General features: G+C 43.2%; 1 protein-coding gene across 1 annotated transcript; it reads left to right on the plus strand.

Annotated features, from left to right (window-relative positions):
* The first annotated feature begins 26,550 nt into the window (after positions 1 to 26,550).
* wnt4 (wingless-type MMTV integration site family, member 4) lies at positions 26,551 to 54,511 on the plus strand. Its single transcript, XM_041206580.1, has 5 exons — positions 26,551 to 27,121; positions 29,986 to 30,221; positions 44,842 to 44,973; positions 48,218 to 48,360; positions 52,221 to 54,511. The coding sequence occupies exons 1-5, from the start codon at positions 27,045 to 27,047 to the stop codon at positions 52,686 to 52,688; spliced, it is 1,056 nt and encodes a 351-aa protein (XP_041062514.1). The 5' UTR covers positions 26,551 to 27,044; the 3' UTR covers positions 52,689 to 54,511.
* Positions 54,512 to 72,089: the final 17,578 nt, after the last annotated feature.

Consider the following 72,089-nt stretch of genomic DNA (forward strand, 5'->3'; position numbering starts at 1 on the left):
AATTTATTAGTCTATGTTGCCATGGCCCAGAATTGTAGACCACTGAAGGACTGAATGTGGCTTTGTACACTGTACCATACGTCAGGGTTTTTTTTAAGCTAAGAAACATGCTCCTTTGTCAAGTGTATAACCCACAATTTATCACTGCACCCTGCAGTTTCCCTCTGCTTTTGCTACTCTTTCAATTGAAGCAGATAAAAACCCAAAGGCTGTTTTAAAATGCGTGGAACATCTTTCACTTCGGTCAATATGCATTCCGTGCAAACACTGTCACAACATAGAACTGCACGGTGTACCTAGAGAAACAATCCAGTTACTCAGAGTTATTAAGGTATCTATATACTAACACTGAAATAGTAATTGTCCAGATAAAATGTATAGTTAATGCATGTTAACCATCACCACTGAAAAAATCAACACTGATAATGGATAATGGGCATGATGCATGACAGAGCCTTTCAAATCAAGATGTCCCATGTACAACTTCTGCTGTGATAAATTAGCTGGTCTCAGCCAAGGCATAGGTAAGTTGGCCTCATTTACCCTGGGCTCGGATTGGAGGTGGGGAGGGGGGAAATCAGTCAAGATGATTACTGCTGTTGCAGTGGCTCCTGCTGAAGTGTGCATATGGGAATGCTGGGTGTGAGCAGGAGTTAGCTCCACTGTGACATCTCCCTGAATACAACAGAAAGAATTACTTGTATTTATGCAGCACCTTACACAACCTAAAGGTGTCTCAAAACACTTCACAGCCAACATTCAATGTCTAGGCCCATAAGGAAAAATAGCCAGTTGGATGAGGTGCTGAGGGGGCAGAGAGCATGGAACTGTACTCAAGCATGAGCTCCCGCCTTCAGGAAAGGAGGGTCAAAAACTGAGATATTAAAATCATCTAAAGAAGCAGGTTATCCCTCACACCTTGTGTTTATCAAGATAATAGCAGTTGCAGGGACTTTATTGAGACTAAATTGATTTTTTTGATGTCTTTTTACATTAAGCATTCCCAGGTCATCACATGTTCGATGAGGATAAAGTTCAACCCACTTTGTTTAAGATTATCCTAAGCCGCAGAAAAGCACTCAGTGTGCCTTTTCTAACTCCTGCATCACCCATTTTGATACCTTTGTGAGTGAGATTGCCAATAAATCCTGAATTATGGGTAGCTTTTTGCTGCAGTTTTATGCCTGCTGCAAAATGAATTGAAAATAGTTTCTCGAAAGAATTTCCAATCATCCTTGAGCAGACCCACATTCGATTTGGGCTAGATCCCAATCAGACCCGGGGGTGAAAGGGCAATCCTCTGAAATTTCAGCAATATACAATTTAGTTTTAAACTGACATAGGAGCTCGAAGGGTAAATGTTAACCTTGGGCAACAGTATAAAATAGATTATATCAATTCAGCTGCCCATTTCACTACTCTTCTGATTTTCGCTTCTAAATGAAATTTAGAAGAGTTGTAAAACTGGTGGCTAAATCAATATTGCTCATTTTAAACTATTGCTCAGCCAAAATTACCCCCAAGGATTTGAGCCCACATTTCCTTTATTATCTCCTCATTTTCTCCATTTTTTTTAAATATACAGGCTTTTAAAATCCAATTTTGACTTATCCCTGCATTATTCAATTGCTCAGAATTTGATTATGTATGTCTAATAACTGTTGACTGTTCACTCTGCATGATTAATTAAGCCTGGGTGTGGTCACTTAGGGTAAAAGGCTAGACCAAGGCAAGCTGCCTTCAGCATGAGAGAGCAGACATTTTAAAGCATTGGATAAAACTCCTGTTATACACATAGAAACTAATGTGTCATCTCTGCACATCTCCAAGGCATAAAACATAAAAATCCCAACTTCCCTTCTCAATCATGGTGGTATTCTGCACTCTGGATGTTGGCTTTTCACCTGTATTTCACAATCAATAAAGAGATGTATATTATTTATATTCTAAGACACTTGGCACGTGTGAGTTACAAAGATCGCATGAGGGAGGACATTCAGCACATCTTACTTATCCTTCCATCAGAAGTTTATATCATCCCAGCACATCATCTAATAACCTCATGTATAATCGCAGGGATTTTGCCAGCAGTAACATACCCAAAGAAACTTTCCTAGTTTTGATTGCTCTTTGCATGAAAATGTGCTTCCAGGCATCAATTGACTGACAGGCTAATTGGCTAATGGTTGCTGTTGCTCTGAACAACAACAATAATTGGTTAAGTAGTAGGATGCACCAGATTGTTTTCTTAATTATCTCATGGACTTTTGTTTCAGTCTTGTCATCGTGGAATTCTGCTTCCTCAATCTTCACTATTCTTTCTTCAGACCTGGCTGGAGGCTGCTGGAGGTTGGTGACAGTTGTTTCTAAGCAGGTTTCCCTCACTCCGCACCCCCCGACCCCGAATCCCCTGCCTCTTTCCCCTGTAAGTGCAGGCATGTGGGCCCATCCCCGGGCTCAATTTCTCTATTTCAAACCCTCAATGCACTGGAACCAACTCTTGGGCCATTTTGTGATTTAAACCTGGCTCTATCTATCTCTTCTTATCCCGGCTCTGCGCGTCTTGTCGGTTTTAATGGCAACTGGTGGCAGTTGGGCATTGCCGGATAAGACAGTGGCCGGTGCCACAGCTCAAAGCTGCCAGTTTTGGACATAAAAATTTCTTCAGTCTGCCTTCAAGGTCCTTGCACTTAGGTGGAGCAAAAGGTGGTAAATTGAGATCTGGAAGTCTGATCACCATTGCAAGTTTAACATGGAAGGTTCTACTGAAAAATTTTTCTGACATAAATGTGTCATCTTTGTTGAATACAGGCTGTGTCATTAAGTCCTTCTACCAGGTGTCTAATGACAATTTAATTTGGCACAGAATCTACTATAGGTATTCTGCATGCAAGGGAAAGGCCTGGGAGACCAAGACTGTAGACATAGCTATTGAGAAGCTGAATAGAATTTCAATGCAGGACAGTCCAGCAGGATTTTGTCCTTAAGGGAAGGAAATCTGCTGTCCTTACCTGGTTTGGCCTACATGTGACTCCAGACCCACAGCAATGTGGTTGACTTTAACTGTCCTCTGAAATGGTCTAGCAAGCAACTCAGTTATGTCAAGCCGCTACAGAGTACAAAAGGAATATAACCGGACGAACCATCCGGCATTGATCTAGGCACCGGAAACGCCAATGGCAAACTCAGCCATGTCATCCCTGCAAAGTCCTCCCTACTAACATCTGGGGGATTGTGACAAAATTGGGAGACCTGTCGCACAGACTAGTCAAGCCACAGCCTGACATGATCACTGAATTATACCTAACAGGCAATTATCTGGACACCATCATCACCATACCTGGGTATGTCCTGTCCCACCAACAGGACAGACCCACCAGGGGTGGCAGCATGGTGGTATAGAGTTGGGAAGGAGTTGCCCTGGGAGTCCTCAACATTGACTCCAGACCCCATGAAGTTTCATGGCATCAGGTCAAAGATGGGCAAGGAAATCGCCTGCTGAGACTTATCACTTTCCGCACCCCCCCCCCACCCCCCCCCCACCCCCCACCACCCCCAACCTGCCCCCACACCCTCAGCTGATGAATCAGCATTCCTCCATGTTCAATATTATTTGGAAGAAGCACTGAGGGCGGCAAGGACACAGAATGGTCTCAGGATGGGGAACCTCAATCTCAATCACCAAGAGTGGGCGGGTTCTTGCAAAAATATGAATTAGGAGCAGGAGGAGGCCACTCGGCCCTCGAGCCTGCTCCATCATTCAATAAGATCATGGCTGATCTGAATGTAACCTCAACCCCACATTTCTGCCTACCCCGATAACCTTTCACCCCGTTGTTAATCATGAATCTTTCTAGCTCTGCCTTAAAAATATTCAAAAACTCTACTTTCACCACCTTTTCAGGAAGAGAGTTCCAAAGACTCACAACCTTCTGAGAGAAAAATATTCTCCTCATCTCTGTCTTAAATGAGTGACCTCTTATTTTTAAACAGTGACCCCTAGTTCTAGGTTCTCCCACAACGTTTGAGGAACGGGTCTATACTCGATGGAGTTTAGAAGGATGAGGGGGGATCTAATTGAAACTTACAGAACACTGAAAGGCCTGGATAGAGTGGACGTGGGGAAGATGTTTCCATTAGTAAGAGAGACTAGGACCCGAGGGCACAGCCTCAGCGTAAAGGGAAGACCTTTTAGAACAGAGATGAGGAAAAACTTCTTTAGCCAGAGAGTGGTGAATCTATGGAATTCATTGCCACAGAAGGCTGTGGAGACCAGGTCATTGAGTGTATTTAAGACCGAGATAGATAGGTTCTTGATTGGCAAGGGGATCAAAGGTTACGGGGAGAAGGCAGGAGAATGGGGTTGAGAAACATGATTGAATGGCGGAGCAGACTCAATGGGCCGACTGGCCTAATTTCTGCTCCTATGCCTTATGGTCTACAATAGGAAACATCCTCACCACATCCACCCTGTCAAGACCCCTCAGGATCTTAAAGATTTCAATCAAGTTGCCTCTTAGTCTTCCAGATTCCAGTGGTTACAAGCCTAACCTGTCCAATCTTTCCTCATAAGAATGTCTGGGTAGCACCAAAGCTGAACGTGCTGGCTGGGTTCTAAATGACATAGCTGCTAGACTGGGTCTGTGACAGGTGGTGCGGGAACCAACAAGAGGGAAACATGTACTTAACCTCATCCTTACCGATCTACCTTTCGTAAATCCATCTGTCCATGACAGTATTGGTAGGAGTGATCACTGCACAGTCCTTGTGGAGACAAAGTCCTCTCTTCACATTGAGGATACCCTCCATTGTGTTGATGGCACTACCACCATGCTAGATGGGATAGATTTTGAACAGATCTTGCAGCTCAAACTGGGCGTCCCTGAGGCGCTATGGGCCATCAGCAGCAGCAGAACTGTATTCAACCACAATCTATATAACCTCATGGCCCATCGTATCCCCCACTCTACCATTATCATCAAGCCAGGGGATCAACCCTGGTTCGATGAAGAGTGCAGAAGCACATGCCAGGAGCAGCACCAGGCATACGTAGAAATGAGATGTCAACCCGGTGAAGCTTAAACACAGGAATACTTGCATGCCAAACAGCATGTGATAAACAGAGCTAAGCGATCCCACAAGCAATGAATCAGATCAGATCTAAGCTCTGCAGCCCTGCCACATCCAGTCATGGGCGGTGGTGGACAATTAAACAATTAACAGGGGGAAGAGGCTCCATAAATATCCCCATCCTCAATGATGGAGAAGCTCAGCACATCAGTGCAAAAGACAAGGTTGAAGCATTTGCAACTATCTTCAGCCAGAAGTGCCAGGTGGATGATCCATCTCAGCCTCTTCCTGAGCAGGCTTCAGCTAATTTGATTCATCCCACGTGATATCAAGAAATGGCTGAAGGTACTGGGTACTGCAAAGGCTATTGGCCATGACAACATTCTGGCAATAGCACTGAAGACTTGTGCTCCAGAACCCTCTGCTCCCCTAACCAAAATGTTCCAGTATAGCTCCAATACTAGCATCTACCTGGTGAAGTGGAAAATTTCCCTGATGTGTCCTGTACCTAAAAAACAGGACAAATCCAACCCAGCCATATACCATCCCATTAGTCTACTCTCAATCAACAGCAAATTGATGGAAGGTGTCATTGACAGTGCTATCAAACGGCACTTACACAGCAATAACATGCTCACTGATACTCTGTTTGTATTCTGCCAGGGCCACTCAGCTCCTGACCTCATTGCAGCCTTGGTCCAAACATGGACAAGAGCTGAGGTGACAGTGACTGCCCTTGTCATCAAGGCCATATTTGACTGAGTGTGGTATCAAGGAGCCCTTTAAAAACTGAAATCAATGGGAATCACTAGTTGGAGTCATACCTAGCACAAAGGAAGGTGGTTGTGGTTGTTGGAGGTCAATTATCTCAGTTCCAGGATTAGCCAGGAGCTCTCTAAGGTGGGAATTCCTCCCAAGACAGGGGCAGAAGTCTGGCCTTAAAACATTAATGCTGCTTCCAGCATTAAATTGCTGAGGGGCAGCCATTGGAATTGTGGGCGGGCACGCAGCACACCCCACCCCACCCCCACCCCACCCCCCGACTCTTTAGCCGGGCGGGGAGGGCTGGTACGGGGACCACACCACCCCCCCCCCCCCCCCCCCCCCCCAGTAAAATGTAGTACTGCCATATCACCAAAAAGAACTTGTATTTATATAACTCCTTCCATGGGTTCAGCATGACCTCATTAAATATTCTTTTACAGCCAATGAAGCATTTTTAAAGTGTAGTCATGATTGTAATGTAGGAAATGCTACAGCCAATTTGTGCACTGCTAAGTCCAACAACATCAGCAAGTTAATGACCAAACAGCCTGTTTCTGGTGATGTTGTGAGTGGCAGCATTGTGAAAACAGTGACAAACAAGTAAAGAACCATGATGGAAACTCACTTACCTTTGTTTCTCTCTTCACAGATGCTGCTGGATCTGCAGAGTATTTCCAACATTTTCAGTTCTTATTAAGGACTATGCTTTTATACTGAGGTTAGGGACGGCAGCACTAGAAAGTTTACAGTTTTTAATTGCACACACGTCTTTAACCTCTGAGCATTTGCCCGCACACAAGGCAATCATTTCAAAATTAAATTATGGAGGGGCCTGATTACATGTGGTGCTTTTCTTACAAATTTGGAAATTAGATTTAAAGGAGCGATTCCATAATTTAGAGTTGATAACTTTGCACAGAGTGCATGTAGGAATGTCGCAGGCATCAACTTGACATTTTCTGTCACGTAATTTTAAAAGATAAAAAAAAATCACAATTCCCCCAGAGGCAGGTCATGGAAACACTGTTCTTACCCAAAGAAATCAGAAAAATGTTTACTTTCTCTTCCTCTCTAACAGTTTCCAAGAGATTCAAGTGTAATGGAGTTGAATCATGCTGTGCAATATTAGTAACACATGTTAGTATATTTGTATGGAATTGCCTTATCCCACTATTTTACTAAAGATTTAAGACAATTAGGCTAATGCCTTTTTGTAAACAGCAGAGAAACATGTTAACGCACTTGCAACTACAATATGATTTCAAGCCCCATAAGTCTAAACAGTGTCTAAAAATACTAGCAAACAAATCCAAACAGTTACTTTGGCCTCATTTTTTTCCTTGTTCTGATTTTTGTATTGAAACTATTTAATCAATCTTGCTAAAATCTCTATAAACTTAAAGAACCCAAAAAATAATATGTTTATTCAGTTAGACAGGTTTTTGCCTATCATGGGGCTGATTCTGTACCCCCAGGCTGGACCTAAAAAAGCTGCAACAGAGAGATGGGCAGTGAAAATGAATGGTGAGCAAGGAAGAACATTGTTAAGAGGTCACAGAAAACTTGGCTGAAGAGGTAACTTTGTAAAAGTTGGGAGGTAAGTGGTGGAGATGTCCAAGGCAAAAATTCCAGAGAGCAGGAATAATGCAACTGAAGGTTCTACCGCTTAAAAACAGGGTTTAAGAAGAGAGGGTAAGTAATTAGATGGTCAGAGCTAAAGGAGCACAGTATCTCAAAGAGTTTTTAAGGCTGAAGGAATTTGCAAAAAGTACAGTGGAAAAAGGTTGAGGAGAGATGTAATGACAAAAATAAGGATATTAAATGTGATATGTTGGAGACTGAGATGCCATTTGTCTAAAAATCTTTGCAATAAGCTCCTCTCTATCCAACATTCCAAAAATGTTCTTGCTCCTGTGTGCTGCATGCCATTTTTGTTGAATACTGAGCTTCTCCTGGAAGCTGTTTTCTGCTCCTTAGTGCTACAGATAAAGTGTTGATGGATTCTTGTCATTACTTGTATGGACCATTTAACAGTTTACAATTTTTGTACAAGTTACGCACTGTTGTGGGCTTGTATTGTTCACATTTGGTGGTTCAGTTTATAAAATCAGAACAGAAGAAGTCTCTTGTCAATCTGTTCATTTTATCTGTTTGTGAAGGTTGAATTTGCATCAGGGAGAGAAGTCCGACGCATTAATAAACTATGTACAATCCTTCTGACAACTTAGATACATTAAGGTTCCTTTCATGTCTTTGAAATAGCTCACTGCATTTGTTTCAAAATTGTTTAGAAGAAAAACCTTGAACAACAACTTGCATTTATATAACACCTTTAAAGTCATAAAACACCAAATGGGCTTCACAGGCTATTATTAAAGAAAAGAGGCATTTATGTAGCATCTTATAATTGTCTTTCAGAATGCCCCAAAGCATCAAAACATATGTACATTTTACTTCCCGGTGAGTTTTCCCAGGGTGGTGTTAGGGATGCTAAAGTTGGCTTCAATAGCATCCGCTATAGAGAAGGCATATGACAGAGCATATTCAAGGGACAGAAGCATGTTCCAGCAGATATATGATGTGCTCAAACAACACGTTTTGAGATTTGGTCCACATCGCCGATGCTCCACAAACTGTGTATCTGCAGAGTATAGCACAGGAGAAGAAGTTCACAGACTCATTAGCCAGTAATGCATTGTTCGATAATGGGTGCCCTTCAGTATTACAACAGGAGTCCAGTAGAGCCACTGCAGAAGTCCCAGACCTCTAGCATTAGTCTCAGATTTTAATTTCTAAGTTCAACTGACCTCTCAATATATATTCTATAAAGCTATTGCCTTCCAGTTATAATTCTACTATATGAAAATTCATTGTTGGCAGGTCAAAGGAAGATGGACAGTTAAACAGCTTGAAGTTCTGATTCACAGTGAAGATCATGTGATGGGGAACTAGAGAAAGTTACCATTGAGATCAAATATGCAAGTGCACTATCCTGGCCGGCAAACTGGCAGGAACTGGAGACGAAAGTCACCGCTCGCCTGCGGCGCTGGACAGGACTGCTCCGAGTGCTATCTTACCGAGGTCGAGTTCTGGTCATAAACCAGCTGATCGCCGCCATGTTGTGGTATCGGCTGGTCACTTTGACCCCTCCCCCGGACTTTGTCACAAGAATCCAGAGATTGTTAGTCGACTTCTTCTGGGACAAAAGATTGCACTGGGTCGCTGCTGAGGTTCTGAGTCTCCCGCTTAGGGAGGGTGGTCAGGCGCTAGTGTGCCTACGCACACAGGTGGCGACTTTCCGCCTTCAGACCCTGCAGCGATACCTCTACGTCGAGCCTCCTCCTAGATGGTGTGCCCTGATGACGTATTTCTTCCGTCAGGTGCACGGCCTGAATTATGACGTGCAGCTCCTGTTTATAGAACAGCTGGGCCTCGGTGGCTCCTTGCAGGCGTTGCCCGTCTTTTACCAGGACCTGTTCAAAGTCTGGAAAGTGGTCGCCTCGCGACGCAGCTCTCCCCCATCAGGAGTAGCGGCTATCGTCAGAGAGCCACTGCTCAGGAATCCGCCCCTCCGTCCTTTTCAGTGGTTGGCGGAGAGGAGGGCTGTGGCCGCAGGGGTGACCAGGATCGGGGACGTGCTGGGTGGCGGAGGACTGGGCTGGATGCTCCCGCAGGAGTTGGCGCGACGCGCGTCTGTGAGTGTCCAGGTCGCAGCCGATGCCATCCAAGACCTGAGAACGGTCGTGCTCGGACCCGACGTTATTTTGGGTCTTGAGGTGGCCCAGGTGCGCGGTGGTCTTCCGTCTGAGCGTTCCCCTGTTCGGACGGAATTCCACATTGGCCCCAAGCCCCGAACCCTCCCTCGGGTGCTGGTGCCCCGCAATATGAGCCGCCTCGGGGACATGCCCTCTGTGCCTTTTGGCACGGCAAAGAGGGGCTTTTTGTACGGACTGCTGCTGCACACCTTCCATTTTCTCGCCCTTGTCCGTCGACCGGACACGCCCTGGCGTGCCTTGTTGCCGTCCGGCGGCGGAGGCCCCCGATGGGAGGCCCTCTACGGAGGTGTCCTCTCCCTTTCTATCGGGGACCTGGGTTGGAGGGTGTTGCATGCAGCAGTCCCTTATAATAAGAGGATGCATAGGTTCACGGACTCTCAGGACACGTGCCCTTTTTGCGGTCTTGTGGAGTCCGTGGACCATGTATACATAGGGTGTTGTAGGCTGCACTCCCTTTTTAGTTATTTGAAAAACCTTTTATTGATGTTTTGTTTGCACTTCAGCCCCACGCTCCTGATCTATGGGCACCCGGTGCGGAAGGGGGTCGGGAAGGAGGAGGACCTCCTCGTGAACCTGCTCCTGGGCCTGGCCAAGTTGGCCATTAACAGGTCCAGGCAGCGGGCGATCGACGGGGGAGTCCCGCCCGATTGTTTGTCCCTCTTCCGTGGCTACGTTCGCTGCCGGATGTCCCTGGAGAAGGAGCACGCGGTGTCTGCTGGCACTCTCGAGGCCTTCCATGCTCAGTGGGCACCGCGGGGACTGGGGTGTTTTGTTGACCCCTTTAATCACATTTTGATTTAAAGTTTGTAAGTTTCCTTTAAACTTTGTTCTTGGTTTTACAGCTGACCTGAATTAGGGGCTGTGCCTGATTTATCCCAATTTTGTTGATTTGGTTTTCATTTAAAAGATTATCAAGTGCACGACCTTCAATGTGCTGAAAAGAAATGGATCAATTGGTTAGCATGGTCTGAAGTAGAGATGTGAACTATGTGGGAATAAATCTTACATCAAATTCCTGAGTGTTTACCTCTGACTCATGGACAGAGGAGTGACGAGATATTCAGACCTTTAAAGTACCAGCAAACTGCCAAACATTAACTTCCAGCAGCTCTAAAGTGTGAACTATGATCTACAGTGATTTCAAGACCTCAAAATTGGCATTTTCATCTCCCTTAATCTTCTCTTCTAACAATTTACAGACTTTTAACACTGAAGCATGGCATAACTGAATCACTACTTCAGTTATTTGTCTACCCTCCTATTCTAAACAAACTTAGATTCTGCACAATAGATCTTCATCAATATTTCACCATTTAAAAAGCATCAATGCATCTGAATTAAATTGTGGCTATATTTTAAAATTCATAATAAATAATTCCTTACCTGCAGAAACTGAGATGGACATCTGCTGCCTCCACGCATGTTAAGAGAAGTGTTTGAAGAAAGTGTGGAAAACAAAGTACAACATGGAGGTCTGTCCTGAAAAAAGGTCATCATCCAGAAATGTTAAAGCTGTTTCTCTCTCCCCAGATGCTGCCTGACCTGCTGAGTACTTCCAGCATTTTTTGTTTTTATTATAATATGGAGGCAAATCAGTCACAATATTCAATTTTCTCAGGTGCTTCTTCATATAGATAATTACCCCCAGATACAGGAAAAGTGAAGATGAAAGTTGAGATGTCTATTATGCTAAGAAGGATATAATTGTTCACTGTGGACTGGTTCAAATGAGAACAAAGTCTGATGCCATTTCAGATGGTTGGTAAGCAACTGAGGAAGGCACCGTGCTTAATAAGGAGGCCTGAACATTGCTCTGTGCCAGGTTTGCCATTGAAAATGTGTCAGGGCAGCACTGCTAATGGTGGATGTGACCCTCTTTGAATCATCACATTCTCCTGAGTGAGTTAGAAGGCAGGGTTTGAAATGCTTCAGAGCGGGTAATTTTATTCTATCCCACTTCACTGAATCAGATCAGCTGCCTGTTTTACACACAGACTGATCTTTCCTTCAATGGAAAATAAAATCAGGCAGAGTGTAAATCGCATACCTGACCAAAGCCTGTCAGGCAGTTTAGATTAACATAACCCAAGCACGAAGTATGAAGGAGAGAAACGGCAAGCATATTTTGGAGCATTCAATAATTCTACTGATGTAATGCACAGGTTGATTCATAGGAAGTGAAGACAATGAATAGTTGAGCTGCAGGAAGATCCAAACTGGGGGCATTGATGGTTGTTCAGGAGAGGTAAATGCCCACAAATGAATGATTTTAGAAATGTTTGCAGAAGGTAGAGGACAATGGCAGAAGAGATTTTGCAGAAGACACAATTGATGGTGTCTGTTACCAGCTATTCCTAGATGTCTTGCAGATGGCAAGGAGATTTTTCTCCAGCAGGGTCTAGTCTGCCTGGCCACCCTGTCGGCTTTGTTCACCTTCCTCTACCACATCCAGGACATCAGGAGTCCTTTGTGAATGGCAAAACTATGCAGCATGTAACAAACAACAGTGTGAAACACCCTGGCAGGACTGTACTGGAGCACTCCCTCCTGATCCTTTAAGGCACCTGAAGCATGCCTTTAGAAGATTTATGATCTTGTTTAATGACAATCCTTAAAGCACTGTGAGCTTCACTGCTGAGCAGGAGTCTACAGGATCCAAACAAGGGCATGCACCATTGCCACAAAGAGGACCTCCTATCCCCAGTCAGCTATCCTACCTGTCATCTATGAAAAGTGCTGTCCTCACATAATGATTTATGGTAGTAACCTTTTAATGAGTGTTAAGTTGCAGAGTGAGATGATTCTGATTGCACACCAGCTTCACGATGATTAATTGAAATCCTTTCCAGCTGACAAAACTGTTTGTGTTCTCAGAAAGGGCAAGTATGATGATATGGACACATTTGATTGCACCTTGCAGCTATAGAGATTGAACCACCCCATAAATGTTAACAACACAATCACACTGACATTCTAGGCCCAAAGGAAAAGATATATACTGGCCAGCTCACTTAGTTACTTAATTGCTTGCAGTGGACTGCCAGTGGGCTAATGTTACAAATGCCCCTGATTCAAGCTGAAAGCAGCCACTGGTGCTAAGTTTGAGTGCCATGGTGACTTTTATGGACACTGGCACTGCTGTGCCTCTGATAGAGATAGGCTCCATGTTTGGGCCAAACAAGTGACACAACTTTGGTAAAAGCAAAATACTGTGAATGCTGGAAATCTGAAACAAAAACAGAAAATGCTGGAAAAACTCAGCAGTTCTGACAGCGTCTGTGGAGAGAGAAACAGACTTAACGTTACTTATGAAATTTATACTGTTTAGTGGGGGGTGGAGCAGGTGAAGCTGGATAGAAAGCCAGTGATAGGTGGGGGCAAAGCAGGAACTGACAAAGATGTCATGAACTAAAGAACAAAGGGAGTGTTAATGGTAGTGGTGAGTGCTAAAAAAGATGCTAATAATGGCATAAAGGTAAGAAAGCAGAATGTGATTATAGCAGAACAAGGTTAGCATTGTGTGAAAGAACAACGTAGAACAAGTGAACAGTATAAATTTCATCAGATTTCCACTTCTCTTCAGCTCTGAAGAAGGGTCATATGGGCTCAAAACGTTAACTTTGTTTCTCTCTCCACAGATGCTTCCAGGCCGGCACAACTTTGGTATTGCTACAGGATGGAAGTGCAGTCTTCTCAAGCAATGGCGAGGTTGAGATTTGGCCACTTTGGTCTGTATACACAGAGGCCTTTGGGTGCTAGACTCTACCTACCATGCCCGATTAGCCTTGTTCCCTGTGCAGATCTTTATGAACCTTTTCTTATACCTCATCATATCAAATAGAAATATATGGGAAGGAACATTGCTTCACGTGGTGAATGGATTAATTTGGAAAAAAATAAAGACCACAGTAGCTAGAGCAATGCTGAAACAATCAACAAAGGTGAGATTGCAAAACAGTACCAAAATAAAACCTATCAGCAACAAACTACCTGTCCTCAGAAGAGGACCATTAACTCCATTTTTGCAAGTCTGCAGCTTTTTTACAACACCAAGTGCCTCTGTGCCAGTGTTCATTTCAGGAAGTAAGCCACACAAATGAGGGAAGGAAATTTTAAATGGGACACTGAAGCTACATTTAAGTCTGATTTGAATGTGACAACCATTCATATTGCAGTCCCAGGAATACTTATTGAACAGAATCATAGAACGTTTGCAGTACAGAAGGAGGCTATTTTGCACATCGGGAAGAATTTTACACCCTGTGGGTGGGCATGCGCTTGACGTGATCAAGCGTAAAATCGTGCGAGAAGACGTCGGGCAAGCCTCCCAACGTCATCCCGCATGCGTGCAATCTCCAGGTCAGCGAGTGCTCATGGTGTCAGGGCTGCGCCCACCATCAATTAAAAGACCACTTGAGGCCATTAAAAATCCAGTTGATTCAGATTTTAAATTGCCTGTGCGATTTCATGCTCATCACACAGGTAAAATCGGCAGCAGGCAGCCCACATTTTGCAAAACCTCATCCAAGGGAGCATTGCCAGTATGAGTAGTGAGGAGTTTAGGAGATTGTTTGTTGCTGGTTGCTTATTTGAACTTGACAATTTCATCTCTGTTCTGAGCTTCATACTTAGCATTTCCAGGCTTCATTTCAGACCCATTGGTGTTTCCAAGGCTCCAGGAGAATTTTGACCATGTGGACCCTTCCAGGTACCAGACAGCCTACTGTAAACCTGGTAATGGGATGGTGCTCTCCGCTGGTGGCACCTCATCTGAGGAGGAAGAGAGGGGCAGAGAGAGAGGAGGCCAAGTGTCCCAATGCAGCTTTCAGGGGAGCAACCTGTGGGAGGAGAGGCACAGGCACAAGGGGAGCAGGGCCAGCAGGTAGTCCAAGTTGGAAGGGGCCGCAGAAGACGCCGCCATCCTGCTGCCAGGGTTTACAGGGTAGCGATGCAGCTACCTCAAAACATCCGAGGTGCAATGCCGAAGGAGGCTCTGCTTCTCCAAGGAGACTGTTACCACCATTTGTGAGATGATTGGGCCTGAGATCAGCTCCAACTGTGTGGGTGGACACCCCATGCCAGTTGCTCTGAAGGTCACAGTGGCCCTCAACTTCTATGCCTCTGCCTCTTTCCAGGGTTCAGTTAGGTATCTGTGTGGAGTGTCCCAATCAGCTGTACATAGTTGCGTCAAGCTGGTGACAGAAGCTCTGTTCAGGCGGGTAATGACATTTATTCATTTCTGAATAGATGAGACCAGCCAAGCTGAGCAAGACAGAGGGTTTGCAGCTTTTGCTGGGTTCCCCCGAGGCCAGGGTACAATCAACTGCACACATGTGGCCATCAAGGCGCCAGTGGGTCAGCGGGGTGCCTTTGTCAACAGGAAGGATTCTGTTTGATGAACGTCCAAATAGTGTGTGACCACAGGATGCTGAGTCTGCAAGTCTGTGCAAGGTACCCTGGCAGCTCCCATGACGCTTATATCCTCAGACACTCCCAGATGCTGAGACTATTCAGTGCTCCAGCCCGGCTGGATGGATGGCTGCTGGATGACAAGGGCTATCCGTTGAAAAGGTGGCTTCTGACACCTCTCAGCCACCCAAGAACAGAGGCAGAGCAGCATTACAATAGGAGTCTTGCCTCCACAAGGGCAGTGATGGAGAGGACCACAGGTCTTCTGACGATGCACTTCTGATGCCTGGACCGTTCAGGGGGAGCACTACAATAAATCCCAGAGCGGGTATCACTGATAGTTGTCTCATGCTGCGCTCTCCACAATCTGGCACTGACAAGGGGGAACCCATTGGAAGAAGAGGATCTTGAAGCAGCTCCACAGGCCACAGGGGATGAATCCAGTAGTGAGTCAGAAGAGGAGCACAGTCAGGAGAATGCTGAAGACATGGACGCAGACCTCTATATCCTTCAGGGAGGCAAGGGCACCAGAAGCACTTTGATCCAATGCTCCTTCAGCTAGGCTGCCAAATATCTGCTTCCATCTCATGCCAGGGCTACAGCCTCCATCCAGGATATCTAGAATGACCTGTTCATTTGAACCCAAAGTCCGCTCAGTGCCTGGGCAATAAAGTTTAGAGCCACTCACGTCCAGCATTACATATTGGCATACCCTGCACCAAAAAAAAAGGTTAAGCATACTCAGGCCATTACAACTAAAATAAAATTTATGTAATTTTCACACTCAAAACAAATAAACATTACAATCTCTGGTGTTCATTTTCACACCAGTAAACATATAAACAAAACACTGAAGAACAGAAAATAGCCTGTGAACTTTTATGCCCGTGGTGCCTTAAACTTAGGTTTACGAGTGCTAGGTTTTGGTGCCCGCTGACAGTAGCATTGGAGACAGACTGCTGATTCTGCTGTCTTGTTGGCCTTGACGACCTTGGCGGTCGCCCTCTGGTCAGTGGAGCCTGTACTGGCCCCACCTGAGATGGAGCAGCCAGTGCCATGGCTGGTACCTCCACAGTTATCGCAGCCTCATCAGATGCCATGGTCACTGGCAGAGGGGCGGAGGAGCTGCAGCCGTCATCCAGAGCGCCCTGAGAGGAGCCACAGAGATGACAAGCAGCTTGTGTGCCAATATGAGGTCGCTCTGGACCTCCCTGCTCACCATTGATGGACGGGAACCTAGCTGGGATACTGGGTGCCTCATCCATCTCCCACACTGGCACTGACCACCTGAGGTCATTGCTTGTGTGAGGGCTTGCAGGTCCGAGCACAACCCCAGGAAGCCCTGATTCTGTCCGTGGAGCTGCATCTCCGTGAAAGTCACCACTCTCTCAATGGAGGAGGCAGTACGCTCGGCCATGAGAGTCAACACAGTGCTTATGCTTCGCATGGACCCCTCCACAACAGAGGCCATGGCATGCATACCCTCATGGATCTCTGCCAGATACTCCCGCATGTCCCACTGGACATCTAGCATCTGCCATCTAATGGATGACTCCAGAGGCTCATCATCTGCCTTCAACTCAGCATCATCCTAGTCTCCAGCAGTCCTCCGACTGCCGGCGCCCTGGAGAATCTCTGCCTCTGCCTGAACCTCAAGCGAGTGTGAAGCGTCCCCACCACCGTTTTCTGACATTCTAGCCAAGGATGTAATGGCCACCGAGGTGCTGGTATCTGTGCTGGTGCCTGGTTCAGAGAGCGGGTGTGATGCAGACGCAGCTGAAGCCTGGTGGTCCTCTGGCATCAGAGGTGGCTCTTCAGGTTCCCGTGATTGAGTGCTTGCTGGCGAATCTAAGGAAGAACAATGACATGTCATTAGCTTAAATCATCACACTGTCACTGTGCCAGGCACCCTGGTGAAACAATGGAGTTCTGCATCATGATGCCATTGTCTTTCAATGATCAATGGGAACTCCAGTTTTGAGGCTACCATCAATGAAGAGACTACACAAGAGTGTTCACACCATCCAAAACTCTCACCTCTGTGCACTACACTCTCACCTTTGTCTGATATCCCAGTGTCTCCACAACCGGCTGAACGAGATGCGTGACGGCTCTTCAGCTCTAAGGTGTCCTGCTCAAATCTGGTCAGTAATAGGAGGTTTGGGGGGCCTCCACCTGTCCGTGACCTCTCAATGTTGTTATTGTTCATCTTCTCTTGAAAGGACAGAGGAGAATTGATCAGTCCACTCTCCGCCTGCAGTGCCATTGCAGCCTGGCCAACCCCAGCTGAGGAACTCCTTTCAGGGCACATCTGAGTCGGGGCGCTTGAGCTGCAAGGCACTCAGCCCAAGCAGTCAGGACTCACCCCCTTGGCCAGTTCCGGAGTCATTGACAGTTGGCACTAAGACTCTAACACCCGAGTTCCATGGGCAGATGGCCAGCCCTTAACACTTCTCCACACTGATCCATGCCAACACGGTGCTCACCCTTCCCGAACACAGCAGGTTATTGAACCTTTTGCAAGACTGCACCCAGATGCAATACACAACGTCATGGCTGCTGACCTGGGCTGCCACCTCCTCCCAGGCTTTTTTCTCAGGCGCAGTGGCCTCCTCCTTCCATATCTGAGAGCGATGGTGTCCTTCCTGGTAGCCACCTCCTCCAAGGGCACTGCGAGGCACTCATCCAAAAACCTTGGGGGGGGGGTGCCAAGTGCTCACCCGACCTGCCTTCCCGCCTGGCATCTCCAGCTGCTGTTGAGGCCATAGCTTCACTCTCCAGATCATGGAAGGTATGTTCTTCCCTGGCAGCCTTCAAGGAGCTGCCTTTGCCATTTTTAAACCACCCACCAGGCTGCCAATGGACCCAGCGCCCGACAAGCCCCAGCCCAGCCCTTCCCAGCCATTAGGAAGATGTGTTTTACACTGGGCGGGCCTTAATTGGCCAGCCAGTGTGAAATCACGGTCATTGGCCGATCACGGTTGGGGGCCTGTTTCCCAAGCAGTCCCAGACCCACCGATCACGCACGCCCACCAAGGGCAAAATTCAGGCCATTGTGCCTATGCCAGCTCTCTGCAAGAGCAACTCACCTAGTCCCACTCTCCCACCTTTTCCCCATTGCCCTACACTTTTTTTTCTCTTCAAATAATTATCCAATTCTTTTTTGAAGACCTCAATTGAATGTGCCTCAACCACATTCTCATGCAGTGCATCCTAGGTCTTAACCACTCGCTGCAAAAAGAAAAGTTTATCCTCATGTCACTGTTGGTTCTTTTGTCAATCATCTTAAATCAGTGTCTTCTGGTTCTCGACCCTTCTGTCAAAGGGAACTGCTTCTCCCCATCTACTCCGTTCAGATCCTTCTTGATTTTGAACACCTCTGTGAAATCTTCTCTCAACCTTCAAAACAAAACTTCAAAGCATATTTAAGGGAAGGGATTCAACATTAGTACACCAAAACCCAGTTAACTCTGCAGGCCACCCTGAATCCATCCGAAAACAGGCAATAAACATGAAAAAAAACCCAACCAGGAAGCCTGAAGAAAGTTAAAAATTACTTATCTGCATTAATTTCTCATATTTCTTTGGCCATCCTGTTTGAAGTCATTAGTCAAGGATTTATATTTATACGTGAACTAAGTTGGTGCAGACATCTTGAGTTATGTTAGTTCAAATGAAAATTCATCAAGCTCAAACATGAACTAGGTAAGCTGTTCTGTCTTGTCGCCACAGTTTAAGGTGAGCCACTGAAATGTGGAATGAAGTTTCCTGCACCAAGGATAAAAGTGAGCTAGGATTTTTGACAAACAGTTTTTGAAGTATTGTAGAATTCAGTATATGGGTATTAACATTAAGGGTCAGCTTTATAACCAGTACTGAATCTACATATTTACATTGTACATTTGTGGAATGAATGCTCTTTCCTCTTCCCTTTCCCAAACATTTTAAATAATTCACCACTACTTCAAAAATAACATATTTACTGATAAAAGGTTTTAATACATTGAAAAAATACATCCAAGTATTGAGCAAGAGAAAACCACTGGTCTACCGAATCTTCTATTCCTAAACCTTATATCAGGCTGCTTACTGTGAATCGAGTCTTGAATCGTCTTTACTAATAGGAGTCCATTTTCTTCAACCTGCCATGGTTTACCATTTCACCATCTCTGCTGGTAATTTGTTCTATATTTCTGGCACACTCTCAGTTAAAAATGTTGCCTATGTTTCTTATTTTCATTTCACGTTCTTAACTTTAAACTGTGGCACTATGCATCAGAGAGCCAGCAAGTTGCATCATAGAGTAGTGGGCTGCAAGTTTGATGTCACACTTTTCTGGGTTGCTGTACACAGCTATACCTTTGTGAAGGAAGTGCTGAACAAATGGCATTGAGGGAGGGAAAGAAGCCAGAGGAAGAGATCTCAACAGGCATTCTTACGCAACATCCAGTGGCAAGCTTTGGAGCAACTTGGCAAGAGGCCTGGGAAAAGAGGGAAGGAAGAAAAAAACAAGGGAAGAATTAGTAGATAATAAATTGATTTTAAAAATGTCAAACCATCAATTTTATTTTCAAAATTAACCCAGAGTATACTTCCATCATATACTCCTTGACCAGTGGTCTCCATTAGTGCCTTTCTGATCTCTCAACTTTATCAATAATCATAGGTTATTGTCCTTCTGATCTTTCCTCATTTGCTCTTACTAAGCTCTAACTATTCCAGCCTATATACTCCTCTTAATCCTTATTGCATTGAAAGCCAAACCATTTCCTCCTTTGCCTTACTCTACCCCAAGACCTACAATGAAACTTTCCTTTGTCCTCTCTTCCTCTTGAAAATGGGCTTTTGAAACCCAACCAATAGCTTCTACTAAATATACTTCATTATTTTTAACTCCACTGCATTATCTGTCTTTCCCCCATCAATTAAAAATAATTCATCATCACTTCCTAAACTGATATAGCTATCCCTGCTAAATGGTAATCTGCAAAGACACATGGACTTTCTTATCCCATCCAGCTCACCTCTCCTGAAGGTGACAGTCCTTCCTATGTATGATTTCAGGAGTGCCAAATGACCTTCGGTACCTTGCTGAAGAAGCATCCTTCATGAGTAGGCTGAGACAAGAAGTGACAGCACTATCATAATGATGTGCTAGGTCCCAAGGAAACAATAAAACTGGGCAGCACACACAAACAATACGTTGGCTGATGTTTCAAATATCCCACAATTCCACCCGAAAGCAGCCGATAGCATTGTGGTTGAATTGCCTTGATCTACCCAACTACCCAATCCTTCAATCACCAGCATGTGGCAGAGTCTGCAGATCACGCATTACACTGATAAGCCACTGATCAGAGCCCGTTGAATCAGAGTGGAAGCAAGTCATCCTTGATCCTGAGAAAATGCCTAGGAGGAGGAAGAAGTTGAATACTACTTCTGTTGGTGATTTTGACCAGCATGAAAGGCATCGCAGCAAATTTTGATCCTGTTTTATCCATTGTATATATATGCACACTCCAGTAGGCACTGCTGGATAGCAGTCAGCAGCAGAAATCTTGGTCTAGTTTCACATATCTAACCAAGGAGCACTGGGCACAACTGAGGCAAATCTTCCCTTGCACTGTCCTGCCTGAAATCAGCCAATGTGAATTTGGAAATGTCTTGGTCCTTATAACTCAGTTACTCACTATCTTAGCCATAAAGCAGAATTATCTGGAGTGTCACAGACAAGGTTTTTCAGTGTTAAGTATTGTATTTAATAAGATTTCACTGTAATATGCTCAAGCCCTATCTATCAGAAGTACAATCAATTATTAGACAAATATCCCTTTTCCTGTCATTAACTTATGTAAAGTTAAACATGAAACCTTCCCATTGGAACAATTCTAATTGCTAAATTGCTCAGAAATGCAGCGTTAAATAGAACTTTGTGAAATGGAGCTTTATTGTTAATTTAACTGTTTAATTTTTCCCCTCTTTACCATACGGCGTTTGGCATGTGGCCCAGTACTCACTAGTAAATCAGTTGCTTTTCAGTGTCTGTGGATTTGATTAATATGGGTGCCCAGTCAGTTCTTTATAAAGTGATAACAGGAGCCCTGCACTTCCTCAGATTGGGGAGTGGGAAAGGACAGCACAAAAGATTAAGACAAATGAAACTTGGAAAGTGGTTTCTAGTAAAGAGCCGATTGGTTTCTCCTAAGAAATGTGTCATGTTTTACAGCTGACCAAAAGGTCATCACTCATCTATACTCCCACCTTGAGCCTGGGAGGTAAGAACAAGGGTAAAGTTAGCCATGAAATATGTAGCGTTATTATTTGTACAAGTACCCAGATTTTTTTTTAAATCAGGCTTCTGCTCAAACTCTTGGTCTTTCAGTAACACCTATTTATATTGAGCCCAAAGGCATCTCGCAAAGGAGAGAGCAAAGCCAATGTATTAGCTTGCAAATTATGCTGTATTGCATTATCTGTCCACTGTTTTAATGGAGAGATTAATTTATTTTTGCTAGATTGGTGTCTCCATTAGAATGGTAGATAGAAAATAGCTTGCTGCATAGTAGGTTAACATCACAGTTAAAATAGCAAACAAAGGAATTTAATAATTAGTCATTGTATAATAACAGACAAGGCAATGCCTGTGCTGTAATTCTTTGCCAACAATATAGCATTGATATTTCCCATCTTTTCTTAACTATTTTGTTTTCTGTTTGTAAGCTTTTTGGATGATTGATGGGTAAAGATGATGCAGTGAGGGTTAACAAGCAACAAATGGCAAACTCAGCTTACAAGGGTTAAAAAGTAGAACTGCAAATGCTGGAAATGCAAGGCAGGCCAATGAGTTTCTGAAAGAGAAAAGTTGTGCCTAGGCGTAACCTTTCATAATTTAATTTGGACAAATTGTATGAGTGTTCTCACCAAGTGATGTAAACAGAGATAAAATTATCAAAAATTCTATTTACAAAGCACTGCATTCTGTTCCACCATGACAAAAGAAGCAAGAAAATTCAATTCTAAATAGCCATGTCCTCATTGCAAAATGCTGCCCTAAAGCAGATCAATGTCAGCAATGTCATGAGACCAATATCAAAAATATGCTGGTAAGCTTAATTTCCTGCATACTATTTATTTTAAGCCTAATGATTAATGGATTTGTGTGAAATTTTTGCCTATACTATTTTAATGCAATTCTTAACCAATTAAAAATACGCAGGCTTAAATTACTGCTAAAGTAGCTAAACTTATATCAGCATGAAGTATTTCACCCCCAGTATATCTCACCTGGCTATTTCAAAATCTTTCCCATTTTAGACCAGCCTAAGGTTTTCATTTCCCATACAACCCATTCTTGTGGCTTTTCTACATTTTGTGCATTTTTACTATTTTTGCAAACGTTACACCGCCTTTTACTGGATCATACGTTCTCCCACACTAGTCCCAATTGTTCCGACCATCTGCTTTGTTTAATGCCCACTATTCATCTAGCCTTGATGATTCAAAACTCATATTTGAGACTCATCTCACTATAAAATTAGTTTTTATGGAACTTTTCATTCCACAAAGGTGAGGAATGTTGCAGTTGAGAATGGAACACATTCTAATTTCAGGCACTCCTATGTTAAATATAGCATGATCAGTTATAGCACGATGTTTCTTTACTTGCACCATCATCCCTTTCGTCATTTAATCGCTGCTGCTTTCTACCCTATTACAGACTTTCCCTTTTGATTTTTCCCCCTCTTCCCCCAACTTCCCCTTCCTCTGTATTTAATTAAAAACTGTTACATCTCTATCGTTTTCCAGCTCTGACAAAAAAATCCTCGAACTGAAATTTAACTCTGTTTCTCTCTCCACAGGTGCTGCCTGACCTGCTGAGTATTTCCAGCACTTTTTTGTTTTTATTTTAGAAAGAGGGTGGTCAGTTATATGTGGTAAGGTAAATTGATAATGCGCCTGTAAAGGTCCTTGGGACATTTTACTACATTAAAGATGAGTTGTTGCTGTTATGGCATGGTTAGTTGCAGATTAAAACTCCCATCATTCTCGCCCAGCAACGCTTCTCAGCCCAAATACCAGAGGAGTGTGTGCTACAGTCCTATTATGGAAATTTCCCTTTTCCCAAACTAGCCATCCTATCACTTCTCTTACTGAGTTTTCCAAATGTGTACCTAAGGGGGCCCATTGCACTATGAGGAATGAGCAGTAGTATTCTGAGGCAGAAGGGTTGGGTTTAATACCCGCTCCCAACAGGCCAGGCAAGCAGAAACAGGTGCAGCAGCTCTCAATACTTGGTTGAGGTCCAGAGGGGGTACTTGTATCTGATGAGCGCAGCTGTCCTACTCCCAATAGTAAAATGTCTTGGTTATAGTCCACCAAGGAGAATTTACTCTGAATCTAAAAACCATGGGAAAGCAGCAGGAAATCTCCTCTGCTACTCTTCCCCAGTAACTGGCTCAAGAAGCTTATGTGTGAGACTTGAATTAGGATCTACCCTAAGGCATAACACGTTGGATTGGTGGACCCACTGCAATGTGAATTAAGCCTACTCAAACTAATTTCACATAGGACCTTTACAGCTAACATACAAAGGAAACAAAGGATCCAGCTTGGGCTGGATTTGAATCTGGGCCCATTTTTGTTTTTAATGAATATAATAAATATCCCCAGCTTTCAATAAGACACAAACGCCATTCTATTGAATATTATGCTCCTTGAAAACATTCTTTCGATTTTTCTCAGGTATCAGTGTTTGAATCCAGTCCAATACAGTCTGATAGCATAAGCCCAATATTGCCAAATGATCAACTAACACAACAGTAATGCTGCCTTCTATAAAGTGTTTTCATCTTGAAACCTTCAAACGTTCACAAAAAAATGCTAAAGTAGCTGAACTTATATCAGCAGGAGGTATTTCACTCCCAATATCTCATCTGGCTATCTCAAAATCTTTCCCATATTAAACCAGCCTATTTCCATACAACCCATTCTTGTGGCCTTTCTACATTTTGTGTATTTTTACTATTTGTGCAAATGTTACACCACCTTCTACTGGATCATACATGTAAGGCCAAACAGGAGCTGTCTCTCAAAGGAGTCCCATCATTCATTTTCAGGAGTTTTGCAAGCAGAGCTCAATTCCAGCAATAGGCTGCACTTAAAACAATCAGTGCAAGGTGAGAGGTTCCCGGTCTATCTATAAACAGTAAAAAAAAATTTCAAAGGTCTTCTGTGGGTAATTTATCTTTTAATATAAGAGCAATTTGTGGCATTAAAGAGAAAGAATGGAATATTTGCCCAGTTTTGCCAATTTCCAACTTTCAGGAGTCTACTCAGGTCAGTTATAGCATGTGTCAGATTTACTGTAAAACTCCTTCTATTTCACAAAACCTATGCATCTTAAATGCAACTTCAGGATAGCATCTGCTGCTGAATCAGTGTGACATTTCCGTTCCCCATGCCAACAATTCTTTTGGTATCTTTATGATTAATTTAATGGTAATGTATGTTGAATTATGAGTACTGTGCGCAGAAGTTTAAAAAGGCACTTGGATTGATATAGCACCTTACACCTCCTTGGGACTTCCAAAGCATAGAACTCCTTTCACCCCAAATTCTTAAGAGTTGTTAGAAGATGGAGACTTGTTCATCTCTATGTCTGTGTTGGATTGGAACACAGTTCCAGAGGTGAAACTACAGTCCTCTAGCCGAGTTCCTTTAATAGCTTAAATGTTAAAAAGTGCGAATGGATCTGGCACACTGATTGCGATGACATGGCATCGCCATGTAATTTATTTGTCACCATGGTGCTTATAAACAGAGTGAAAAGCAAATTGTCTTGCAGACTGGAATAGCTCTTTGTCTCCCTTCCCCCATGAACTGCCTTTCAAAATATTGGGGGTCAATTTCTGTTGTATTCCTACATGATTGATCCTTTCCTGTCAGATGAGGCAATTTTTATCGACCCCTATGAACACAAGGGTGACCAACTCTTAGGAAATAAAATAAGAGACACTTCGACTGTGGGACGGCAAGCTTTCTGGTGACCATGAGGGGGGTGGTGTTTGGTAAGCTTGCGAGGAGGTGGGGGGGGGGAATGTTTAAGGCCATAAGAGCATTGGGAAGGGGGGGGGGAGGTGTTAAAATCAGCTAAAATTTACAACCTGTCTTGTTCAGTCACATTATCATCTCTCTGCTGGCCGATTCACTCACTTGCAGTCCCTGTTGAAACAGTCAAACTCACCCTGGAGACTCCCAGGTTCAGTCTCTCACCGGCTGTCATAGAAATACAGCACAAAGGCATCCCACAAGGGACACGGGACAAACAGTCAAAATAAGGGACAATTCCTTAAAATACTGGAAAGTTGGTCATCCTAGTGAACACCCCAACCTGGACCCTCGGTTGAGCCTAATTTAGATGACCACATGAGTTTATTGAGTGTTGCATGTGGCCAGAATCTGTCTAAAAACTTCAGTTATCCACTGTAGGGATTTTGATGTATCACCATGTCATATGATTCCCTCCTCATCCTCACACTCATTGTTGCCATCAGTATTAACCTTGGGAGAAGATTCCTTCTTTGTGCCATGTGTAATTAAATCATAAACCTATTTATAAAGAACATGATTTTGTTACACATGGGACACATGAGGACATTTCCCTCACAATGCTACTCATGTGATTATCTTTTAAAGGGGAAAAAAGCTTCAATAAAAAGGCTAAGGATTATTATCTGACACCCCCACCCCCCTCCCCAACCCCGCGCGCTAGCTGAAGGGAAAATACCTTACAGTTTCAGTTTGAGAAGTTGAGTGTGTTTTCTTGTTCCAGGCTATCCTGTGTGAGCTGATCTCAGCCAGGGAGGCAACTGAAGTGTTACAAATGGCTTCAGTGTTCCCGAGCTTGGGAGCAAGAAAATGAGGCATTGTTCCTGCCCCGGTCGCTATTTTATGATCCATGTTGGAAAGTGTGAACATTGGTTGAGAACAGGTTCGGGCTTGGCTCTGATACACTGTAAACAGGCTGCCCACGTTCAACTTTCTAATCTTGCACATGAAGTGTGGCTAATTGGTTGATGTACCCAAGGGATGCTGGTGCCAGTGTGACTATAAAACAACACGAGCAATCACCTGCCACAGAGAAAATGTAAAGGGTGGGGGGCGAGTAGGGGGAAAGGGCATTTCGTTTTGATAAGACTAAGTTCTGGTCAGTTTAAAAGAAGTATTTAAAGGAGAAACGCTTTCTCTGAGGGGTGAGAAATGTAGTGACTGTCATTCTACTTCACTTCTCTCCCTCTACCGGTTGTTTCAGTTCTTTTCTGTCCAGCTCTCCTATGTATTCGCTGTCAGATGGTGCTCCTGTCAGTGTATCAGTGACTCATCAGCGCCTCTATACACCACACACAGCGGCGAATGGAAGCAGCCTGTGGGGCTGATTGACACGGTGGCCGGTCCAACCCTGTGCTGCCTACCCCGCCCCCGGGGGGGCTCTGTGCCCGATCGGGGATCCGAGCAGGGCTCGGCTCGCCTCCTCACATTCTCCTGCTCACCCAGCCTCGGCGCAACATCCCACGGATACAAGCCTTCGACACCGCACCGGGACTCGCAGCGCTACCTCCTGCCTCTGCAACCCAACCAGAGCTCGCCTGGACCCGGCTGGAGCTCCACCGAACCTCCGCTAAACTCACATCACATCCCTCGACCGTAGAAGGCTTGTACTATTTCACCAGAAATCACTTATAACCACACTCAAACAGCACTTAAAGACGTTCTCTCCGTCCGTATACATTTATATATATTGGCGACATCCTTGATTATAACTTTTTTAAGAAATTGAGTGGATCTTTCTTGGGGCGAAGATTTTTTTAACCTGTAACAAACAACCTGGAAAACTAAAAAAGACTTGTTGCACTTTATGTGATCTTTATGAGGGAAAAATTCTGAAACACTTATTTTGAAAAACCATCTGCAATTAAGGGATCAAATATTTTTGCCTGGATTTTAGGTTGCTGGACTTTCTTCGTGATGACTCCGGTCTGCTTCCTGCGTTCGCTTCTCGTCCTGATCTTGGCTCTGTTTACGGCAAATGCTAGTAACTGGCTGTAAGTGTTGATAATTATGACTTATTACATTTGTAATATTATTGCAAAGAAAAAGTTCTAATCCCCTCTTCTGAGGGTGAGCTGGTGCAACAGGCAGAATGCATGAGGTGAGTGGGGGGGTTACATTCAAGTTTCGTTCTCTTCCAAAAAAGTCACATTTTTTTCCTTGTGTTTTGGTGACTTTTTTTTAAATAAGACCTTCAGATCTATCTAGATCAGTGTTTTCCAACCCTTGACTCCCATCCTGTTGTCATTCAGGCTCTGAAAGGTTTCTCAGTAAAACAATGCCACCCTTTTAAAGCAAAGTATTGGGCAATTTAAACTGATCCTTGTTATATAATTTGACTGATAATATAGTGGAGTTACATTTATATTTATAACATTTGAAAGTTTTTTTTTAACTGGTACACATCTCTTTGCCAATAATCAATGCCCCTCGGGCTGGGGGATGCCAATCTTATTTATTTATTTCAATTCATTAATTTTCATTAGTTAGGTGGGGTGATCTGAGAGAGAGTGGGAGAGAGAAAAAATAGACTTGTACAGACCTGTTCTACACTTCAGCAGATACGTGCTTTCAATTAATCCCCATTTTTCATTCATACTGTGAGCGAAGGTACCGGCAGATGACAGGCGTGTTATTTAAATTGTGGGATTCCCCCAGGCTGCTTTATTCCAATGATTTTATTTTTAAGAAAGAAACGAGTCAAAATATGTCATTCGTGTAGAAAATGTTGATATAACCGAGGAATAACAGCTGGGTGGTACCTTGAATATAGCCTCTCCTTGTACTGCAAAGATGTCCAGTCTGTCTGGATTGCCAGTGATTCTCCAATATAGACCCTTTTCAACAAAATAAAAGTTTATAATCAGACCCATGTATAAACAGAGGTAAGGGGTGAATTTAGAACTGTTTTTTTTAAAATTGCTTGCATCAAGAATTGCCGCGAATTTAAATTACTAGCATGTGGTGATTTTTTTAAAAAAACAAAGTAATTCTACGGGAGTGCGATGCTGGTCCTACACAATTAGCATTTCTTGTGATTTATAGAGCCCACGGAATTAAATACAATTGTTCTGTCCTCTGCTGTTGGAACACACATATATATATATAGTCCTAAAATCCGCAAGAAACAAAGATAGGAGTGTGAGAGAGAAGACCTGTCTATTTCCCAAGTCTGATTAAAGAAAGTATTTGTTTTCCAAACGATACTGGGCAAATCGGAGGAGGGGGAGCTGTTTGGGGGGGAGCTGAAGGTCAGCTTTGCACAACAACAGTCTCGTACACTGTCATTAGTGCTGTGAACCGCCCAAACAACAGATACCTCGCCAGCCTGATTGTGCTTACTGTGGACGACCCTAACCAACAGAGAGGAGGCAGGGCGGCCTACAACCGATCAAGTTATTCGAGGGGTGGGGGGTTTTATAAGGTTAAATGAAGGTGCACCATACTACAGAAAGGAAGATTCAGATACCCTTAACCCTTTAATTACAAAAAGTGTTTTTTTTTTATTGTGCAACTTTGAACTCCTCAGATAAGGAAATGCGTTCGTTTCCAATAACGTTTAGAATTTGGGAAATCTGTGAAAGCCGGAGTGTTCTGGTTTACAGGAATCTGCATTGTTACCATGACCAGGACTATACTGACTGACCTGACAGGCTTCACGCTGGTATATGGAGAGAGAACTCATTAGCCGCAAGGCAAGTGGTGGGTGTCCGTAATAAACCGCAGGTCCTTTTTTCTAATGTGAAATTTAGTGGGCAATTCCCCATAAACTACAATACACACAGCGAGGATCAGATGAATTGACAACTTTTTTGATTAGTTTATCCTTTTTTTAAATTTTCAGGCTGAATAATGACTCTTCTGAAGATTGTTTTAAGAATTTGTTTTCAAATCTAGATATTTAGTGGCGGAGCAAGTGAAATCTTGGGATTTGCTCATTAATATACTTTAATGCAAAAAGAAACCGTCCCCAAACAAATAACATTTAATCTTTTAGAACTGTGCGAAATATATACGATACATAACACAACGTGTGACCTACACTATTCCCACAATCCATGTTCTGATCGTTTTCAGTAATAATTCTGCCTCCAAAATTAAAACATAATTGTTCCTACACCCCTCCCCGAAACATACGCACAATTTTGTACACATCCGTTTCAAATACACTGAAGGGATTTTTCAAAAACTGCTCGTTACCGAGAATAAAATGCTCCTCTTGTCCAAAAAATCCACATAAAATATTGCAATTAATTAATAAATTATTACAAACATTATTACAAGACGCTGTAGAAAAGACCAGAGTTTGCAGTGTAACTGGTTGTCCAATACTTGGTTTGATGAGCCTTCATTCTCCGGTCCTCCTCGTTGAACAGTTGTCATGAGTTGATATAAAGCTCACTCAGATTCTTTAACTCCAATTTTACTGAAATAAGGAGCGAATTGGGCAAGTTGGAATTTACAAACAACTTTCGTTTTTTCGTGCGTTTTTTTTGTTAGAACCTCTGTCGTGTGTTGACCTCTTGTGATTACAAACATTTGAGTGGAGAACGTTAAATATTAAGGAAGTCTCCAGACAAAACAGATAGTTAAGACATGTTTTTGGCACTGGCCCAGGGAATGTCTTTCGGGTTCTGAAGCTATGATACCTGGGCTGTATTGCAATAGATCTTCTGTTATACACTGAGGTCGACCCCCTATTTCATACTGGTAAATCTCCTGTTTTGAACTGTGGCAGATCTGCCTGGTCACACTGTGGTGAGACCTCCGGTTATTTTGAAACTACCACAGCCCCTTTTGTTTTGCACTGACGGATCCCTGCTCCTGCTAACCTGGTGCCTTCTGGCTGCTCTGACAGGTATCTGGCCAAGCTGTCGTCGATCGCCAGCATTCAGGATGAGGAGACGTGCGAGAGGTTGAAGGGCTTGATAAACCGACAGATCCAGATCTGCAAGCGCAATGTGGAGGTGATGGACTCGGTGCGGAGAGGAGCGGAGCTGGCGATAGAAGAGTGTCAGCATCAGTTTAGAAACCGCCGCTGGAACTGCTCAACTGTCGACACACTGCCTGTATTCGGCAAAGTGGTCACACAAGGTACACAGAGAGCGAGACCAATAATCCCGGGTTATTGCACACCAGGTACATAGATCAGAGATTACAAACGCAGGACATGAATCAGGAATGGTGCAAGGATCAGTGGCAGTGCACAATTAAAACAGCGACAGAGGTGGTTAAACCAAATAGCAGAAGTTGATAGTTTTGGGTTCAAAAAAACAATTGAAAATCTGGAGAGAGACTCAGAAATGTTTTGAGAAAGGTGAAGGGATTAGAGAGAATTGATCTATGAAAAGGGATAAGACTTGCAGTCCTTCATGATCTTTTCCTGCTTCTAGAAATTCTTATATTGTCATATACTCCAGGAATATGATAGGAGAATTGAAGGATAGTTATTACAAGCCAAAGGCACACAAGTTAAAGGTAAGAAAAGAACTTGCATTTATAAGAATGAGTAATTCCTACAGAAGGCATACATCTATCATTGTAATTTTGGGATTTAATATACATAGATCAGGAATAATAATTCAACACAAGATATTGAGAGCAGGAGCAATGATTACTCATAAATTAAATACATTTATACAAAGGCTGAGAGAATGGTTGCACATACACATTTGTGACAACAATCTCAAGATAGAATACTGGGAAGATCAGGAATCTCTGTGCCCAGAAAGAAGAATTAATTATTGGAAGGTCAATAAAGGATGAACTACAATGATAGGTGGGAGGATCTGGATTCTCTGTGCCTGGAAGAGGAATTAATTATTGGAAAGTCAATAAAGGTTAAACTACAATGATAGGTCTCTTGCTTCTTTCTAATTTATCAACACTATTTCTTCTCATGTTGCTTCTAAACTGCAAATATATTGTCCTGTTCACTGTGTTGAAGTCATGATTCATTACACTATCTCTCACTCTAATCCATTCTTTCCCAAGACTTCAAAATGATCGAACTTTTTATCTCCCTTAGTCTGCTCTCACCGCCACAATGGGCTTGGAATTACTGCTCCATGAGGTAACTTGTCTTCTCCCCTCCTCTTTTCACCCTTTCGGGGTATTTTGCAACTGGGCTTCTGCCCTTCATCTGAAATAGAATACAAAACAACGTTCTGAGACAAATTATAAATATATCACTGAAAGACCTAGATAACCAATAGTGAAACCCAAAGAGGATGTATCGTTTTAATAATCCAGAACAAAGAAGTGTAGATCAGTGATAGCAACCAGGAGGCAAAATGTGATCCAGAGATGTATGATGCACAGGTGGATTAGAAATAACAGTATTCGTCTTAGGTAGTCCCTCAGGATCAAGGATAACTTGCTTCCATTGCGGTCCAATGGGTTCTGAAATAGCTGATAAATCCAATGATTAATCTAATGACAATAATACTGGTGTTATCCTAGATCATAATCTAGGATAATACCAATTATACATATTCTCTAATGGCTCAGTGAGTTTATCCAGTGAACAGTCAAGCCTTACTGATGAGGAAGACTTAAGATTTGATCCCAGTTCATGGTCAACGTTCATCACTTAAGTAGGAATCCACTGGCCAGGGTTCACCACTCATGACTATCCAGCAACCTTTGCTGTAGACTGTGAACTTCAGGCAAGGGCAAGGGTGGGCTCAAAAATTCCCTGTGTGGTTAAATGGGTTGCTGATCGTTAGAGCTCACACATCAACAATGACCAACATGCAAATATCAAAGGGCTTCCAGGCCCTAAGAGTCAACAAATTCAGGAGAGTGGGAGAGAAGAAAAATAGTTAAGGGAGCTGATAATGACACAGCTTCTAACACTAGAATATAATGACATAAAATATCATATATCAATAATTCAAGAAATACGATAGAAAACGTGAGCAGAACGTTCAACTTCCATGGGGCTGTAGAACAGGTCAAAGCAGACTGACATCTGTTATACAGCCTGCATGTTTTTCATTCCTACAGAAGCTAATGAAAGGGATATTCTTGGGGTGTATAACAGATGGCCAATCTGCTACTCATTGGTTTACCCACCCCTGCCCCAAATGAACATGACATTTCCACCTCCGTCTTTCTATTTCAAATCCTGATCCAACTGTCATGTGTTTCCAGTATTTTCTGTTTTTATTTCACATTTCTCAGTGTTAATTTTTATCTCTCGTAATTCACGCATTGACAAATAAAATGCATAGAATTAATGCAACTGAGATGTACAAATAGAGAAAGTAGTACTCGGAATAACACACATACAAGGCAAACAATGGTCCCAATGGTGCCACAAATGGACCATTGATGGTGATATCTGGACAGCTATGATAATCCCAAATCAGTCAGATACAGGGTAGGAACAGAAATTCCAGGACAATCATACACAGAGCAATGATAGTAATCCAAGGACACTCACACACAGCAGTGACAGTATTGAGAATGTCACAAAAGATATCCCCCTCACAAAGACAGCTATTTTAACCTCTGCAACATCACCAGTCTCTACCTCTGCCACAGCTTACCTGCTGCTGAAACCCTTGTCTTTCATCCTCCATAAACTTCAGCTCATCCAAATATCTGCTGCCTGTATTCTAACTTGCACTAAATCCTGTTCATCCATCACTCCTGTGCTCACTAATCCACAGTGGCTCCCAATCCATCAATGTTTCAATTTTAAAGTTCCCATTCTCCAGTTCAAATCCCACGCTGGCCTCACTTTTCCTTATTTCTGTAACCTCGTGAAGTCCTATAGACCTCCAAAAACACCATATTCCTCCAACTCTAGACTTGTGCATCCCCATATTTTGCCCTACCATCGGCACTTGTGCTGTCAACTGTCCAGGCCTTAAGCTCTGGAACTCCCTTCCTAAACCCTCTGTCTCTCCACCTCTTTTTCCTCCATAAACATGACTAAGATTTTATTCACTTGTTTATTCAGCTGTCTTAATGGCTCGTTCTTTGACTCTGTCAGTTCTTGTCTTATTATGTACCTGTAGAGTGCTTTGGGAAGTTTCCCTACATAGAGGCATCATATAAATGCAAGCTGTTGTCACTCACAGGGCAGTCACAGAATGGTGACAATAATCCAAGGACAAATATGCACAGAGCTGTGACAGCAATGTGGAGACAGTTGCACATAGTCATTTTGTGACAGGACTGCATAATTGCATAATATAGGTCAAATATTGACTGTATGAGATAATAGCACTGGAACCATTGACATAAGATCAGTTCTAAATAAATAAGGATTACATTCAGAATTAAATTGATATAAATTTACTCAACTGAAGGATGTGGGTGTCACTGACAAAACCAATAATTATTGCCCTGGTGGTGAGCCACTCTTTTGAACTGCTGAAGTCCAATGAGCAATTTGAATATAACTGAGTGGTTTGCAAGGCTATTTCAGAGGGCAGTTAAGAGTCAACCACATTGCTGTGAATCTTGAGGCACATATAGGCCAGGCTGGGTCAGAATGACAGGTTTCCTTCACAAAGGCATTAGTAAACCAGTTGGACTTTTATGACAATCCAGTTGTTTCATGATCACTTGGAATTACAACAATCCTATAGTTTCAAGGCCAGAACAGGTAAGGACAACAGATTTCCTTTCCAAAAGGACATTAGTAAACCAATCATGTGTTGAATGACAATGCAACAGTTCCATGGTCACAATTTTTACTCCAGGTTTAAATAGTTAACAGAATTTAAGTTCTCGAGTTACCAGGCTTATCATGTTTCCCAATTATTAGTCCAAATTTTTGTATTACTAGTCAGGTAGCATAACCACAAAGCTACCTTACTCGATGATCAAAGGAAATACAGGTACAGTACCCCAAATCTGGCACACTCAGGACCAAAACCGTGCCTGATTTCAGTTTTCTCAGATTTTGGACATCCAGCCTGGTAACCTGGGTGCAAACTAACCTGTTTTGTTATCACGTAATAGGTTCAGTCACAGAGTTCAACATATCAGGTTTACATTTAGTTCTCATGAAATATCGATCTTCATTTAGCAGTCTTTCTGGCTTTTTACATTTTGAGGGTGTGTTGCCAACAGAATCAGAGCAAGTAAGCAATGATAAGCTCCTTGTGCTTTAAGCTAGAACCAATCCAGAATGTGGCTAAACCTGTACTGTGCTTGACCAGCGGCGCCCTTTCAAAAATGTCCAGTTACTCAAATTGATTTATTGTTTTCTTTGCGGGCATTCATCTTTTCTCAAGCAGACAAAAACCTGTGCGCAACAGCTCAAACAGTAGAGTCTTCTACTACATAAATGTCCGGTTTTTTGACACCGCCAGTTTTCAGGTAGCCGGATTTGAGGTACTAAGAACATAAGAAATAGGAACAGGAGTAGACCATTTGGCCCCTCGAGCCTGCTGCGCCATTCAATAAGATCATAGCTGATCTACTGGCTGATTTACAGGTACTCTACCTGTACTTCATGGACTTACCAAACTAGTATAGGCAAGTCAAGAACAGGACAGGAAATTAAGATCAGTTCTAAATAAAAGAAAGATTACATTCAGAGTTAAATTGATACTAAATTATGCACTCACATGGTGTGGGTGTCACAGACAATACTAGCAATTATTGCCCTTCAAAAGGCGGTGGTTAGCCACCCCATTTGGAACTGCTGAAATAAGAACCAGTTAAAGCATCCCAAGTAAGTTAGACCATAAAACACTACAAAGATAGACATGCTTGTGAGGACTTGGAATCTGGAGGGAATTGTAGAAATCAAAAGAGATGCATAGGGAAGTATGGTATATTGGAGTAATACTATAATCTGATTTGCAGGAGAATCCTGGGTTTTGAGTAGGCTAACCAGATCAGCAGGGAGATGTAATTAACAGATAATATACATAAATAAACAACATGTGGAACCTGTTTAGGAAACTTAACAGTGCAATCGGAAAGGTTGGTTAACTTGGTTGGCTAGATGGCTACAGTGTGGTGCAGAATTACACCAACAGCGTGGTTTCAATCCCTGTGCCAGCTGAGGTAGTTCTTGGCACCTGCCTTCTCGCCTTGCCCATAATGATATCATGGAATAAGCCCTGGTTAGCAACCCTCAAATAATGAGGACACTACAGAGAGAGAGAGAGAGAACTCTTGGGACTGCAATGTGGCATATGTAACTTTACATTAAATTCAAGGCCAGTACAGGACTCAGCTTGAGCAGAAATGCACAGAATTAGCCCCAGGGATAACGCTACCTATGCCATGCAACACAAACATACACACTACGCAACAAGTTTAAATATGTAAATTCAAATTTCACCGGCAGCAATTTGTATTTGTCACTTTTATTCAAATTTTTATTGATATATTTTATAGTCAAGTTAGATCTCAGTTTATGCATTGATGCAACAGTGATTTATGTCAATATATTATATATTATATTATATAAATATATATATTATGTCAAAATCGTGAGGGGTCTGGACAGAGTCGATAGGGAGAAACTTCCCACTCATGAAAGGATCAAGGATGGGAGGACACAAATTTAAAGTAGTTAGTATAAGAAGCAATAGTGATATGAGGAAAAGCTTTTCATGTAGTGAGTGATTAGGATCTGGAATGCTCTACCTGAGAGTGTGGTGGAGACAGGTTCAATTGAAGCATTCAAAGGGAATTAGGCTATTATCTGAAAAGGAAGAATGTACAGGGTTATGGGGAGAAGGCTAGAGAATGGAACTAGGTGAGTTGCTCATTTGGGGAGCTGGTACAGACACGATGGGCCAAAATTGACTCCTTCTGCACCATACAGGTTTTGTGATTCTGTGATGTAGTTCAATTTAACTTAAGTTTGAAGTCCCAATTTCAGTGTAATCTTAATTTTGACACACAGTGTGAGGCCATCTTGAGGAGACAGTGTCACATCACTTGGACTTCCGTTTGACCTGCAGTATAACTACAAATGGTGTAAGCCCATTTAGAATTTAAAATAATCCAGGTGGTCCCCTGAAACTTCTTTACGTTTTTAATACTAGTGCAATTTATGTTAGGACAGTCTGGTTTTACCAAGGCAGAACATTTCATCAGCTTCACATCCTGGCGATGGAACTCTGCACATCTTTTAATTGTGCAAGTACCAAACTGCCAGTACTGTCTGCTCTTGTGAAGCTGTCTGCCTTAGTAAAACCAGACTGTCCTTCACCCAATAATACATTAAAAACACTGATCAGTGTAGGACTGAACCATAAAGACCAAGATCGTTACAGATTCTATCCATAGCCTCTATTGTGGCATAAGCTGGGCAAGATTTTTACTTTGGGGGTTCAAATTCACGTGAGATGACTGCTTGGAGCGCAGTGATTCCCAAACCACTTTGCATTGATATAAAAGGAACTAGTTAAATCCAGCCTGGAGGCGTTACATTTGACTTTGACATAAATGGTCAAGTGAAGAAAAAAAGCTCATCACAGATCATTATCTAGTCGTTGCTGTATGGGTGGAAACGTGTATTGGGCTCAGCTCTGAGGTCCCAATAATCAGATGGCCTGCTGTCCACACTCAAATCGAGATTTTTCCAAAGCTCTGACGAAAGGTCATCCACCTGAAACGTGAACTCGGTTCCTCTCTTCAGATGCTGCCTGACGTGCTGAGTATTTTCAGCACTCTTTTTTTAATGCTCCCATTGGGGATATTTTAATACAGGCTGATGTTAAAATAACCGCAGTGGGAAAATCTGGGCTTCACAGAGGTCTTATCTCACCTGCAGAATAGGGTTGGGTTGAGGTGCCAGGCAGCAGACATGCTGGTGGAACTCTAACAAGAGTCTGAGACTTTTGGGCGGGGAAGAAGTTATAGGGAGAGGGCAGCCGGAGCTCCTTTTTTTTTTAGTAATAATACATTTTATTTAAGCCTTTTACGTTGGACACAGAATAATCAAATACCGTAGTTCAGATTTCAAATCCTTGGAAAACTACAGCACTTAAACTATAACCTTTACACAATATGTGGGAGATATAAGTGAGCTGTAATTAGAGCGCAACCCAGACCTAACGCCTAATTTAATTTAACCAAGGGGTGGGGGTGTTTTAAATGACCATTCTTGCAGATCACAACTGGATTAAGTCTGGCACCAGAACGGAGAAAACAAGCCCAGATATGACCCAAACAGTAATTCATTGGGTGCACAGGGCTCGACATTCTTTAACCATTTTCACCTCAGATGACCTGGGTCAGCCCTTTTACCTCTTTTCTATCTCAATTTTGATCAGTTAAATTAGAACCACTGTAAAGGACCTAACAGGCAGTGTGACGGTGCTTTTTTTCCTGTTCGCTGGTGATAGAAGCAGATGTTGGAAGTGGGAAATGGGGTTTCTGTGGATTAGAGCGACCTCCACTGTCATTACTTAACCCTGCAAGATAAGGTTTGACGGACGAGGCAGTCAGGAAAAGATATACCGTAGCTCACAAAAAAAACATCATAGCGTGCTTCTGGGAGCTCCTTCCATCACCGTCATTTTCCCGAGGAGATTGAATAGCTTAACTTTATTTTAAAATGCGAATACAGGTCAGACAGTCACAAACATTCATTTTTTCAAACGTTTTTGACACAAATATAAGGGAGGAGCCGCTCCTAGCCCTTGTACTCAGGGACTTAGCTCACTTCTCACCTGAGAATTGTACAAAATCTACCAATACTGAACATTAATCACATATTTTCACCAACCATACCAGATGTAACTTGGATAGTCATTAATGTTTTGTACGTGATGCCTGTACGTTTGGGAAAATGGTTTTCTGTTCATTTATTTTAAAAATGTGCCACTTGTCCCCAATACTCTCCTCTCCTCTGAACGCTCTAACAGTTACTGGGGTGTAGTTCCATAGTGAGAGATATCTTCCGTTCCCTCCTGCATGTTGGACTCTATATCAATGTTGACAGGTGTCAAAAAAGGCTGTTTTTGGCCAGAGATAATATTCAAACGTATCACTATCGAACATGGACACACAAAGCACTTTCCAGCAGGGGTCACTAGGAACGTAGGAACAGAAGACCATTTAGCCCCCTGAGCCTGTTACCACATTCATCTACATCATAACTGATCCGTAATTTACCTTAATTTGCCTGCCTTAGTTCCATATTCCTAGATAGCCTTAATAATGATAATCTAATGACAGCCACCAGAAACAGATTTTTCACCCCCTCTAGGGAATACTGAAATCAATTTTAGTCCCTGTTCCTAAACTGAACACTGCTTATGTTTCCTGGGACCTTCTTGGCCTATGTGGGTCAGTAACAAACTAGGTGGTTCATTTGCCAATTAAGCCATGGCATCAGGTCATACATCAATGAATCATACAACAAAGAAGACCATTCAGCCTATCGTACTTGTGCCAGTTCTTTGAAAGAGCTATCCAATTAATTCCACTCTCCTGCTCGTTCCCCATTGCCCTGCAAACTGTTTCTTTTAAAGTATACATCCAGCTCCATTTTGAAAGTCACTACTGGTTTGCTTTCACCACCCATTTGGGGAATCCATTCCAGAACATATCAACTTGCAGTTTATTTAGTTATGGGTACCAAAACTTGCACTCCAAGCAATCCACTTTAATCCACTATACTCTTGGTTAAATCACCGCATCCACTATTACTGCCAGCCCTGGTGGTTCACTCTCTGAGGCAACCCACCAAGACTGGACAGGTGAAATCTCTGTTTTTTCACAGTTCAAGTGGACATAACACAACAGTTTCATACACCCACTATTACAGATTTCTGAAATCCTAGTGACAACACTGCTGTCCAATAAAGCAACAATGAAGGGGAAGGGGTGTGTTTATCCTGTGTTTCAGCACAGCATGGGCCATTTTGGCAGCACCCAGACCCTGGTATGCCAGTCCAAGATAAGTATGCATCTTTTGAGTTCATTATTACCATTCAATTGGAATGTGTAGATTTATTTTGACAAAGTGTTCACATTCATTTTCCATTGCTGTTCTCTCATTACAACATTGACTCAGATGTGGGATACTGGGTGATTCTAATGCTTAATTAAACTATGTTTATTCTGGGCTCTCACCAATCAGAATCCTCCATTAAAACTACCTATCATTGAATTTATATTTTGCATGGTACAATAAAAATAATAAACTGCTCTCTCTCACAGTGTTTTTTTTAAGTGTACAATCGTAGAACTTTTATAATATTGTATCTGTTCAGGCCCCTGATCAAAAAATCAGCAATAAAGCCATCAGGTCCTATGTCATGTTACCCGAATCTCACAATCCACCGACAAAAGCAATCAGTTTCACACACATTTTCTAAGCCGCTCTTAAAATTTCAGACACCAAAGTGGACATTCGGCCCATCATGTCTGTGCCAGGTCTCTGAAAGTGTCCCATTTAGTCCCATTGCTTTTTCCTCATATTAAAATATTTTCTTCATCAAATAATGATTCATTTTCCTTTTAAAAACTGTTACAGATTCCAATTTCACCACTGTAGAACACTCCATATCTGCGTAAAAAATTCCATCAAACCCAGGCATTAATAAGTTAGGCATCAACACCTCAAGAAATGGTTTCACTCTCTGCCCCCAGGAACAAATGCCATACATGAGCAATTGTAAATGGCTGCTGATAGCCCTGCTTGATATTGGGTCAATCGATTTATTTACGCTGGAGGTGGGGGTCAACTCTAAACCCTTCGATAATAGGATAGTAATGTAGTTTTTATGGATTTTCCCTTCTGATCAGGGATGATGTGCAGTCAAAATGGAAAGGTCAGGAATGCACCTTTGTAGCAACTGCAAGAGATATAAAATGAAATGTTTGCTTTTTGCAACTTAGCTTTCACGCAGCCATCCACAACGCATTGTAAGTTTTTTTTAAATTCATTTTTATGGGATGTGGGCGCCGCTGGCTAGGCCAGCATTTATTGCCCATCCCGAATTGCCCTTGAGAAGATGGTGGTGAGCTGCCTTCTTTAACCGCTGCAGTCTCTGTATCTAGGTACAGCCACAGTGCTGTTAGGGAGGGAGTTCCAGGATTTTGACCCAGCGACAGTGAAGGAACGGCAATATATTTCCAAGTGAGGATAGTGAGTGGCTTGGAGTGGAACTTCCAAATGGTGGGGTTTCCGTGTATCTGTGGGTTTGGAAGGTGCTGCCTAAGAAGCCTTGGTGAGCTCCTGCAGTGCATCTTGTAGATGGTAAACACTATTGCTTCTGTTTGTCGGTGGTGGAGGGAGTGAATATTTGTGGAAGGGGTGCCAATCAAGCAGACTGCTTTGTCCTGGATGGTGTCAAGCTTCTTAAGTGTTGCTGGTGTTGCACTCATGCAGGCAAGTGGAGAGTATTCCATCACACTCCTGACTTGTGCCTTGTAGATGGTGGACAGACTTTGAGGAGTCAGGAGATGAGTTACTCGTTGCAGGATTCCTCACCTCTGACCTGCTCTTCTAGCCAATTATTTGTATGGCTGGTCCAGTTCAGTTCCTGGTCCATGGTAACCCCCAGGATGTTGATAGTGGTAGATTCAGCAATGGTTATGCCATTGAATGTCAAGGGGCGATGGATAGATTCTCTCTTGTTGGAGATGGTCATTGCCTGGCACTTGTGTGGCGCAAATTTTTCTTGCCACTTGTCAGCCCAAGCCTGGATTTTGCCCAGGTCTTGCTGCATTTGGACACAATCTAGATTGATTCAATCTGGATAGCACCTCCTCCCCACTTGTGTGGTAGATCCTTACTTCCATTCATGCAGCTCCTATTGCACCTTTGCCAAGATGAGAAACTTAATTAAATGCATACATTCATGACCTGTTACTCTGGTGGAAGATTTTTCATTGGCCTGCTTGACTCCTTTCTTTACTCCCTTCAATTTTTTTTTCTCCTCATCTTAGGTGTCTGACTCAGGGTGAGATTTTTTTCTTATTCTGGATCGATGGTGTCAGCAAGTTGTTGATAAATGGGGGGTGGGGGGTATCACTGCTGAGCCTCAACTCTTTGCCCAAACTCCAGTGATTTTTACCAGACTCATTATAGCAACCATGGGAACACTAGCTGATCTTTCTCCTTCTGTAGCTTGATGTGTTGAGGCCATTTGCAGCACCTCTATAGTTATCCTGGCTCAGTTCAACCAACTCAGTGCAGACTGGATATCAAATATGTGATACCCAGTCTATTCTTCACTTGGTGATGCATTTATCAGCTAGGGCCTTATATCTAACTGATCTATAATGATTATAGAAGCAATCTGTGCTGTAACCCACATTCACAGTAAACACTTAAACAGTAGATTCCTGGCCTCCTGTCTCATATTTCCAAATGCTGATCTGTTAATTACTTGTGTAAGTGGCTCAATTTAACACTTCATAATTCATTATCGCAATCCAGCCACTGTACGTGGTGCTCTGAAATCTATAATTGTAAAGACAAAAAGGTAATGTCATTCTTAAAAATAAAACAACTTTTGTGTACTACAGTGCATTTTATACATTTGCACTTAAAGTGTATACCCATTGTTGGAAAAATATGTTTAAATGCTACCCACAAGGGATTAGGTGGCACAGTAGATTCACTGGTTTTCAGCCCTGTGGGTTTGAATCTAGCCCTGAAAAAATGGATGAATGTTTGCCCTCTCTGCTGATTGTCATGGTCTATGTAAAATGAGTTTGTGCATTTTCACTTTCAGTTCCTAGTGGGCACAGACCCACAGTGCAAAGCTGCCCAGTACGCCACTGCTTGGGTCTGATTTATAATTTAACTCAAAGCAGTGTTAGGGTGAGTGTTGGGCATGGTAAAATATCTCATTGGTTTGCTCCTTTGAGTTTGGGATTGAGGTACATTTTAGGGGCAGAGTAGAGGCAATTTTGTCCTGCATCTAACTGACTTCAGATTCTTGATGTTGACATGAGTGCCGGAAATGAGGAAGTGTTCCACTACCAAGCATTAATGACTCTTTCTTAAACAAGGACAAAAAATCACAAATAAAAAGGTCATCAAGAAAATGTTAACTAAAACTCAGTAAGTGTAGCTTATAAATAAAAATGGATTATGTAGCATTTAACTTGGTGTTATTAAATAAAAATTCTAAGAAAAGAGAACTAATATGTGTCTTTGGTGTAGAGCTGAGTTTCTGATCTTCCTACATTCGTGTCACACAATCCCACTGTTATAGAAATCCATATATTTAGAGTGTGGCATAGATTTCACAGAGCCAGAAGAGCTGAAAAACTGCAGTTATTAATTTCCTTTCTGGCTGCTGTACCTTCTCCGGGGACCAAGGAAGGTTTACACAGGCAAGAGAGGGTAAGCCATTTTGCTGGCCTTTACAGGTAAGCTAGGGTGTCCAGCTAGTGAGTGGCCAGAAAAATTCATTGCTTCCACCTCTCATAGCAAAGTCTATGTTGTCACCGGGCAGTATTACCTCCAGAGGTGCCCATCGGTACTATTTGGTTTGGTGGGGTTCAGAAATTTCAGAGGCAGCAGAGATATCTTCTTCACGTGACTGCTTTTCTGTTGGAGTTGGGCCTGCTGTCAGTGGCACCGCAGTGAAGTAAATATAGCTCAAGTTAGCACAGCAGGGAACAGCTGCAGCAGTACACAAAGGACCAAGTGCAGTCCAAGTGAATGCAGCTTTTCAGCCCTTTGTACAGACATTGTGGGGAATTTCTCCCAAAGGCACTATCTTGTGCAGCAGTTATGACCCTGCAATTGGCCTCACTGTCCTGGGCCTAGAGAAAGGAAAGAACTCGCCAGAGTACCTGCTCCTGATCATTAACCAGTGGTTCAGGTTGAAATGTGGACACTGAGTTGACATGTGAATATGTCGCACCCCACTATTAAATGACCAGCTGATACTAAATGGTTACACTCATGATTGAAGAATGACCACTCAAGCAAGGTAATAAAGAGCTGTCAGAGTCTATGAAACAGTATTCCCACAGTCTGTAACTTCAGGAGAGGAAGGGAAACAAGAGGAGGAAACTGGAGAAAAATGTTTGTGGAGAAGGGATGAATTGCACATTCAAGAGGGGTACACTCCATCAATGTAAGGGAAAATTGCATCATATTCCTATAATGTATTACTATTATTAATAGCATTGGTACATATATGTGTCAGCTGTCCAGTAAAAAGCTTATTAACAGGAAATAGTTTTATTTGTAAATGCATTTTTAGCATGGTAAAAATTCACTCGAGCATTGACTGAGTGAGGCTGGGGACCACTTTTAATAACAGAGAAATTCCCTCTTGCAACAAATAATACTATTGTGTGTTAGCAGATACTTAATTAAAATGGAGCAATCCAATTGGTACTGCCAATTGGCGCTAATTCCTGTTAGAAAGTCTCAATTCATAGAACACAATTTTAATATAAAACACTGTTAAAGGGGCCCCAGATTATGAAAGACTAAGACACCTACATAAAGCTTAGAGGTTAAAAACTCAACCCTACTGATCCCAGACAGCACTGAGTAAGCTGATCTTAACTATGATAATGGTGCAACTGCTGCAGTTGACAGAGGAAAATCAACCAGTATTCACACTCTTGTTACTTTTCAGTGGTTCCAAGTAAGAAATATATATATGTGAGTAGATACCAGGCACAGTCAGGGCTAGTCTTAGCTCTGATGCCCACATGATATAATGCTCTCTCATCAGTCACTTTCTAGCCTCATACATGAAGAATGCTCATCAGGTGCCACAGAGCAAAAGATGCTCTTTGAGCTATACCCCAGAAAACCTTAGCACCTTTCAGAGAGAAGGGAAGGATATATGAGGATTAAAATAAATCTATTTGCAATGCTGAGAGCAGAAACACACAGTCTTAAATTTGGTAATAAGAAACCTCAATTCTGCTTTAATAAGATTACTGTTCTCTATACCAGCAGGGAACTGCCTCATTCTCGGCTATCATCTCATGGTTTAATCAGCTTCACATTCCTACCCACCAGCCATTAAAGTAACATGATCTAAAACGCTAATAATCTTTATTGGCCCATCAGTTAATGCTAAGTCAGAGAGAGTAGTTTGCTTTATTTTAGGGGTTAGTTATGCTACAGGTAATGGTCTCAGAACAGTTGGGAGGAGCTGGGGAGGCATTCAGCTGATCTGAGCGACTGCCAGCCCCTGCAGTGTACTTTCTGTCCCATATCAATACAATTTTGCGCATGCACGCACCTGCCAATTAGATTTTAATGCTGGGAGTGAGTCAAAGACTGTGTAGAAACTGATGCTTCGAGAGGGCTGCCTGGAAGCTATTAAAACAGGACTGAAATTATTCCACACCATTTGTAAAGTTTAAGTGGTTTTACACTGTTTTCTGGTGGTAGTCTTACATTTCTGACTTTAGTGCAGTCTACAAATTGATCACCACTCTGACTCACAAGTTTTGTGCCGATATGTAACCATCACCAAATTGCCACAACATAACAAAAGCCCATTGGTGTGGAAGAGAAATCAGAAATGATTTGCAACATAACCTTTACAAACCTAGCTCTCAGGTGTTCCTGTTTAAATGTCACTTTCCACGCACTCATCCGCTTACTCCTAACATTGAAATCTAACTGGCTGACATGCACAAGCACAGAATTATTTCAGAGTTGGACAGACAACACAGAAACTGGCAGTGTAACTTGGGTCTGCCTATCCTATTCTGCTCTATTGTTACATGTTGGTGTGACCTTGATGTGATTGAGTAACCATTCTCATTTCTTTGAATGCAGGAACCCGAGAAGCAGCTTTTGTTTACGCAATCTCATCTGCTGGAGTGGCCTTTGCAGTTACTCGCGCCTGCAGCAGTGGAGAGCTGGAAAAGTGTGGTTGTGATCGCACAGTCCATGGAGTAAGCCCTGATGGTAAGTCTAAAAATGTTACTCCATCTGGGGGCTTGATTTTGCAGTGAGTTAACCATTGTTCTTTCTCCTCTGAAATATATGCTCAAAATTAGCCCAGAACAATGGCCTGAAAGTCGATTTTACCTGTATAGGTCTTATGTGAAAAGAGTTTTGGCAATTTCAGTCTAGTTGATAGCGTGCAGTGCAATTTGTCTATAATCTGACGTTAACTGGCAATCAGACTGAGAGAGACCACAGCATGGCTGGTATGAAAAGTGAAAAAAAGTCACAAACGTAGTGGGTCCCTTCTTGAGTTTGGAGTGGAGCTCACTGTGGAGGTCAAACACACATGCATCTAACTATACTATCTAGGACTGCTTGACCCTGATACCAGGTGCCTCAGAGGGAAAGTGTTCTATCCTCCAGTAATAACATTTACCATAGATGAATACACAAAAAAAAATCACATTTAATACTCTTTGTCATCATGCACATATTAGATCTTAAAATAGATGGAGACCATTTTAGGTAATGAAAGAATTTCATAATGGCCAGTAGTAGTCTTCAAAGGCCCTGTTCTCACCCTTTCTAACCCTTATGTTCTCTAAGATGAAGCCTTTCTTCCATTATGGATCTCCATCTAGCAGCCTGTGTATTTAAGTTATATTAGGATACCTTTAAGGGGAGAAACAGTATTGCCTTTTCCTTTACTTTTCTTCTTAATTCCTGGCTTGCTGGAACCGGTCTCCAGCCACTGTACATAAGAGGTAAAAACCAGCTTCCCACACTAAAACATAGACCAACAAACAATTGTGACAGCTTTAAGTCAGGTTTTCTGTGACTGTCCAGGTGGGTGGGGGGGGGTGCAGTAAACAAGTGATTTAATTTAAATACAAACATCTTGTGAAATTTGTGAAAATGTGTGTTTGATTGGCAACTCTTCTGAGCTTAAATTAAACCTATACAGTCCTGGTCAAGTTTTTTCAAAGGAATTTAAACAAACTGTCTTGTTCAAATCTGCCGGATGACTTTAAAGACAGTCAGTCCAGATAGCTTCCATAGAAAGTGAGAAAAAAGGATTCACAACATAATAGTTTACCCTAATAGTGATAAACTTATTTTCTATTATTTGAGGAGTGACCTGTGTTTAATAGATACTATAAAAAAATGTTACCACTAATATTTGTTGTTTTAATGTTAAACTAACCACTTTGTCAGTCAAGGCCTAAATCAATGTCCACCTTCCAAAATAAGAAATGTCACATGAGATCATGTGATAGAACCTCTAGCTGAAATAAACTGTTCATTTCTGGCAGTCTACAAATCTACCTAACCATCTGGGGAAGTAAAAACATTCTTTCTAGGAAATAAGTCACCTAGAGTAAAGAAAACTAAAGAAACCAACAACATGGAGCAATGGTTTCTGCTTTGCGACATTGCTGGAGTTGATGTAACACAGATTTTGATCAGTGATCTGACTGACATCGCATTAGAAACTGGAAAGTAAAACTATGTGGGGGTTTGGAAATTAAACTGCAAACCCCAACACACAGTGGAAGTGTGATCTCCATATCAACAGAAAACTCCATTTCAGTTCACTGTGTACAGTGCAAATGCACCCCAAAAACAATTAAGCAATTAATACAAAAGCAAAATACTGCAAATGATGGAAACCTGAAATATAAACAGATAATGCTGGAAATATTCAGCATGTCAGGCAGCATCTGTGGAGAGAAACACAATTAACATTGCAAATCATCGACTTTAAATGTTAACTCTATTTCTCTTTCCACAAATATGATGGCTGACCTGCTGAGTATTTCCGACATTTTCTGTTTTTATTAACAAAATTTTAAATTAACAATTAACCTGATTATGGCAATTTGAAATTATGTATTGTTGGGAATCCAGTGTTCTACCATTTGTGTGGAAGGTCCCTCAGCAAATATTGGAACACTCAAGAATTTTGAGATCAATTTTAACCTTCCTCCACCCAATGGGAACTGTATGGTGGGCGTTTAAGATGGCGGGGATGGGGAGGGATATTGGCGCCATGTCGCGCCACGTTCCTGCCGGCCACCATCTTACCTGACTCAGATCAGGCACGGGAAGGCTGCCCAACCCAGGCAGGCAGGAACCTACTTGATAAGCAAATGTCATGGCCACATGTTGTCGTTGGTGCGGCAATACTTTGCTTACAGATTTAGAAACTCGCATAAGACCAAGCCCAATGGCAGAGTTAATTTTACTTTTCTGTGGCATCCTCGTGGAACAGGAGTGCTCACCTGGACTCTGCAAGGAGTCCTTGCACCTTAGCAGCCCCGACCTGACCTCTGCCTCCCATCACTGGGATCTAGTGTCAAAACCCTTCCCTGGCACCAACTTCTTCCCGGGAACCGTTCTCTTGAGTTTGGGCATCTTTGGGGTGATGAACCAATTTCTGTTCATGTCTGTTGATGTCACATCCACCTTTCACAGGAGGGAGACAGTGTTACTTAATTTAATTTAGGACCAGAGGTTAAAATGGCCTGGGTCTCAGACTGAAGTTTCCACAGAGGTTTATAGGAACGTACAAACATATGTGGTGCCAGAAAGTTGTTGCCTAAATGGTCCTTACATAAAATAAGGTTAGATGGTAGGGATAATCTTTTGCAGAGAGTCATCAGCCTCTGGAAAAGGCTTTCACAATTTCAGGTATGAGATCATTGCAGCCCTTTAAATAGGAACTTGACAGGCTTCTGAAAGAAGAGGACACTCCCAATGACAGGGTTAGTTAGTTTAGATCATGATACAAAATGGGCAACTTTCTGAAGCTTGCTTGTTTGCCTTAGGGCGTCTGAGAGGAATTTGCCAGTATGTTTTCTTAATTAGCTGTCTTTTTCTATTTGTTTTGCACTCCAAGAGACAACACTACTAGGAGTTGAGAGGACAGCATGTAAAGTCTACTGGATCAGGTGAACTTGATGGGTTGAAGGTGTTTTCTCAGCTTTCTTTTTATATGTTCACTAATACTCCAGAAAATTATCAATACCCTCGGGAGCAGAAATTGGGAAATATTGATCAAAAGACTTAACACACAGCTATAAACCTGTCAGGTTACGTTTATGAGAAAGGGTACGCTGTAATTCCTAGAATTTGAATTTGATTTTGTCCCTGGTTTGGTTTAGGCTTGACTTGACCTTGAAAATATCTGGATTGTTCTCTTCTGAATTAAACAGGCTTTTTGCTCTGATCATTAATATTTCTTTATTTCTATTGGATTTAGGGTTCCAGTGGTCAGGCTGCTCAGATAATATTGCATATGGCGTTGCCTTTTCCCAATCTTTTGTGGACGTAAGGGAAAGAAGCAAAGGCGCTTCCTCTAGCAGGCCATTAATGAATCTGCATAACAATGAGGCAGGAAGGAAGGTACGTGGTTTATAATCCTAAAACTCCAACTCTGTTCTAAACTGTTTCCAATCTTAAACTTTACAAGTTCAATTCATGTGTTAAAAAGCTTCTCCAGCTCTTTATTGCATCAATTATTTTCTTTGTTCAACAGTTTAATTCTAGGCAAAAATAGGTTAAATCAAATGTGTTTACTCATAGCTGATTCCTGCTGATTGGTATTGAGTTGGCAATAAAGTTGGCAAATATTACCAATATGTGTGAACACATGTATCATAAGATCACAAAATGAATATGGATGTAGAAGACCATTCACATTAGTTCTTCCATCCAGGAAGATCTTAAAGTTCACCACACCAGTGCAAAATTCAACTATTTCAGGTTTTTGCTTCTGGTACTCTACTTGGAAGTCAACTCCAACTGATTTCCCCTAGTGTGAAGAAATTCCTAACATTAGTTCTAAATTTACCTATTACTAATGTAAGCCTGTGTCCTTGTCCTCAATTTCATAATTTAATTTGAAGTCGTTTTTTGCATCTACTTTTTTCTATGTCTGCTATATTTCTATAAGTTCACTTGTCAATCTCATCTGTTCCAAGCTAAAAAGTCCATGTTTTGCCAGTATTTCCTCATAATTCAGTTTTCCTCCAGGCCAAAACAAAACTTTGGGCGCCCATTGCCCTGGATTTCTCCTGATCGCCATCGATCGCAATCATTCCCTGCACTCCTACTCCCACCCACTTGCCCAATTGCCAGGGACCGTTCTCCCAGTTCTTTTCTCACAAGTCTCCAGTAGCGGCTTCCTCCTATCTGAATTCTCACTTCTCCCCATTCAGCCAGGTAGTGGATCTTAAGGCCTCAACATCTCCATTGATCGGCCTTGCAGCTCTTCTATGAACTGATGTTAGTGTTTGAAGGTCTCCCTAATGCCTCATTAACTGAACATGTCACTCATGTGTTGTTTGGCCATGGCACTTTACAGTTTACACATGACTCGTATCCTACTGTTTTGGCAAATAGCTCAGCATTTAGTGTGCCTTGTTGATTGGTGCTCTACATTGGCTGGACATGTTGAGTGCTGTGTCTATTTCTTGAATTGTTTATTCAGGCCCTCTAGTTTCTGAATCAAAGTCATTGATGTAAACTAGAAATGGTAAGATCTCAATACTGATTGCTGAGGCACACCATTCTGTATTTTCCCAGACCCAGACATTAGGTAAAATGTAGATGTACAATCTTCATATCATATACTTGAAGTGTTAATTTGTGGAGAAACATAAGCCACAGGTTTTCTGAGGTCTGCAAGGGATAGTCAAGTGGCATTTATTTAGTTATCTTCTCTCCTTTATTTTTGTTACCTTCTCTGTGTGTCACATTCTACTGGCTGTAATTTTACTTTTTCAATATATCCTTTTCATAACAATGTTCTTCTCTTCCTCTCTCTTGAAGCAGTTGACTCTATGATGGTATATGGTTTCATAGGCACTGAGCAACTTATCATAGTTTATCCACTCTGTTATTATTCGGCAGTGTGCTTTGAGCTAAAAGTTCCAGCACATTACTTGAGTGCAGGGTGATGTCACAACAGAGCTCAATTTCCTTGCATATGTGCTTTCAGCAGGGATTGCTGAATTAAAATCAGAAGTAACGACCATGCCTGATTTTTGCCCTTCTAATCTGAGGACACATAGGCCAACTGTAGCAGCTGTACCACTGCCCCATCTAATTCAACAGACTGGGACTGAACTTGGGACATTTCTTGCCAGATAAACTTGCTGAGTTAATGGAGCACTCTGTTTTAAGGCTGAGCTTTCACTTTAGATATGAGCGTTGGAAAATCACCTACATTACGTCCTCCTGTGTTCTTTTTCTCTCAAGCAAGAGAAGTAGAATTCCAATGTTCACAAATCTGAAGTTACAATCTTGAAGTGATGGTCACAATCCCATTTGAGAGATTTGGGGCACTGAATTCTGAATAGAAATTGATTTTGGAACCTTGTCATCCAATCTACATACACACCATAAAAGATCCAATGTTATGTCATCTAATTCTCTTACTTTCATGTCACATAACTCAAATTGTCTAATGATTTTAGTGCTATATTTCCACTTTGCTGGGTTATTTATATTGCTTTGTTAAAATTGTTGAATAATTCAATTTTTTGTGCAAATACAAACTTAATTATTAAGAACAGACTATATCTATCAAAATGAAAATCTGTGGATTAGTTTGGTATCTAGTTTGCAATAATGTGGAAACAGGATAAGCAATTTGCCTATTAGCAAATTTGTTCAGCTAAATTATTGATTAATTTTCAAGCAACTCTTTTCTTAGAAAGGCCCCTATCTTTTTTTGGCTTCATGTGTCATTGAGCATCTTCAATCTACATAGGAAGTTGTTGTCAAGCATTAGTCATGGTGTACCTCACAACCAAACCAATGAAATATAGGAGTCAATACTATTCAATCATAGCATTATTCCGAGGGGTAAAAATTTGTTTCCGACGGTGGCACAAAGTGGGTAATAACGGATCAGCTGCCTAGTATATGCAGTGCTGGTATTTAATTCCATTTACTACACTGGAACTGCATGTAAAAAGTTGTGTAGAATGGGAGGCTGATCCAGTACTGCCCATTTTGTGCCGCCACCCAAGATAAATTTCTACCCCCTGGTTTGTCTCCAGCCGACTGGAAATGCGACTGGCCTTTCATGAAACTGCATTGTGTACAAGAGTGGCACATATCAATTATGTTTACCCCAAAGAAAAGCGAGTTTCAATGTATTAACATTGTATCAACCAATTATCTTAATGGGTTGTTTTTAATGGACCAACATGTGGAGTTTGTAGAAGCTTGCTAAAACCATCTTTTATTCTAGCTCTGGTAGTTCAAACAGTTGAGTGGTTGACTTTCAATTAGAATGTCATACATTGAAATCACTTCTCTTGCAATGCTGCAGCCTAACACCTTTACTTAAAGGCTTTCTGGAAGTTTCAGGGTGATTAAAGTATCTAAGACAGTAAATCCTAAATAGACTATACAGTATTATCTTCCAATATACCATTCAGTACGTGTCAAGGCTTCTCTTTTGCTCATGTTCCCCAATACATGTCACTGCTCCCCCCCAAGTCTCTTCAACTCTTCCTCCTTTCTCAACTACATATGCTATTTTCCCTAATCTTGTTCTACTCTTACTCATCCATTACATTTGCTCCTTTACCCAAGCTTCTTTAACGCTTACCCTTTTCCTTCTCAATTATACTCCCCACTCCTCCCTGGCCTATTTTATTTTTCCCATAGCTCTGCCACAACTATTTGCACCAAGATAACTTCATTGCTCTCTCATGGTCACCATCATGCCTGCTACCCTCTCAATGCGACTCTAAATTTTCTCTTCCAGCTACCTTCACAAATCCTCCTCACTCCTCTGGTCTCTCCCAAAGTTGTTTCTAGTTTCCAAGTCTCTTCCTGATTCAGTTAAACATGGTTATGTAATGAGGCACGCTCTGTGCAATTACTGTTACAAAATTATTTATCTTAATTTCAATGTTAAAAAAAATTAAGATTGAAAACACATTGTAAGCAGCAGCAGACAAGGTGTCTGCTATCGCGTAAATGTTCCGCGACAGCAGGATATTCCAGGATCTAAGAAGCACCATAAGCTCCCCATCAAAGCAGCACCACCCCTTCAAGGATGCAGCTGTTTCCAGAGTCAGTCACTGTTGCACTATTAAAACAAACACAGTTCAAAACGTGACCCTTACCTCCTCAAATATAACTGTAACAGATGAACAATATTGTGCACTGCATCACATCAAGTATTAAAACAGCTCAGTGTTGGTTATTTTCCACAACATCTAACTGTGTATTTTTTTTTCCAGGCCATTTTGAACAACATGAGGGTGGAATGTAAATGTCATGGGGTTTCTGGATCGTGCGAAGTGAAGACTTGCTGGAAAGCCATGCCTCCATTCAGGAAAGTAGGCAATGTGCTGAAGGAGAAATTTGATGGAGCCACAGAAGTTGAACAAAGGAAAGTCGGTTCCACAAAAGTCTTGGTGCCCAAGAATTCACAGTTCAAGCCCCACACGGACGAGGACCTCGTATACCTCGACTCAAGCCCAGATTTCTGTGATCATGACATTAGAAATGGGGTCCTCGGAACCTCTGGGCGGCAGTGCAATAAGACGTCCAAGGCGATTGACGGTTGCGAGCTCATGTGTTGCGGTCGCAGCTTCAACACGGAGGAGGTGGAGATCGTGGAAAGGTGCAGTTGTAAATTCCACTGGTGCTGCTTCGTCAAGTGCAAGCAGTGCCGCAAAGTGGTGGAGATGCACACATGTCGGTGATGAGGCCTGTCCAGGTCAGCCCAGGCAAACCCAGGTCAATGCCCGTCACTACGGGGAACTAGAACACTCCAGCAATTCCAAGAAGACAGATAGAGAGAAAACATTATTTAAAATGTCCCAAAGGATCCTTGTTTTATTATTTTTATTTATTGCTGACTAACAAAGATCTGGAGGTACTACTCCATGGACTGCTACTGCTCCGGTTGAACTTACCTCTCTGTTACTGATGCTGCTTAAGTGGAACAAGGGGGCGAAAGATGGTCTGGTTTGACACTGGTATTGTTGCGCAGGCCTTTTCTGGTATTGATACCTCTTCAGTTGTACACTGCTCTCTTACAGACATATCTGGTTTAGAACTCACATCAGTATCTCTCCAATTCTACATTAATTCCTGCTGTTCTCTGATCATACAAAAGTTACCCTTACCTCCAGCTGCCAGCAGCCCTTTCCGATGATCATCCAGTCCAGGCAATCTGGCTTGTACTGAAACATCTCCATCCATTCAACAGCCTTGTGATTGTCTGCCATTACATAAAGACGCCTCTCACAGTGCTCCAGTGGTCTCTGGATAACTCAATATATCAATACCTCCAAATTGCGTACATTCCAAACTTGTCATTACAAGCTTTCACACAGCTCCCCGACAGCTTGCAGTGACTGGCATTTAATGACTTCCCCCACAATACAAGTGCGCGTGTGCGTGATTTATTTTGTAACAGAGAACACAGCACTATACCGTCAATAAATAATTTAGATGGTACCAATTGTAACATAATGTATAGAGTCGGTGAAACAGAAAAAGACCAAATACAGAGAAAAACCCTTTATGGGCTGAATATGCACGCTGGACAGACTAACAGAATGTATTATAACAGTATTCTGAATATTTCAGTTACAAAGAGACTATGTCAAGGTGAAATGAATCCTAGAAGATTCTATCTCAAATAATGCTTCTAGTACGATGTAATGCACAGTACAGTTTAGCCTGTACAAATGATCCTAGTGTTCATGTATTGTTGACCATGTTATCTGGACAGAAATTTGTGCTACAAATGTTAAAGATCTAGAATCCTAACTCTGATCTTTTGCAGTTGTTCTTGTGCTGGAGTTAAATTCTTCTTTCTTTTTTATATACATGCGCATCACTTCAAACCATGTAAAAACTAACACCCGTAGGGACTGTGTGCTGCCAGGGATTAGACATTGAGCTAGGTCTAAATTCAGTCCGGGTTAACTGCTGACTGAAATTGTAACATATGAATTTGGGCACTCTCAACCAAGTTACTAGTGAGCATGGACCTACAGCACAAAACTCCCCCAGTTGGCACAAGCTTGCATCAAATTGGCACTATTTCTCAAAGACCACAGGTTGGCTGATGAGGAAATAGAAAACCCCCGAGGTAGTTCCTCAGCCTGATTACAGGGCAGAGTTGGGAACTTCACTCTGCATCTAATGGCTATGTTTCCTGAAAGAGCTTAAAGCTGACACTCAATACTTCAAATGGAAAAGTGTACTATTCCCTATTTATAACATCCCTAACCTTGAAGACTGCCCAGTGGATGGGTCAGGCTAGTAAAATCATCAATGTGCTGATTCCAATGCTGCTATCTTGAACTGTGGTATTTTTTTTCAAGATTCCAGTACGTTATTTCGTAAAATATAGGCTGCTCTTTAATGTTAATCGTATATTAGCTCGTCTTACATTTCCAATGTTTTTTTGCAACAACAAAAGAATTGTTCCTCAGAGTTAGGTGTAATTTTGTGTGTGTACTACAAATGAACAGGCATCTTTTATTTAACAACAATGAACAAGAATGGGATGTTACAGGCAAATATAAAATGCTAAGCATTGTAATAAAAAATGGATTCTTTTCACCAACAGCAGTTTAATACAAGCAGCAGTTGGATTTAAATTTAACGGCAGCACCTTGAGTGATTGGAATTAGGACATGGGTACCAATGTGGCAAACATTTTGTGAGTTAGATAACTCCTGCCTCTTCTAAAGGAACTGGGCTGCTTCTCCCTGTGAAGGAGCAAACTTTAAGATGCCTTACAGTTTTCATGGTTCACAATTCATACAGTGGCCAACAAGATGATCCTGCAGATTGTTCCCTATAGTGGAAATCTCAAACCAGGGGAATACAAATTAAAATCAGGAAGTTGTTGGTAAGAAGGAAAGTCAAACTGAAATCTTTTTTCTAAAAGGATAATAAGGTTATAGAATAAATGATCAGGAAATGCCATTGGTACAGGCAGCATAAATAGGTTTAAGAGGCAACCAGGTGCACTTGTGGTTTGTTGAACCCAATAGCATTTTCCCTGTTCCTAAAAATATTATTTACCATTCCCTCCCCACTCTATCAATTTTCTCTTCTGCTTTCCCTCTCTCCTGACTGCACTAAGACTTTAACAAGCTCAATTCTGACAGGTTCCTTGCCTAAATGTTTGTAAATCAGATGCATTTGTGTGGAGCCTTCACATGTAACAGCTCCAAATGTATTTTGGACCCTATAGTTGTGCTGTTTCTATGGCGGGTTACTATGGGTTATAGTGGTCTTAGGAGACGCGATATTGCAAAGGATGTTAGATGGTACCACCTCATTTTATAGAAAGCATTTGCTGACATTTTTCATAGCATACTAAGCCTCTTCATTTTTCTCCTTCTTAACCTTCTCCTATTCAAAGCTCATGGACAATACAGTTCAAACTGTGACAAGTTGCAAAATTAAGAAAGAAAAGAAATCTATACTAAGAAATGTTAGTTGATCTCAGCTGGGCACTAAAATTGGCCTCAATGCAGTGGAGAAAAGAGGTCCAAATCACCCTGAACTTCCCCTGCTCCAGGTTACTATCCAGTAGACTGTATGTGTGTAGCAGCAGGATGCAGACAGGATCAGACTCAGCTGTGATGTCCTCCATTAGCGAACCCCCACAAACATTGCTGTCCAGGCTTATAAACAGAAAATGGCGACCAAGGTCAGGTACCAGAGGACAGCTAGTACCCATGTAGCTGCATTGCAACATGAGTCAGCATCTCACAAGAGATGGGAAGGAGATTGACAAAAAATGTTCTCACCCCGAGCTGTGATTGTCATCCAAGCTCAATTATTTGACAGCAGGGTGGTGGAGGGAGATAGGGCGAGATGGACAGAAAGGGAATGACCCACTGAGCTAGATGAAGGTGGTAACTATCACAGTCCCCTCATCCAACAACAACCCTGCCTTCAGTTGGCCGATCATCCCCCAACAGCAATACTGTTTGAACAGGGACACAATCTAAAACCATGCCAATTTCCTGACTAAAAGAGGGAGCTTTAAAGAGAGAAACTCTCATTAGGTGGCTAGAGAGCATCTGAGGGGAAAAAGTAGTAGTAACAGTTCTGTTCTAATAAGAATAGAACAATCAAACACTGGAAAAAGTTGTAAAATAGATTTGTATAGGAATGCCAGTGTAATCTAAATAATGTACAAATCGTAATATATTTGTTTAGACAGATTCTATGTGATTTTCAGTCTACGACATTCTTAATACAGAATTAATAAATGTGATGTTTGCACTCCCAGATGAAATCAGCCTTATTCAGATGCACCTATGTTGTACACAGTGAATATAAGGTATTACCAGCTCCTGGTATTATGAGGTCCCAGTGCCGAACAGACACAAAGCACTAAATACGTTTATGTTTAACGAGCAATATTTCATTATCAGGTATGTACTTCCTTGTATCATTCAAATAAAGTTAGTATAAGTGCACTTTGAGTCATGTGGTGCAATATTACTACAGCCAAGAGAAAGCAAGATTATGAAGTGGAGCTAGATCTATCCCTGTGCCTGTACCTATAGCTTTAGTGAAAGCCCCCTCTTGAATCTGCTGGTGCTCTATCTAAACTGGGTCCCTTCAATTTAAGAGAGGGATTTTTGATTTGCAGAGGATGGCGAGGTAGCCCTGCCTCCAAATCAGTCTCTTGTTTTCCAACAAGTAAGGAGATAATAAGCCCCACAGCCAAGTGGATTGGAGTCACCTGGTATATAGTTGTTGCAGTACAGTTTACAAGTTATGTTCTCAATTCATTTTGAGTTACATGGTACATTCAAAAGGGCATTTCATCATCTGAAACAAGGATGTCCAATGATTTAACCCACAACCTATACACTACCAAACCTAGTTAGTGAAGTCATAAAGAACACGAGTGGAATTTATCCCTCTCGCCTATCACTGTACAGAGCGAGTTAAATCGCTTTGGGTTTGAAGTAGCTGTATGGCTGGCAATGGAAGATCAGAACTCGGACACACAACATAATGGGCTCATTAGTCCAACTGGTAAACAACAAAGTCCATAGTACCCCAGCCGGCTCACTAAGGGTGAGCATAGCTTTGGAGACTGGAGAATTATCCCCCATTCATTTCCAGACTGCAAACCAATGTCCTAGCTGGACAGACGGCAGGAGCTCTGTGCTGAGAGCCTGCCAGGCCGCACTTCAAGTTCCCAATGCCTTCCATCTGCCAACCAGTGGCTATGCTCGCTATGCTTAAGGAAGCAGGGCACGTCCCAATGGTGACAGAGCATGCATTCCATATCAAACAAACAAAAAGATTATCTGTATAAACTTCTCAGCTTTGATAAAGGTGGTGATCGGTTTTTGTGCATAGTAGACATTAAGTTAATCAAAACACAATTTGATCTTCACAGAAGAAATATTCCACCCCAACAACAGTAACATATACATATGGGCATCTTTCAACTTAGCAACACATCTTGGGGTTCAAGTCATGAAGCCAAATGCACCTGGATGTGCTATTGGCTGTTAATACACTCTTAAATAATATTAATAGTTGTTTGGCATTTCAGAACTTGAGTAATGCTGAAAAAGTGACATGTCTAAGCTTTTCGTTTTGCACTCATCAGGACACTCACAAGAAAACCAATATAAGGGGAAAACAACAATTTATACTGTATATGAAGAGAGTGCTGATTGGTTGGCAAGTGGCATTGCCATGGAGAATGCACCACTAATGGTGACTGACTGACTGGTCAAGACAATGTCCTGAGGAATGAGTCATCGAATGGCTGCCAGTTATTTTGTTTAGCTGAAACGGGCGCAATGTACGTACATGTTCTTTCTGTCTGCAAAGAACAGGACCCTGTGTATTAATATATGTAGCTTCCAGTACATGCAAATGCGCCACATTACAAGCCCGTCTAACAATCTTAAATTGGTTGTCAGTGTAATTCTTAGGACAATGAGGGTTATTTAGCAAATGTCCAATTGCGGAATCACATCTAATGTTGGACACTGTGTTTTGAGTTTTGCAAGCATGGGCTAGCTGGGTACAGGCTGTACCCTGCCTTTTGCAAACAGGGGCTGGGACATGCTGTTTGATACAATCCACTAGTCTTTGGGATGTATGACCTACATACCTAGCATCACACTGGCACTAAAATTCATATACCACATTACTCACTTGTGTGATAGGCAGAACATTTTTTTAGCCTGACAGCAGCATCTTGTTAGGGGTGAACACCACTTGGGTTGCTACTGCATAGTAGCAGCGTGAAACAGCTAGCTTCACCTGTTGTTCAAATTTATGAGATACCTTGCCCTTCCAGGGTAACCTGAGGAAGACTGGGCATTTTTCAGGGCCTAAAGTGACGGCCTTAGGCCTGTTGCTGAGTTTGCTTGGTGAGATGATATACAGCGTGAAATGATCTGATCAAGGTAGCCATTATCCTGCAGGATGCTTTTGATGCCCCTATTTCAGCATTAAGCTTGCATGGCAAGCAAATGACTCAGGCCCTATTTATAAGGTTGCTGATGAGAACAATCTTATAACACTTAGACATGTCTCTTTTTTCAGCAATACTAAATAATATTATTTGGAATTCTGCATTTCTGGGGTTTATCTTTGAAAGAATTCATAGTAACTTTTATTTTTGACTTTGCAAAAGTGGCTAAAAATCAGAAAGAATATCTAATAACTGCCTGTCACAGTTATACACTCTGTGTACTCTCTTCCTCCTTCTCCATTGATAGTCACAGCACAAGTAACCGTGCTTCAGAATCATCCAGAATCGGGATTCAGGTCAAGGTAATGCAGGGGAACAGTTGTAATTTGCTGAAGTGGTAAGAGTGCTAGAAATGGCCTGAACACTACCTGTGCTCGGAGACAGGATTACTGCTTCTGATCATACAGAGACCCCTGATGGATAATACGTGTATGGATGTTGAAGGAGGCCATGTTTCAGAAAAGGTTTCTGCCTGCTCCCAAAAATCTTCTAACTAAAGCAATTTTTCCTCAGCTCTGCCTCAGTTTTTTAAAGTAATGACTCCATTCCCAAATATGACTCCACCCGCAACTAGAGGAAATAGGCCTAGATCTTCCGAACAGCAGTGATCATCATCTGCTTGAACTATGCCCGCCTTGCCACTGCTCCATGTTTCTTACTAGGTCTTCCAAGCCCAGCTTTATCAGAAAAGCAAAGCGAGGCCTCCATCGGGACACTGCGCCACAGCTCTGTAGAGTCTGGGGGAAAATAGGACACTTTTGATGGCACTAGCTACCATATGATAAGTTTAAAGGTTCGGTGTGAATGGGTGAATGAAAGAATGCATGAATAAGTGAATGGGTAGGGAGGTAGGGAGGATGAGGTGCTAGGTGGGCAAAGAGGTAGGTGGGCAAGGTAGCAGATGAGTGAGGTGGTAGGTGAGTAAGTGGATAAGTGGGTAGCTGGGTCAGGGGGATAGTTGGGTTGGGTCGGGAGGGGTAGTCAGGTTGGGGGCTAGTCAGGTACGGATGGGAAGGGTAGTCAGGTTAGATCAGGGGTCGGTGAAGGTGTGTAGGGTGGCCAAGGGAAGTCGCGAGGTAGTCAAAAAGTCAGGGGGTAGTTGGATGCTTAGGGCGTTACAGTTGTCGGGAGGGATAGCTGGGTCTGGTTGGGAGGTAGTCAGGAGTCAGTGGGGTAGTCAGGTGGTGGGGTTAGTCATATCAAGCTAAGTCAGGGGGATAGCTGTGGGGTGGTAGGGGGTAGTTGGGGGTTCAGCAGGTTGGGGTAGTTTGGTCAGGGGATAGTTGGAGGTAAGTATGAGTGATTGGGCGTGTCAGTTGTGTAGTTACCCAGATGTTAGATTAGGTTTTAATCTGTATAACATTTCCTGACTAGCTATTCCAGTAAGTACCGCAGAACAGTCTGAAGAGTCCGAAACTATCTCAGAGTCAGAGACATTCGCGGAGGATCTGGGGGAGCAAGAGAACTGCCCATCAGAAGTTGAAACTTCCTAGGCAATTCACATGGAGGTCAGCGCATCTGGACTTCCACAGTGTCCTGGTGGGGCTCTTGGGTAGTGGTCCGGTCTCCAATGGAACAGAGACCTGAAGATCTGAGCCATAGGCAGGAATTTTCCAGTCCCGTTGGTGTTGGGTGTCATGGCGGGCGGAGTGGGGGGAGCAATATGACAAGAAGGCGAAAACTCGGTTTTACAGCATCGTGAAACCACTTTGCAATCATCCATTCCATCCATCAATGACGGGCCATGTTTCCTGATGCCGCACATCGGGAACATTATTTTAATACATTTGCATTTAATTATAAGACTTGCTCACTTGGATCCTCACCCCACGTCAAATTTACCACCCACGTCAGTGTGATTTCAGAACTGCGTGCTTGATGACTGCCTTTAAAAGGCATGCACCTGGTGACCTGAACTTCAAGGGGAACTCAGAAGTGACTGCACACAACGTTGCGCAGAATTTGTGAGCATCACCCCAGGACATCAAGGAAGAGGTGCTGGGCATTCGCAGGGGGCACAGGCAAGTCACTTTTTCCCAGCTGGCTTTCAGTACAGTGCCGGGGCAAGGGCTCCAATGTGGGTCAGACCAAGGGGGTTGTGAGTATGGGCAAGGCAAGTCACTTTTTCCCAGCTGGCTTTCAGTACAGTGCCGGGGCAAGGGCTCCAATGTGGGTCAGACCAAGGGGGTTGTGAGTATGGGCAAGGCAGCACAGGCAGACTGAAGGAAATACTCAAGCACATGCTGGGGTGGGCAGGGAGGGGCTGGTGGGGGAGGGGAGGTGAGGGAAGCAGCCACACACTTGGAAAAGCTTTTCAAAAGTCAGTATTCTTCCGCAGCTGAGACCATTCAACTGCAGCTCCATTTACATGCTTGGAGTCCAGCCTCTGAAGCTTTCCTGCCCCTGAAGCAAAAGCATGAATGTGCCACCAAATGCTCCAGGACTTTTCACCCTCAGGCACAGACTGCAAATTAATGTGCATTTTAGGGAGCAGCAGAGCAATTGGCTGACAGGGCAGGTTATACAGTCCCCTTGTGAAAAGTGGCCATGGCGCAGTCACTGGTGGAGACGCTCACAGCCCCTAGCAATGTCTTTATTAAGGTTTGGACCAGTATCCCCCATGGTTCAAGCTAACAGCGCAGCCTTGCACAAGATGCCTGTGCCTGAGCTGAGAGCACAGCATGCAGTCCAATAGCCGAAGCTGCCAATTGGTCAAGTGGAGTGTGGTGGAGGTAGGTGGGCTTTCCGACAGCCAATGATTGTGCTACATGCTGGCCATCCAAGTGGTGGCCAGCACTGCTGCATGCGTGAAGGGGCCTTCAGACCTAATCAAGAGAGGCTTTTAGCATGCTGATGCTAACCCACTCGTCTCTCTATAAGAGGAGAACATCAGGATCATGGAGCCTGATGATTTAGCAGTATACCTCATGGCTTACAGAGACCAGAGAAGAAGAAGAGCGGTCCAGGCGGCTGGCTCAGCGAAGGGAGGAGCATCTCCCTCAAGATGAAGAGGCGGCAGGGCCTGCTGTGCACGCAGCTAAAGATCCACAGAGAGCCGCCGTTCACAGGCATCTTGCTAGACCCAGAGTCTATAGACGATGCCTGTCACTCCCACAGATGATCGAGAACCAGTGTCGCCGAAGACTGTGATGTCTAGGGAACTGGCTGGTCATATGCCACCTGCTGAAGATTTGGCACCACGGGGACATGGAGATCATCCACTGCTAGTGGCAATGAAAGTGACTGCGGTGCTCAATTTTTATGTCTGTGGTTCCTTCTAGGGCTCCACAGATGACCTGTGTGGGATCTCGCAAGCCTCCATGCACAAGCATATCCAGGAAGTCACTGATGCGATCTTCACGAAGGCACATAGCTTTGTGCATTTTGCCCAGGATCAGGAAAGCCAGGAAGCAAGAGCGCTGGGAATTGCGCAGATCTCAGGTTTCCCACTGGTGCAGGGTGCAATCACATGGTGCTTAGATCTCCGTGGCAAAAAGCGGTCAACTACATTAACCACAAGGGCTTCCACTCGCTGAATGTTCAGCTGGTCCACGACCACCACAAATGCATCCTACAGGCCTGCGCACGATTCCCAGGGGCTGTCCACAACTCCTACATCCTTAGCAGGTCTCAGATCCCTGACATCTTCCAAGGCCCACAGAGGCTAAAGGGTAGGCTCTTCAGGAACAAGGGCTACCTGCAGAGGACGTGACTGGTGACGTCCGTGCAGCGGTCTCAGACTGCAGCAATGAGGCTCACGCCGCGACCCGGACTTTGATAGAGCAAACGATAGGCATTTTGAAGATGAGGTTCCGGTGCCTTGACAGGTCTGGTGGAGCACTGCAATACAGTCCCAGAGGGTGTCACATGTCATCGTCACTCGCTGCATGCTTCACAACCTGGCGGTGCAATGAGATGAGGAGCTGGCTGTGGGGGAGATGAAGGAGCTGCATGTATCATCCGATGAGGAGGGCGTCGAAGAGGATAACGATGATTATCCTTAAAGGCAAGGATGCTGGCGATGAGGCCATCGCACTGGCTAGACAAGGCAGGCATGCTTGGGAGGCCCTCATAGCCACAAAGTTTGTAGAAGATGATGATGACGAGATGCCATGAGGACAGTCCTGACATCCTCATCTTGTTTGACTCCTGTATGGCTGATGGCAGCGCACATACACTCTGTGCTCAGGCTCATGTCGTGGAGATACAGCAAAGGCCCTAATAGTCACTAGATTGCAGGAGGATGCTGACAACATACAGTGAGAACAGTCCATAGATCTGAAAATAGCCTTTGGAATGTCTGGTTCCTGAGCTCGTTTGCTCTGTGATCAGGGTCATATCACGGAGACGCAGCCGTGAAATGCACCTGATCTTTTGTCAGCCTTCAGCACCTGACCCCCTCAGGAGCACAGCAACACCAGTCACAGGTGCCGAAGAGATGGGAGGGGGCAGCCCCACCTCAAAAGTGCTGAGAGCATACAGAAAGAATTCTGGCAGCAATGACAAACAACATCGAGGTGCAGGCATCACCAACGTATCCAGTGACTGTGAAGCCGGACTATCATTTTGGTCTGAAGGTTACACGCTGCACAGGGAAGAGGCCCTGGACTGAGACATCTGCCTTTATCTTGTGCAGGAACCAAGGTTTCACATCTGAGTGACACAAACACTGCTCATCATGACAAGGAGCCATAGGCAAGGAGACATTCTTGGGAGTTTATTCACAATAGTGAACATTAAGTGCAAGTGATTTAACACCTGTGCCCAGGCTTCGCAACTACATCTTCTTAACCTTCCTAACACTGCTGCTACATCTTGGTGCTCCCCTGACATCCACAGTGGAGGTGGAGACAGCCTGCTGACTGCTACGCCCTATCTTTGACGACGCTGGTAGACATCCTCTGCAGGGCTGAGACCTGGAGGGTCCCTGCTTTCGGGGTCCTGCTGTGTGGCAGTGGCACCCTCCTTAGCCTGTGGAGCTGGAGCTGGAGCTGCTGGGATCACAGAAAGAGGGGACTCGTTTGGGCCAGACACTCCCAGAGTCACCTGGGTGGATTGCCCCAGGGTGTGCACCTGCTGATCTTCCTCCTCCCTATGAGTGCCTGAGGACCCCTGGCTGACTCTTTGAGGAGAAGAGGAGGTTGGAGTGAGATCGATCTGATCCATACCCTTCTCACGTTGACATTGTTGGAGGCCAACTATGATGTCAGCAATGGAGTTCAGCCCCCACAGCAGTGCAGGACCGATTTCTTGGACCAAGGTCTCCATGGCGGCTGCCATCCTACAGTGTTGACCTCGGTGCATTAGCATGCCAGCACTTTCACCTCAGACTGAAGGCGGACGGATTCCTATATCGTGTCTTGCAATCTGAGGAGTGCAGCAAACATCCCTTCCTGATGTTTCCAAGCTTGCTTTTGCAGCTCCCGCAACTGAGGTGTAACTGAGTATAGGGGCGTCTCATCAGACTCGGACTCAGCAGATTTCTGGCCTCCAGTGATCTTCCGAGTGCTGGAAACCTGGGAAGTCCCTGCCATCACCTGCTGTGGATCAGACAATGCGATGTGCTCACCAGATTGTGACCCGAAGCTGTTCTAGAAATAGGTCCCACCAAGGTGTATGTTTCTGTGCTGGTGGAGGGTGTGGGTGAGCGCTGTGATGGTTCTTCAATTAGGGTGTCATCAGATTCTTCTTTCGAGGTGCCTTTGGGGCTTGAGTTGAGGACCAGGCTCATGGACCCCCTTGGCTGCTTCCCAGATATGCCTGCAAAAGCAAGGAGAGATAATTAGCGGATGGCAGGGGACTGCAGAACAGGGGAACTCACACACAGCATGGTTGTCTGATGAATGTTGCACTGCAGGATCCTTACTTGGTTGAGCGCCGACCTCACCATCAGCACAGGAACTGTCCAGATCATCACCAGACAGCTGGATAACTCTATTTTCAAAGTCCGTGAGGACCTTGATGTCAGGCATTCCTCCACCAGTCTGTGACCTTTTGTTGTGAACCAGCTTGTCCTGCATGAAGACAGATGGAGGGAATGTAAGCAGGACGTCTGCCAGGCCAGGTGAGAAGGATGCCTGGCATGTGTGGATGGTGAGTCATGCCATGGACAGGATGAGGACACAATCCACAGGACAGTGTGTGAGTTGAGAGTGATGAGAAAAGTGACTTAACCTGGCGGAACGGAAGAGATCATTCATCCTCTTTTGGCACTGGATGGCTGTTCTCTTTTGCAGGGCATTGGCGCTGACCACCGCTGCCACCACCTCCCATGTTGGATTTGTCAGCTTGCCCTGAGCAAGGGTAGAGGACTTCACAGTGGGCCTCCACTGCGACCAGTAGGTGCCCTAGGGAGGTGTCGCTAAATCTGGGGGCATCGTGTTTCCTCCCTTTGGCAGCAATGACTTTGCATGAGCTTACAATCCTTTAGAGAGAGCTAGTTCTGTGCAGGGGCACCCTTTAAATATGACACCCGCATTATTGAGACTGGAGGTGACTGCAGGGCGGGCGAATCTGATGCCGCCCTGCCAGCTATCCAGAGTGTTTTCCAGGAATGCATTATTAATGAGGCAGGACACGCTGGAAATGGGATGATACAGCGCGAAAGCATGCCATTGCAGCAGGCGGGCAAAACGTCCCTTTTCCCGCCCGCTACCAGACTTTGTGCAAATCTAGAATGATTCTGCCCATAGCTTTTCTTTAACCAATCTGTTAAAACGCTTCAAAGTTTAAAAACCTCAATTAAATCTTCCTTAGTCTTTTCTGTTCCAGTGGAAATAATCCCACTATCTCAATTCTTTCCACATAACTAATTTTCTATCTGGCATCAGTATCCTGGTGAATCAATACTGAACGGTATCTGTAACTTTAATATCTTCTCTATTAGGCTGTCCAAAATGGCACACACCATATCTAGAGGCAGGGCCTTGAGTAAACAGGATAAGAAAAATGGAAAAAGAATACAATCGCCTCTCTTTTAGTTCTGAAGAAGCAATGAGTTGAAATGTTTCATATGCTCCTTGGCCTACCAGATTCAAACTGACAATCCCAGAGTAAAAATAGAAATACAATGCTAACTATTCGGACTGAAGGTCTTGGAATAACTGGAAATTGGAGAGAGGGGGCCTAAAGAGGATGGCAGCAGATCGGAACTAATGCACAATCGATAGCAGGCATACATGGGCCAGTTTTAACCGGAGTGCATAATAGTCTGTTGGAGAGGGAGATAAGCAGGAGAGATCAAGAGGGCAGGAGGAGGTGAGTCACAAAATTACACTGAATCAACAACTCTGATATAACAAGAATTCACTGTAGTTTTTAAATTTCTGACCAAATGCCTGTTGAGTGATATTGAGAATGTTAGGGGTACAGTCATATTCTGGATCAGTAACTATAGTATCCATTTGCAGCCACCAGTACTTTGTTTTTACTGCCTGCTGGTGACTTGGACTGTCACATCTAAAGGCTTGCGCCTTGTGGCTTACACATAGCACAGGCTCCATTTCCAGCTTTTAAATATTAAATGCACTGAGAATGTAGGCAGAAAGATCCGAGTTTTCAATTCTTTCACTATTAACTCTGGATACATTTACAAGTGTCCAGAAAGTCCAGAGGACCTCTTGAGCACCTTGTAAACCAAGAATTACACCACAGGAACTAGGATTACAATTAGATTCTGTAGTTCCTCATTCAAAGTGAGTGTACCAATAATGTATATAAGGGATTTTAACACTGCCTTCCCACCGTCAAATGGAAAAGGTTGTATTAATGCATCATAAGGTTCAATATGTAATGATAATACTCTTGATCCAAATCCATGTCACTTCAGCTTTGAAACCTGCACAAAGACTACCTTGATGTTCCAACAAGATCATACAGTAAGTAGCTGAGCCACACCAAAAGTCACAGATTGGACACATCATTAGTGCAGGTTTCAAATCTGAAGTGGAAATAGCAGTTCTACACTTGGCCTCACTCATGGGCTAGGGATACATTCTGATAACTGCCCCGTTAGCCCTAATGCAAAGAGCTAATGTATGGACCTCAGGTGAGATTAGAATCTGGCTCAACTGTTTTGCCCTCCAGAGTCAAACAGCCTACATTTCTCTCTCAACCATTGCTACCAAAAAAAATGCATTCCTACCATTGCTGTTTGTGGAATGTTGCTGTGGGCAAAATGGCAGCCATGCTTGCCTACAGGGCAGTAGCTTTCAAAAAAACACATTGCATATAGGATTTTCCAGATAAAAGATTAATCTCAAGGACAGTGCTACAAATGACCCAAAAGAAATATCAGAGGAGAATTAAAAATATTGTGGGTTTTTTTTTCATTTTCTTTGAAGACTTTAACTCATTAGTTATAAAAATAATGGAGATGGAAAAAACGGCTGTTTTGCTGAGAGTCGAAAATAATCCAATCAGGTAATGAAGAGTTTGTTTTGCAATTTACATGGGAGTGTCAGGTCACCATGAGGATTGAATTGTCCAGAAACCATTCGCAGGAGAGTGCAACAGAGTGTTTGGATGCAGTCATGCTCCCTAAGGATCAATGTCACAAATGAGGGATGTGATGAAACCTTCAGAAATGCGTACAACCAAAGTTGGCAGAGTTACGTGTTTGTTAAGTCCTTCGAGATATTTCTGAGAAAAGTAATAAGACACTATATAAATGCAAGTCTTGCATATATATACACATGTTCCAAAATAACTATTTTTGCTGTTTGGATACAAGTATAAAAGTAATAACAAGGAAATGAGAGCTATTGAGTTCCTATAACTGGGCCTCTTGAGCTAAACATTTTTTCAAATTTCATTGAGTGTGTATGACTGACTACCATTTAGCACTCTGTATATAAAAGATAAAAGCTGTAAATGTTGCAAGCCAAAATCTAATAGCCTCATAAAAGAGATATATAATGGAGAGCTTTATAATAAGGGTACAAATCAGTGATTTTAACCCTTTCGTCAGATATTTCTGCTGCTTTGGCTATTATTTCAAATGTATTCAATAACATGGTAAGCCAAAAATAGAAATGTCTTGGCCAAGCAAGACAAGATAGTTCAAGTACTGAGCCTGGAAACACAGATGTGGAGGGCTGCCAGCCACACTGCAGAACACAGGTCCTGCTGACAACATAGGGGCTGTTTGACAGTAGGAATCTCTTGTTACCTTGTCACCAAACCCCAGAGACTGTCACCAGGACAATCCATCAGGACCTTGTTATGACAGGGCTCTAAATAGGAAGATAGTCACTTTCAGAGCAGCAGATGGACAGTCAGATAGTGCTCGGTGGCCTATTCAGAGGATATGAAGTGAGATATAGTGATCTGTTACTATGTGAAGATAATATTTGTGTAAAGAAAAATGTAGCTATGATCAGGTTCTTTGTATAATAGTTCCATAACATATTTGTTAATGAGAACACTGAACTGAATAACATGTCTACTATTTTGCACTGTCTCTGCTGAAAATGCTAACTTGTTGGTGAAGGCAGTTCCATAAATGCTGACTTTTTTCATTCATGGGATCTGGGTGTTGCTGGCAAGGCCAGCATTTCTTGCCCATCCTCATACAATTGAATGAATTGCTAGGTCATTTCAGAGGGCAGCTAGGAAGGAGTCAACCATGTTGCTGTGGGTATGGAGTCACATAAAGGCCAGATCAGCTAAGGATGCCCATAAAGGGCATCAGTGAACCAGATGAGTTTTAATGACATAAAAGCAAAGAACCGCGGATGCTGGAAATCCAAAACAAAAACAAAAACAAAAATACCTGGAAAAACTCAGCAGGTCTGGCAGCATCGGCGCAGAGGAGCACAGTTGACGTTTCGAGTTCTCATGACCCTACAACAGAACTAAATAAAAATAGAAAAGGGGTGAAATATAAGCTGGTTTAAGTGGGGGGGAGTGTTGGGACAAGAAGAGCTAGGTAGAGGGCCAGTGATAGGTGGAGATAACCAAAAGATGTCACAGACAAAAGGACATAGCCTTTTTAGATTCCTTCACCCCATCCCAGCCCTACTAGGGCTATCTGTACATTGCTCGTCCTGCTTTCTACCCTTAATTAGCACATTCCTTCAGATAATATCACCATCTTCAACACCTCTTTGTCCTTTTGTCTGTGACAGCTTTTGGTTATCTCCACCTATCACTGGCCCTCTACCTAGCTCTTCTTGCCCCAACCACCACCGCCCCCCCCCATTCCCCCAGCTAAACCAGCTTATATTTCACCTCTTTTCTATTTTTTCTTAGTTCTGTTGAAGGGTCATGAGGACTCAAAACATCAACTGTGCTCCTCTCCGCCGATGTTGCCAGAACTGCTGAGTTTTTCCAGGTATTTTTGTTTGAGTTTTTCTGACAATCTGTTAGTTTCATGGTCACCATTACTGATACTAGTGTTTTTTATTACAGATTGATTTAATCAATCTCAATTTGTGGATTTCACAGGCATGTCAGGAGCAACCTCCTTAGAGGGTAGACCTTGTCACCCAGAATCCAACCACATACCTGGGGGAGCTGTGGTGGGATTTGTCTCTGGGTCACATTAGTCCAGGCCTCTAAATTACTAGTTAAGTAGGCTAACCACTAAGCTACCACTCCCCAAACTGACTGATGCATGACAAGTTGTTCAATTGGTTGTTCTTCCGTTATGAGTCCAAGCATCAGAAATTAGTAGGCTATTCAACTATGAAAGGCAACATAGCCATGTTTGATCTTTCTCTCACATTGTGTTCACACAAGTGCAGGGATCACAAGACAGCAATCAAGAGAAAGCATCTTGGTTGATTTATCCCCCTGCCTAGCCTACTGGCATTGAGAGCAAGAGCCAGATTTTGTGGTTCTGACGGGGTTAGTCAGCAAAATAAAATGGCAACCGGGGCACAGATCCAGAAGTCCCAGATTCATTTCTGGCACTGGTCATTTTCGGTGGCATGGGAAAGAGGCTGGATCAGAAACCCCACACATTGCAATATAGAAGCCAACAGCGTCATTGTGCTGAAGGCTGAAACAGAACTTCCAGGATTTTCAAGAGGGCAGACGAATTTTAGAAGGCCTCTTAAAGCACGGTAGCACTTCGGCCAGTCCTGAATGGCACGGGAGGCCATTCGGAAGGCTGCAAAAGTCTTGGAAAGCTAGCAAGTAAGCATAACTTTGCTGTAAAGTGGCCAGGAAAGCTCCAGTGAAGGTGATCTCTGTGGCAGCTCAGGGGCTGGGCATCAGGCTAATCAGCCAGCCTTTCAGAAATTCCATCCCTAGAAAGGAAGGCAGCCACTGGAAATGGATGCAGCGCTCATCTGCAGGCCACCATGGCAGCGCGGCAGCAGTGTCACGCAGGACGAGAGAGGTCCCTGGGCAGCAGGTTGGTAAACCTTAGGAGGCAACGCCAAGGACGAGGACTCGAGAACACCCAGAGCACTTGATATACCGCAACAACTGACTTACCTAGCACAACTTCAGGAGGAGACTGAGACTGTCCAGCAAGATGGTAATGGATGCCTGTGTCCTCCTCAATGATGACCTCTCACCTAGAACCACCCATTGACAGGCCCTGCCACTGGCACTGAAGGTGGTGGGGGCACTCAATTCTTTGCTGCAGGCTCATTTCAGGGCTGTGCTGCTGACTTTTGTGATATCACTCAGTTGGCTGCTCACTGCTGCATCCATGCCATCATAAATGCTCTCTTCACAAGGGTCGCTGACTTCATCAGCTTCCCCATGGACGTTGTCCTGCAACTGCAGAGGGCAATGAGTTTCATCAATATAGCTGGATTTCCCCAGGTCCAGTGCATAATTAGCTGCACCCACGTTGCCATTAAGGCACCTGAAAAGTTTATAAGCAGGAAAGCTTGTCATTCAATTAATGTTCAGCTGATGGGCAACCACAGAAAGATTTTCCTGAAGGCTTTCCAGGCAACTGCCAAGGCACCTTTATACTGAGAGAGTCTACCCTGCCTCGGCTCTTCCACCCTGCCCCCCCAGGTACATGGTTGGGTTCTGGAAGACAAGGGCTACCCTCTAAGGAGGTAGCTCCCAACATGCCTGCAAAATCCACAAACTGATCCCCAGCACCATTATAACAAGAGCCACCTGCACACCAGGATCCTCATCGAATAGGTCACTGGCCTGCTCAGGATGAGATTTCACTGCCTGGACTGTTCTGGTGGAACGTTGCAGTACACGACTGCCAGGATCTCCGACATGGTCATATAATGCTGTATGCTGCTCAGCGTGGCACAGTAAAGGGGAGTGACGCTTGCGGGGCAGGACATGAAGAAGGCTCCACTTCATTGATGGAAGAGGGGAGGAGCAAGATGAGGCAGAAAAAGGGCCAGGGGGACTTGGAGGAAGAAGACTCAAATGCTGAGGGTGGACCACACAGAGTCAGAGAGGAATCCATGCGGGATGCCTCTCTTGTGAGGGACCTACTGATCCAGCAATGGTTCAGCTGATGGTCGCTGAGTAGTTGGACACAGAAGATGGGCCTGGCCTTGCACCAAGCATGAGCCTTCACGAGGTCAACCATGCCAAAATCCTTCACAGTCCTACTGTCACATAGAGATGGATTACTGGCTGCAGTCTCCATGGGGACTGGTGAGAACCTGATGGTACATTGTAAATATTGTTTGACTTTGAGATGAAGAGAGACTGCTAACCTTTGCAACATTTAGTCTAATTACATCGTGAGTGACACAAATTATTTACGGACTACATATATAACAAACCACAGTGATCCTTCTCAGTGATCAACACAGCGTGGTGCCCTGCGAACACAGACACTCCTATGACATGCTCTTGTTAACCCGCAGGAGCTGTAGACAGGCTGTTCATGTCCTCGCCTCAGTGGCTGTGAGTACTGTGATAGTCAGCCTTTTGTGTTGTATGGCACTGCCACCGTGCTAAATGGGATTGATTTCGAACAGATTGAGCAACTCAAGACTGGGCATCCATGAGGTGCTGTGGGCCATCAGCAGCAGCAGAATTGTACTCTTAACACAATCTGCAACCTCATGGCCCAGCATATCCCCCACTCTACCATTACCATCAAGCCAGGGGGTCAACCCTGGTTCAATGAAGAGAGCAGGAGGACATACCAGGAGCAGCATCAGGCAAACCTAAAAATGAGGTGTCAACCTAGTGAAGCTATAACACAAGACTACTTGCGTGCCAAACAGCATAAGCAGCAAGTGATAGACAGAGCTAAGCGATCCCACAATCAATGAATCAGATGTAAGCTCTGCAGTCCTGCCTCATCCAGTTGTGAATAGTGGTGGACAGTTAAACAACTCAAAAAAGGAGGAGGCTCCACAAATATCTCCACCCTCAACCATGGGGGAGCCCAGCACATCAGTGCAAAAGATAAGGCTGAAACATTTGCTACAATCTTCAGCCAGAAGGGCCAAATGGATGATCCATCTCGGCCTCCTCTGGAGGTCCCCAGCATCACAGATGCCAGTCTTCAGCCAATTCGATTCACTCCACATGATATCAAGAAACGGCGAAAGGCACTGGATACTACAAAGGCTATGGGCCCTGGCAATATTCCAGCAACAATACCGAAGACTTGTGCTCCAGAACTTGCCGCGCCCCTAGCCAAGCTGTTCCATAACAGCTA

Source organism: Carcharodon carcharias, chromosome 15 (assembly GCF_017639515.1).
Source record: "Carcharodon carcharias isolate sCarCar2 chromosome 15, sCarCar2.pri, whole genome shotgun sequence".
NCBI lineage: Eukaryota > Metazoa > Chordata > Chondrichthyes > Lamniformes > Lamnidae > Carcharodon > Carcharodon carcharias.

Excerpts from the sequence above, each read along its gene's own strand:
- wnt4 (XM_041206580.1), top strand. The coding sequence starts at position 27,045 with ATGACTCCGGTCTGCTTCCTGCGTTCGCTTCTCGTCCTGATCTTGGCT. Across the intron at positions 27,122-29,985 it reads GCAAATGCTAGTAACTGGCT|GTATCTGGCCAAGCTGTCGT; the intron begins GTAAGTGTTGAT and ends CTGCTCTGACAG. Across the intron at positions 30,222-44,841 it reads CGGCAAAGTGGTCACACAAG|GAACCCGAGAAGCAGCTTTT; the intron begins GTACACAGAGAG and ends CTTTGAATGCAG.